The sequence below is a fragment of the Salvia miltiorrhiza genome, chromosome 8, assembly GCF_028751815.1.
Source record: "Salvia miltiorrhiza cultivar Shanhuang (shh) chromosome 8, IMPLAD_Smil_shh, whole genome shotgun sequence".
Lineage (NCBI taxonomy): Eukaryota > Viridiplantae > Streptophyta > Magnoliopsida > Lamiales > Lamiaceae > Salvia > Salvia miltiorrhiza.
Genome location: NC_080394.1, coordinates 48,636,447 through 48,708,195, shown reverse-complemented (window position 1 = coordinate 48,708,195; position 71,749 = coordinate 48,636,447). Strand labels below are relative to the sequence as shown.

Genomic DNA, 71,749 nt, shown 5'->3' with positions numbered 1-71,749 from the left:
CCAACCGACGAGGAGACGCCTCCGGCAGCCCACAGTGCCGTCAAACCGAAGAAAGGCAGCCTGAGGAAGGAAATCGCCCTCAAGATTCGGCATGATAGGCAAGCGTCGGTGGCGGAGGAGGAATGAGGAAAGACTGTTCGTCATACCTACACCCCTGATGAGACAGACCTCATCGTCCCAATTTGGACGGAGGAGACCAACGACGCCATTTGTGGGACTAATCAAAAGGGGCACGAATACTGGAAGAGGATTGTCGCTCGTGTCAACCCACTCATCAACGCCAACCTCAAGCACCGCCAAATTCAAGGGCACTGGATCCTAGTGGCCCAAGATGTGCGGCTCTGGGAGAGTATTTGGGTGGAGACGACCACCTGGTGGCCATCCGGCCATTTTGACGATATGCTCCGGGATAAGGCCCAAATCCTCTTCAAAAGTCGAAGCACGAATAAGCCTCCTTCAACTACTGGAACGCGTGGAAAATTATTAGGCACAACCACAAGTTCAAGTCGATGTACCTCGAGGGAGACTTGCATTCCTCCAAGAGGACAAAGACTACAGAGGAGGGCGGCTTCACCACTTCGACGTCGGGCGAGGAGATCTCGTCTTCCCGGCCGATTGGGAACAAGGCGGCGAGAGCGGCGAAAGCGAAGGGGAAGGGGAAGGCAGCAAGCTCCGAGCAATCATCGGAATACAAAGAGGCATTGAAGCGGTCCGACCAGAACTTGAAAAAAATCATCGCCGACTACGCCAAGAAGAACGAGCTCAAGGAGAGGGAGCTCGATATGCAGCTCCTCAGTTTGGGTACGACGCATATGAGCGATGCACAGAGGATGGCCCACGAGCACATGGTCCAAGAAATGCTCAAGCGTCGTGGACTTATCTAGAGTAGGATTTTAATTTATGTAATTTTAATTATATTTTTAATTTTTTTTAAATTTTTTTATGTAATTTTTAGGTTTTTTATTTTAATGGAATTTTAATTATTAGTAAAATGTGTTATTTAAATTTGCGCAATTAAATTTAAGTGAAAATCATAAAAATCAAAACTAAAAAAATCATGTAGGCTATCATGTAATCCCAATGCAGCCTCTTTACATAATGTGGTCCCCCCTCATCAAGTAAGCTATCATGTAACCCCAATGTGGATGCTCTAATAAAACTGGAGATATTGTTGTGCTTGCAGTAGCTCCCTGGAAAACTCTGGAGGGTTCATCACAATGAACTCCAATATACAATCGAGTCCGTAGATGGATCATCCACCATCTCATACGTCTTAGCAAGGAAAGGCGCCAGCGAATTAGAATCAACTCAACAACCTTCTCAACGTTTGATGTGTCCTTCAACTATCTTAGAACATCAAATTGACTATCTTTCTCTTCACATAAATAGTAATATAAATATACAATCTGAGCTCCTTAAGCATCCGAATCAAGACTAAAAACATTAGGAAAAGAAAGTAAAACTAAAACAAGTCTCAGAAGGGAAGATCCCACCATCATTCACCCCATACTTATCTCAAATTCAATATTCAACTCCTCTTTATGTAACTAACCCCTTCAAATCGAACTGAACAGCTCCCGATCCCCTCAATCGAAATCAATAGCTCCCAAATTTCTCTACGTCCAATCTCTCCAGCAACTTGAATCGATAACAAGTCAAACGCAACAATCCAAACCTTTATATTATACTCCCTCTGTCCCATTAAAGTTGACCACATTCTTTTCGGCACAAAGATTAAGAAAAAGATTATTATGTTTTAAGTATGTTTTAATTAAGTGTAGTCCATCAAAATTAAAGAGTTAATTAATTGTGGTCCATATTTTTCTTCTCAATGCTTCTGTTCCATTTTTGAGGCCGCCGCCGGCGCTGCCGGCTCCGGCGACGACTGTCAACATGCAAACCAAGAATTTTGCTGTCAAACCAAAAAACCAATTAAAACCATTTTCTGTTCCAAAAAATCAAACCAAATTCTTGAGAAAACATTCAAACCAAATTCGTCAGTTAAACTAAAAAATCAATTCAAAACCAGAGAAATTGACCAGAGGAGAGGGAGACGGCGCCGGCGATGCCGGCTGCCCCTTAATTCTTCAACCTATTCGCGCAGTGAGGGGGAAAAATCACAAATCTCCAAACCCAGACACCCAACTGGGCCGCCAACAATTGGAGCCCTAGCCCCCAAAATTCACGGTGAGGGGAAAGGGTGGTCGTAGCCGCTGTCGCCTCCTGGAAGCCCTAGCCCCCAAATCGCGCCACCTATCTAGTTGGAGATAGAGGGAGATGCGAGAAGGCGACAGTGGTCGCAGCGCAGATAAAGGGACGACGTGGGGTCGCGCCACCTCATATCTGGTCGCAACAATTGCTGCCTTGCTCACCGGAGACGACGACAGATTCAGACGGGGAAGTCAGCGGTCAGACGAGAGAGAGGAGAGAAGCGTCCGACGAAGAGAGAGCGGGAGAGAGAAGAGGCGACGAGTGTGCACACAACGAGAGAGAGAGAGAGAGAGAGAGAGAGAGAGAGAGCAGAGGCAAGAGAGGTCAGGGGCGGGGTGGGGCAGCGATCGCCGGCGGTGTCGGCCGGTGGAAAAGAAGGGAGAGATTTTAGGTTGTGCGTGTGTTGTGTGTGTTTATTAAAGGGGGTTTAGGTTTAAGTGGAAAATTAAAGTTAAATTAATTAATTGGAGTTAATTAAATTAAATATTTCCATTTTAAGAAAGTGGCCAACAATGAAAGGAACTGTACATCAGTAAGCTCCACAAATTCCACTAACAAAATTATAATTATTCAACTTTATTATAATTACAAATTAGCCAGTCAATTTTAAAATCAATTTTCAATTGAAAATGGTCTAAAGTTAATTTTTAATCAAAAAATGTTTTTTGATAGTTATACTATAGATGCGTAGTTATGGAATCTACCACAATTTATATTAGACCTCTATTAATACATGTCTTACAAGATTCTAGCTGTTTAGTGTCTGATTATTTAGACAAAGACTAGTACACCCGCTCGTGCGATGCACGATCGACGATCAATACTGAAATTAAACGATATTTTAAATAAATAAATATGCATAGTAAACATAATTTAAATATAAGTAAGTACAAATATGAATCTCAATAAAAAATTGAAATTATGACATAATCTCAATAAAAAAAACACGAATCTAAAAACATTTGAATTTTCAATTTTGTATTTTCAATTTTTGAAATACCAATTAATTATTTTTAATTGATAATGTGAAATACCAATATTAATCATCAAATATCAAAAGCAAGTATAAATGATAATGAGTATCATTATGCATCATATAATATTCTATCATGTACAAAACTATTTAGAGTGGATTTTGAAAATAGCCACTTTTATATAGTAAAAATAAATTTTACCCACTAATATAAAAACTTAAAAAAATACCCACGTTTACCATTTTACCCTTATATATAAAAACTTTACAAATACTCACTGTTCACTGGTTGTGAATTCAACTCGAATTCACAACTGAATTCAAGTATTGGTTGTGAATAACAAGTGTTGGTTGTGAATTCGCGTGAATTCAAGACCAACAATATTTCAAGTTGTGAATTCATAACCGATAAAACTTGAATTCACAACCAACACTATTTCAAGTTGTGAATTCACAACCAATAAAACTTGAATTCACAATCAACACTATTTCAATTGTGAATTCACAACCAACGCCGATAATTTAGTTGTGAATTCATAAATCTAGTTGTGAATTCAAGAACATTTGTACAAAATTGTGTGATTTTCATCAATTTCTTTGTTACTTATATTTTTTTCGATTAAATTCAAATTGAATTTAACTTTTCCTCAAATTTCTCTTCTAAATGGCATACTTTCTTAAAGTAATTGAATAAGAACAATCCCCAAAATCTAGAATCCCTAAATCCTTCTCCATCTCAAATCAGGCGAATCACCGCCTCAATTGGTGGTTGCCAATCCCGTCCGCCTCTGCTCCACCTCTCTCTACACCATCACACGGCGGAAAACGGTGTGGCACTCCCGCAACTTGCTAAGATCGGCGAAGTGCGACTCTTCCTACAAAAGGCGATAGCTTCCGGTGCAGGCGAGGCATTTGAGGAGGAGAGAGAAGAGACGTAGGAAGAGAGAGAAGAGAGATCTGCGATCTGTTGCAATTGGAGAGCTTCTCGCACAGACAAATATAGCTTCGATCTGCTCGATCTTACCTTCCATATGGTTCCATTTTTATTTTGTGTGCACGCCAGAGAGATAAAGAGGATGAGAGGAAAGAGAGAGAAGAGAATGAGAGAGGAGAGAGAGAGAGAGAGTGATCTGCAAGAAACAAGAGAGACAGAGAGAACATGTTGATGTTGAGAGAGTGAGAGAGAGTACAGAGCGAGAGGAGAGGGTGAGATGTGATGTGGGTATTTTTTTAATTTTAATCTTAGGGGCAGTTTAGTCCTTTAATACAAAACGTGAGTATTTTTTAAAGTTTTTATTTGAGTGGGTAAATTTTAATTTTACTAAAGAAAAGTGGGTACTCTCATGTATTAACTCAACTATTTATTTGCATATAGTTTAATATATTTTTTAAATGCATGTTTAAATCATATTTATGTGGTCATTTTGTTTAAATACAAAATTTAAAATAAAGTTCTTATGCAATATCCAAATTGATTTTGCAGCAAAGACATTATGTGTTTTCATAAATAAAATATAAACAATAAAATAAATATTAAAAAACAAATGAAAGAAAAACTATAAACCGCAACATGAAAGAGAGGAGATGATAAAATCATAGATGACAGAGAAGAGATGAGAGATGAGAGAGAAAAAACAAATTTTCTAACTTTAAATAATAATATTTTTTTCATTTTAAATTTATTATTTATAATTTTTATATCAAATTAAAGATATTGTCATTATCTTTAATTTAGTATCCATATTGAATATATTTTTTTAAATCAAAGTTGATGATTATTAAAAAAGAATCAAAATAAAAAAAGGGGGTAATTGCCTGTAAATTCCTAACGTTTACACCGAATTGATTTTTGCACCTTTTTTTTATTTTTCTACTTTTAAATACCCAACCTTTCGTTTTTGTCTCAAATTTATTCGGTGATCAGTTTTTTTTCATGCCGGCGCCGGAATTGACACTGCGGCAGCCGGAATAGATGAGGTGGCAGCCGGAATTGACACCTAAGTACAATTATTACATGTGGAAAAACACTTGAAAAAAATAATAAAAGAAATCCACCACCTCATCTTCCCTAACCTCCCCAACTCCCAAACCTTACCTTCCTCTTTCCCCACCCGTCGCCGCCGCTGCCGCCTGCTGCCACCAGGGCGGCACCCGCCGCGCGCCGCCCCTTCCTCATTCCCAAAACTCGTCGGCCTTCCCCCTCCCCAGACCTCGTCAGTCCTCCCCCTCCCCCTCCCCTGATCTCGCCGGCCCTTTCCCCCTCCCTAGACCCCGTCAGCCCTCCCCCTCCCCCTCCCCTGATCTCGCCGCCCCCTTCCCCCTCCCAAGACCCCCGTCAGCCCTCCCCCTCCCCACATCTCGAATCTAGCCTCTGAAATCGGCAATTTCATGGCGATTTGGTGAAATCGATCCCTGCACAACAAATTCGCCTTCAAATCCTGACCCCTCGTCTCTTGGTGAAATCGAGCAGCGATTTCATGGCGATCTCTGGTGTAGCGACCGTGGCGAGGGGCGGCGGGTACCGGCCTGTTGGTGGTGCTGGTGATGGTTGTGGTGGCGCAGCAGGGGGCGGCGCGAATTGGTGGAGAATTGGGGATTTAGGGCACAAATTGTTGCCCTTTGTGCACCGCCGCGATCTGGGATCTAGGGCACGAATTGTTGCCCTTTGTGTGCCGTCTGTGCTTGCGAATGTGGTGAGAACGGTGTGGAGTGGTGCCAGCGATGGTGGCGGCATGGGCGGCGGCGGGTTGGGGACTGGGGAGGGGCAGACGGGATCTGGTGATTTAGGGGAGGGGCCGATGGGTCTGGGGATGGGGGAGGGCCGATGGGTTTGGGGATGGGGGAGGGGGTGGCCAGCGCCGGCGTGTGGTGGCGGTGGGCGGTGCCGGCGGGTGGGGGTAAGGGATGAGAGGTGAATTAGTTTGGGAAGATGATGAGTTGGAAATTTTTTTCTTCTTTTTTTTAAATTTTTTTTTACCACATGTAAAAGTTATGTTTAGGTGTCAATTCTGGCTGCCACCTCATCTATTCCGGCTACCACAGTGTCAATTCCGGCGCCGGCATGAAAAAAACCGATCACCGGATAAATTCGAGACAAAAACGAAAGGTTAGGTATTTAAAAGTAGAAAAATAAAAAAAGGTGCAAAAACCAATTCGGTGTAAACGTTAGGAATTTACAGGCAATTACCCCTAAAAAAAGTGAAGAGAGACAAAATTTGGTGGGAAAAAGTTTACGTTAGACTCCTCTTTAATATATTACTAGTACGCTCACCCGTGCGATGCACGGCGAACATCGATTAAAATAGTTAAACAACTAATATTTTTTAAATAAAATAATTTATACCAATTACTCAATAAAGAATTTGATTTTAAAAACATATAAATTTCCTATTTTATATTTTTAACAGTTGATTTCTTTTAAATACATTAATTGATTTAAATTGATAATAAGTATAAATATATAATTAGGTTTTCGAAAATGAAAAGCATGTATAAATGAGTATCAATTATATATTACTCCTTATAGATATAATTCATTCAAGCCATGTTTTATTATTATTGTTGTTGTTGTTATTATTGTTGTTAATAAAAATATAATTTTGAATCTTCATCTTGTTTGATAAAAACCTTTATTTTCTTTCTTAGAGAAGTAAAAATTAGTAGAAAAATAATTTTTTTTTACAAATTAATATAGAAAGTTTTCATTGTTAATTGAATAAAATATATCTAAAATCGTTATATCTCATTAACCAAATTAATCGGTCTAATATTAATGTAAAAATATATTAATAGCTCCTAATTTTTTCTTTATCACCTAAGAGGCCGCGACTTTTGCAAAGAGAAAGGAAATTATATATATATATATATATATATATATATATATATATATATATATATAGGGTGCGGTTATAGTGAGAACCACACTTATCGTGAGAACATAAGAACCATTAAAATCAATGCATCTACTATATAAATTAATGCATTCGCTATTAAATTTAATGCATTCGAAAATAATAATTTTTTTGCTCCCTTCAGGATTCGAACCCAGGATCTGCATTCATCCACCAAGATGATGCATCCACCGTAGATCTTGATGATCGAATGGTTTAAAATGGTTTTCTGTTCTAATTTTATTTAGTGGTTCTTATTTGAACCTCTCCCTATATATATATATATATATATATATATATATATATATATATATAGAAAGGTTAAACAGAGAATGATAAGTATTTAGAGAAAAGAGAATTAATCTGGAGCATTCAATCTTATTAATCCAATGGCCAGATTTGTATACCTTTATTTCCCTTAATTATATCCGAAAAGGACAATTTGGTAATTCCAATTTTGCAGTAACCGTGTAATTCTCTTAATTATAGGTAATTATCTATTTTATTTTGGTAAGATTTGATTCTTCCATATCTCTTCAATCTGCATTCACGTGTAATTCATAAATTTCGTATCTTTGCAAATTTATGTATATGTATTCACGCTTAATTTAGTCTTGTTAATCTATTTAATTATTTTTGTATCTGTATTAGAAAAATTCAAATATTTTATTTAGTTGTTCGTAAATATTTTTACGCCTGTTCGAAATGCTTTATGTTAAATATTTTATGTTAGTAAGAACATTCAAATAGTTTATTTAGGTGTTCGTAATTTTTTTATGCTTGTTCGAAATGCTTTATGTTAAATATTTTATGTTAGTAAGAAAAATTCAAATAGTTTATTTAGGTGTTCGTAATTGTTTAAAGCATGTTCAAAATATTTTATGTTAAAAAACCCAGAAAAAAAAATCAGATTTTATAGCAGAAACGAAAATAAAAGCGATTCGCCGAGAACATAAACGAACAGAACATAATTTATATATGAACAGAACACAATTTATAAATGAACAGATATATTCAAATTTACTGGAGCCATAATATCCCCAAAATTCCAAAATTGCTCATTCAATTTGACGAAAAAGAAAATAGCAGTGCAGATTATTGCCAAAGACTAGATTTTGCGTTTCCAAATTTTTTGAACAAATCAGAGTCGAATCCGCCGCCTCCACCGCTGCCAAACCCTCAAACCCCAATCGACGAAGCCAACCACCTCCAGGTCTGCACAATCCTCTACCAACACCAAAATTCCCCAGACGCAAAGCCGAACACCAAAATCATAAATCAATTAAAATATAAAATAGAGATAATTAAAACAACGAGATCTCAACACTCGTCATCTCGCCGTACTCCTTGGTCGGCCGCACGCCAAATTCGGTCACTCCATCAGCGCTGAATCAACCGGCAAATTCGCTCTCTATCATCACGTGGCGGCAGAGAGAGGCGGAAGCGCTTCGCTGCGCCGGAAACAACGAGAGAGAGAGGGAAAGGGAAAAGAAAGACAGAGGGGTGGCTAGGGCATGGTGATGGCTCCGCCAGTGCTGTTCAATCGAGAACAGAGGAAATGGCAGGGGAGCGTGTCCGTGGCGGCAGTGGGAGGCGGAAGCACCTCGCCGCGTCGGAAACGGTTTTGAACAAGAGAGAGGCATCGGTGAAGAAAGAGAGAGAGATATATATATGTGTGGAGGTTGTTTCTCAATGGCAGTAAATGTTGGAGTGAGTATCGGTTCTTCCTTTTTTGTTAGTCTACAAAAGTTACTCAAATACCCTTTAGTAATTAGAATGTAATTTTCGGCTGTTTTAATTGATTAAAAAAGTTGTAAATATTGTTAAATTGTAACCGTAAGATCAAGTGGTTTTGATGGAGGAGATTTATTCTCTATTCTCTATAGATAGGGTCATTCTTTGTTTAACTTGACCCTATATATATATATATATATAGGGGGCGGTTATTCAATAAACCACCCTTATTTTAAGAATTACGAACCAGCAAAAATGCATGAATTTTATGTATAACACGCATGAATAAACTGTATAAAGGCATGAATTGCGAAAAATAATTTTTTGCTATCTTTGGGATTCGAACTCAGGACCATGAATTTATCCAACAAGGTGATGAATCAACCGTAGATCTTCATGATCTAAGGGCTGAAAATGGTTCCTAATTTATATTTTAAGAAGCGTTCTTATTTTAGCCTTCCCCTATATATATATATATATATATATATAGATGTGCTTCTTTACATTCGTTCATTTTCCTTTCCAAAACTCAGTGTCTTATTTATTGTGATTTTGCTTCTCCTCATCACTTACATTTTATAATTTGATTCCTATAATCTAAGTGAAAAATAAACTGTACACACATTTATTTAAATAACTTTTAAAATTTTGGGGAAAAAACTATTAATTTTTTTTACTAAAAAAGTATTACCGTTAAATAAATTATATTTTCCTATAATATATAGAGTTTATAAATAAGATATGATTTATTTTAATAAACAAATTTGCTTGATTTGTTAAACTTTAATACAATATTTATATGAACCATTACTATAGGTGAGTGAGTTGTGAGAGGATACACGTTAAGAAACTCGAAAATGTTTCGGGGAGTTGAAAATAAGCATATATAAAAAAATTCCCAAAAAGGAACATGACAATAATTATTTTTATATATATTTAAATTATAATGTAGACGGATTATCAACAGTCATTTTTTATTAGTGAGTTAGTGAAAAAAAAAATGTTTGAACTTCAGACTATATCGTTCATTTTTAACTAAAATATAGATGATTTTTGAAATTTTAAGTAGATGTGGTACTATAAAATTAAATTCAATCACATATTAATAATGGTCTCCAATGAAGCATTTTAATGCTTAAGTCAATCACACATATACTAAAAAGAGATAATATAATCTCAGTTATGTTTACTATACATAACTTATATGTCAATTATCATTAAATTTAAAAACAAACCCTCCTTCCAAAATCTGCAAAATCCTGAGGTCCCCTTTCACTTCTTAATTTCCGGTAATTACTCGACGTTGTCAATCAGCATCATGGGCCTCATGGCCGCCAACCTGCAGCCGACAGGAACACCGCTGTGACGTGACTCCCTTTCCCCTATACTCTCCCTTCCCTCTATTCTCTTCTTCTTTCACCCTAAACCCTTTGATGAGCGACTGAAGAATGGCGGCTGAATCTGTCAGAATTGATGAAAAAGATTTCTATTGTGGAATTTTTCGATTTTGAAATTTGTTAATGTGATTGGAGTAGATAACAAAAATTTGTTGATTTGTATACAAAGAGCAAAAGTTTTATAATGGCTAAATTGAGAGGATAGTAGGAGAGAGATAATATGATTAAATTGAAAGAACGTGGGAAAGAGGAAAAATAGCCGTAAAAAATTACCGTTGAACTGATCTTTTATATAATACTCCTATATAGATATAGATTTGGTTAAATACATTCCAGCGTCTGATTATTTAAATAAAGTTTTGGCTAAATACAATCAAGCTATTAATTTTTAATAACATTTCTACCTTTTTGTTTGTTAAAATTGAATCGTTGTACGCTTATCAATATTCAAACAAAATCAGAACAATTAGAATTTTATGAATAAAAATTATCTTGATTCCAAAATTATTCTCAATTTACAAGAATATTTTTGAACTATAAAAAAATGGCCAAAATTCATTTTACGGAAACTTTTTGGTTCGAAGATGCTGCTATGGCTCGCCGAATCAATTCAGTTCAGAGCAATGTCTATATGTCTAGACGAATGCCATATTTAAATTCGAAAATGCTCAATTTTTTCAAAATTCATTCTGATTTTATAAAAAAAATATCGAATTATAAGAATAACTAATACTAAGTCATAAACTATGAAAGATTTATTAAAATGTGTAGCATTCATTTCCAGCTCGGATGTAAAGAACAAAATATGAAGCATAATCATGAAAAGCTAATCAAGAAGAAAGTAAAATTAAGAAATGAGAGCCACTGCACGGATAGCCCAATCTCATTTGGAGAAGAGACTCGAAAGACGAAAGGCGGCTCAAAATTTCTATAGCTTATGATAATGTTAAGTACTGTAAATTGAATCATACAGCACTGGACCGTCAATAAGCACAATAAATTATTCACTTTTTCAAAAAATACTATTCAAAAATAGCCTCAGAATTGCAGAATATCAGCACCGGAAACTCAGTCCCGAAAGATGGTGTAATTTGATAAGAGATTTCATCACAGGCAACGCAAATCGAAATAAATTCGAGGAAAATCAAATCAAACTAATTTTAACAAAAAAAAATTGAAAACAAACAAACGAAATCGAGAATGAATGTTTTTCTCATGGCCAATCCCAAGAGCTAATAGCAGCAACCCGCTACCCAAGGCGATAGGATATGACAACGCTCACCTTCGGAAATCCGCGGCGGCGCCGGAGATCTCGACGAAGGAAGAAGCTTTTTCTGGCGACGATTTTCAATCCGAGTTATACGAACATCGATTACGGCTCGCCTCAATTTTGAATAAATCGTCGCGAACTAACTGATCAAAAATCGTTGAAATGCAAATTTAAGCCGGGTGTGTGCACCGCGTGCGATGATTACATACATATACAGATCTATAAACATATACAGATGCTTCGAGATCAAGATTCAAGAGTCGGCAGCTGAAACCCTAAATTTGGAGAATTCTGGTTTTAATGGGCTATTTAACGTTCCGACTATGGTTTGTCATTAGCCAATTTAATAAATTTTGGGCCGTCTTTACGAGTCAAACATTTCGGGCTCAATTTTTGTGGGCCCAATTGTCTACAACATTTTGTTTTGTTTGAGTATCGACAATATTTATTTTGGCCCAATATTATAAATTTTATTTTAATTTTATAAATAGATAAAAATCTTATAAATATCTTTTTGTGAACGGAGGGAGTATTATATAATAAGAGTCATTTTACTTTCTTGAAATGGAATAACTCTTATTGTATGTTGAGCTAATTGTTAAAATATGACTATAATTTTCAATATTTTTATAAATAAGATTATATATTACAAAATTTAAAAATGAAGATTATATATTACGAAACTTAAAAAAGAGGATTATAACTTCCATGTGTTACATTTACACTCCTATAAATGAGGACGCATAGTAGTGTAAATGAGGACATATAGTAGTGTAAATGTAAAAAATGAAAACTATAATCCTTATTTTCAAATTTCGTAACATATAGTCCTCATTTTCAAATTCCGTAACATATAATCTTATTTTGAAAACACTAAGAGTTACAGTACTACTAGCATTTGCACTCGTGCAACGCGCGAAAAATATTTTTATATTTTATTATATACTCACTCCGTCCACTAATTCAAGGCCTACTTTTCTTTTTGGTTCGTCCACCAACTCAAGACCTATCTATTTTTAGTAAGTTTTATTCATATTTTAATTGGTGGGTCTCAATAACAATACATTTTTTCTCCACTCAACTAATAAACAATACACTTTGTGGGCCCCTTTCTCCACTCAACCAATAAACAATATATTTTGTGGGACCCTTTCTCCACTCAACTAACAAAAATACTTTTTTTTTCTTAAAACTCGTGTTTTTTCATGTAGGCTTTGAATTCAAGGACGGAGGGAGTATAAAATTGATATTAATTTGATTATTATATAAAGATTCTAAATATAATTAAAAATACTACTCCTTCCGTCCCTGAAATAAGTTCATATTTTTTCTTATTGGGACGTCCCCCAAATAAGTTCATCTTTCTTTCTTTTCATTTTTTGACAACTACCCCACCACTAATAATACTTTATTTATTCTTATTTTTCACTTTTTCACCACTTCCAATACTGATCATAACACTTTTTCACATTTTCACCACTCCCAATACTAATTATAACATATTTTACCACTTTTCCTTAAAACCCATGTCGTCCCCAAAGATGAACTTATTTCAGGGACGGAGGGAGTATAATTTAATATAAATATACTTTATTTTAATATAAAAATAATAAAGAATAATTCATATTAATAAAAATTAATATTGTAAAAAAAGAAAACAATATAAGTTAAAAGATAATTGAAAAAAATAGATTTATTCTAAAAAAAAAAAAAGAGGAGAGAGGAGAGAGAATTTTCTTAAGTTTTAATCTTTAAATAAATATAAATTTATATTTTAAATCCAATATTTACATAACATATATCAAATTAAATCTCTTGTCATGATCTTTAATTTGATATGCATATAAAATATTTTTTAATTAGTCGAATTTCACAATTTTAAAAAAGAAATGAAATAGAAAAATAAGAAGTTAAAGAAAAAAAAAAGATGTATAGCTTATAATAAATAAACCTTAAATTTTATTCTAACTACAAAATTGTCACTCAATTTTGAAATTGATTTAAAATCAATTTGAAATTAAAAACTCTCTTTTTAAATATAGTATAAATTTTAACAATTAGCTCCCGTATATTACAAGTTTATATTAATTAAATACCCGTAATAAACTCTTTATATCAAATTAATGATTAAACTTTAGGCCAACGCCACTAACTTTCTGGTCTTATTCTTTGCACAGATGTTGGTTCATTTTCAAAATGATCATATATTATGATCATTTTGCAGGGTGATCAAACAGTTGCAAGTTTATCTGATTTGGTGGTTATAATTTGTTGAAGAATTATATTTGTGCAATTATCTTTCCCTCCCTTTCATTTGTTTTGAAGAATTAAAGTTACGCTTATTACATAAACTCAAGTGATTATGTAAGGGGTTTTGACAAAATAATAAAATCACGAATAATTTTGAATTTATAATTTTAACGTGATTTTTGAAATGTGGGGAACTAATTAAATCATTACCTTTTAAATTTTTACAATTGCGTTCCCCCATTTTTTTTTCTTTGATTGTCAGATTGTTGAGTTGGAGTTTACGTAGATTAGTTCTCCACAAAACTTTCATGTTACAACGTCAACATCGTTTCTGATAAAATTATTGAATTTTGGAAATTGTGGCTACAACGTTCTTTTATAATTTGAAGAAAAATTTAATTAAAATTGTACGAAACAACATCGTTTAGGCCTCACAAAAATAACGCAGTCTTTACTAATACACGTAAACTCTAATTGAATACTCTGGTGACTACAAAAAAAATTGGAGAAACGAAATTGCTAAAATTGAAAAGAACATATTTTAATTGACCATATTTTAAAAATCGAATTAAAATTACAAATTCAAAATAGTTCATAATTTTATATCTTAAAACCCCGTCATGTAACGATATTTGTTTAATTGTTTTACAAAGAAGCTTTTAGGCCAACAATAAGAAGATGAAAATGGGTATATTGTGCATAAGCGTAATTTATTCAATGTGGATTTCAAATAGCGGCTACACATTTTATCTTCATTAGAGAAAGTATGCAGAGAAATATTCGTGTATATAGCTTAATAGTAATTGTTACGTTGATAAACTTAATTAGATATTGTAATTGTAGTTGATATTTGTTGGGTAATCTTTCTTAATTATGAGGGAGCAAATTGTTGTGTATAATGAATTACACGTATCTTTTTATAATATACTCCTTCTGTGCGGCAAAAATGTGCATCATTTTTAGTGGCAAGAGTTTTAATAAAATATTAGATGAGTGCAATGAGAGTGGAGTTAAGTGATCCATTTTAAATAAAGTAAAAGTCAAAAATAAGGTGTGCGTGTGTTGGTCTAGTTGTAGGAGGTTAATACTCAAGACCTAAGGTCCTGAGTTCAAGTCCTTCGCGGTCTTTAAATTCTTTAAAAAAAAATTATTTAATTATGTAATTTATCGAAAGAAAAAAAAGGAGTAAAAAATAAAGAATTAGTGATGGAATAGTGTTAAAAAAAAGGCAAATGTCACTCTTGTGGGACGTCCCTAATTAAATATAAAGAAGTGCATACTCTTATGGAACAGATGGAGTACAACTGTTTATGTCGAGGAGGCCTAGCCCAAATGGCAAAACTAAGGCACCAAAACTCTCTCTTTTATGAGTTATTGGTTCAAGTATCATTGTTTGCCTTATATCCTTCTAAATGGAGAGATAATATAATGAGATATAAATTTATCATTTTAGGAACCTCATTTTTTATATCTTGTTTGGTTTGAATGATAATATATTTATCCACTACTCATAAGGTGGTATAAAATTATATCACTCTGTTTTAGGTATAAAACTATTCATTTCTCAAGGGAAAAAATGTTGTCTGAAATTTTATACCATCTGTCCAAATTTTTTATTACGTCAAAACAAACGAAGTATAAGATGATAAACGAAATTTAACCCTTCCTTATACCTCAAAGCAAACACACCCTATATACAACTCTTGATGATCATCAAGACTAAAACTGCAGACATTATGAAAGAAAAGTTGGAAATACATTATTACGTAATTTGAAGCTACAAATTGATTAATTTCTAAAATATTGCAATTATAACACAAAATTATCTTTTCGACATAATAATTTTTCAAAATCATAAACAACACACTAATATTTGGGATTAAATATTATTGCAACCATCATTTGTAATTTTCACACAACTTTTCAAATATACAATTACAACACCACCTTTTAATTTCTTTCAATTACAATTTCAACTTTTTCAACAAATAAAGACACGTTGTTTCATTGGTGTACATCATCAGCCAAACTTTAAGTAATTAGAAAACACCTGGGAATGTTATAATTGCCCACAAAAAAAATTAGAAGGTGGTGATGTAATTGCCACACTTTCGAGTACTTGCTACAATACGAATTTGAGTAAATATTAGTATGTTATTTTCAACAATTAATTAACCCTAATTTTAATATTAACAGTCATCGCGATCGAATAATATATACTATATACTAGCTACAACCAATTAATTATAGCTTCTATCTACTTGCCTGTTAGATTAATTATCTAATATGGCAAGTACAATTTCTTGACATATGCTTAATTAATTTAAAATAAATGAACTAGTGTGAGTTTAGGCAATAAATATGTGCGTAGTAAAAGGAAGATATTGGAGAAGTGGTCCCAAAAGTAGTGGTGGAAACCCTATATATGATGCTTGAAAACCCTAACTTTGACACAAATACTTAGAGGCTTTTAAATAAAAATGATGAATATCATTCAAATTCTCATTGGGATATCGCAAACTGCATCTCTAACTCGCAAAAAGAGTAACATGCGCTGTCCTTGTTCATCTCTCATCCCATCCTTCAAGGGCACTGTACAAACCCTAAATTTCCCCATTTTCTTGCAGAAAACTTAACTCAATTCGTCACATATATTGTATATGAGAGAGCGAGAAGAGTAAATTAATTCCTATTTTGGCACTTATATACTGGAAAATCATCGTTTCTGGTTTTCTACTCTCTTTTCTTGATTTGTATGGTATCCAACTATATATATATTTTCTCTAAAAAAGAAAATAGTTTAATCCCTCTGACCTTCTTTATATATGCATAATTAATATTGATATCATTGTAGGTAGTATATAATTAGATATGTTCCGTAGCAAGTTAATTTATAACAGTGAATTTTACAATCGTATTTTGAAATTGTACTTTAACAAATTAAAAGATTGAAATACTCCCTCCGTCCCACGAAGCATGACTCAGTTTCCTTTTTGGATTGTCCCACGAAGCTTTTACCTGTTTCTAAAAATGGCAAAAAATTTACTCATTTATTCACCTTTTCACTTTTTCACCTACCACATTTAACACACAAAATATCAATTTAGTTAATTCTCATGCCGAAAAGAACTGAGTCATGCTTCATGGGACGGAGGGAGTACTAACTGTGACAGAGCTATAGCTTCTTCTTTATTTTATTTTTTTGAATTGGAGGGAATATAGCTTATAATTACATAGTATTTTTTAAGGATGTAATGTAGAGAAGGATTTACGTTCGGACTTCAAAATATAACTTATAATTCGTTCGATGCAGAGACGGAGCCAAGCCTGGGCTCGACTTGTAGGGCCAGCCCATCTTCATGAATGAAGGGGCAAAGGCCTAGGGCGCCCCGAAATTTTAAAAATAGTTTTATTAATGCTAACTTTATATTTATTAATCTTAAATTCGTTAGAACAATGGAGTATTATTTAGCATTGATCATGAAGATTTATTTTTTGAATTGCAAGTTGTACAAATGTGTTAATTATCTTCAAAATAGAGTTTATTGGTGAAATTCTTGAGTTTGTTAAACTTCATATTGCTTTTTTAATGTTTCTATTGCATATAGCTAGGATATTATTAACTATACCCATTATTATTAACTATACCCATTATTGTAATTACCCATCTTTCTCCTTTATTCCAAAAGCAACGGTGCATGCCTTAAACTCTTTATGTGGCAATTTCCTGTGGGGAGGGGGGGGAGGAGGGATCTCACACTCGGTGGCGTGGGTGAAGTGGAGTGACCTGTGCACTTCAAAATCAGAGGGGGGGCTTGACTTCAAAAACTTAGAATGGTTTAATCATGCTCTTGTGGTGAAATGGTTTTGGAGATTTTTAAAGGGGGGAGGAAGGTTGTGGGCTAGAGTGGTTAAATCGCTTTACGGGGACCTTGAGTGGGGTCAGAATTCGGTGAAATGTTCCGGTAGAGGCAGGGTTAGGGACGGATGGTGGTCTAGAGTCATCTCTGTGGCAGGAGGTTCGGGGGAGTCTTGGTTCCTTGATAATATTAGCATTAAAGTCGGGGATGGGAAGTCCACAAAATTCTGGGATCACAAGTGGGCGGGGTCGTTGCCTCTCAAGCTGGTGTTTCCTAGGTTGTACCTCCTTAGTGCTAATAAAGAAGCCCTCATTAGTGAGTCGGGTTTTTGGGAGAATGGGGGCTGGAAGTGGGATCTGAGTTGGAGACGAGAGCTCTTCGAAAGGGAAAAGAGGAGGGTTCATGACCTGTTGTCTTTCATTTCTGGTGCTAACCTTGTTGCAGGAGTGCCTGATGAATGGTCCTGGTCCGCCGCTAAAGATGGTATATATTCCACTAATTAAGTCGGCCTACGAAGCCATCAAAGAGACAAGACAAGAAAGGCGAACATCGGAAGAGATCAATGAGATCCTCTCCAAGGTGTGGAAAAGCCCAGTCCCGCTTAAAGCAAGAGTCATGGCCTGGCGGACGCTAAGAGATAGACTACCTACTTGCGCTAATCTTAGAAGAAGAAACATTGTGCTGAATGAAGTTGATTCCGGTTGTAATGCGTGCTTTCACGGCGAGGAGACGATTAACCATCTGCTTTTTCACTGCCCAAAGACTGAAAAAGTTTGGGATGATATCTTTAGATGGCTTGGCATCTGTTTCGTGCGACCACAAAGCGTGGTTTCACACTTCCTTCTCTTTACCAACTTTGGAAACCGGAAAGAAAGTCGGAAATTCCTTTTGGCACTGTGGTGCTGTGTTGCTTGGGTCGTTTGGAGATGTAGGAATGCGAGCAGATTCGAAGAAAAAGCATGGGAAATTTCCAAAGTGGTCTCGGAGATTAAGGTGAGAATGTGGGGTTGGGGTAAGATCTCCAGGTTTCTTAATTCTGATTTGAGCTTAGATGGCTGGATTGCGGGTGTTCCAACTCCTATGATGTTGTAATTTTCTTTTGGTACTGCTGGTACCTTCGTTTTTCTTTTTAATAAATTCCTTCTCTTATCCAAAAAAAACCCATTATTGTAATTTCAATAGAATAACTAGTACGACTATTTATGCGATGCACGATAAACATGAAAATCAAACGATATATTTAAATAAATACTAAATAAATATAAATATATTTATTTTAAAAATAAAATAAACTAAAATAATTCACATCAATTACTCAATAAAATCTCCAATTCAGGATATAAATTTTCAATTTTGTAAAAAGTGCAATGATAATTATAGTTATTAAATAATTTTAAACAATTTGATAATGAATATTTAACATAACACATTATCATTATAGAGTATTAAATATCATAATATATAAATAAATAAAAAGTTGTAAACTTTTAACGAAGAGAGAGAAAATAAAATATTTTAAAATATTCAATTATCGTTTTAAATTTATTTTTTGATGATTTTTATACAATATTAAATATTTTGTCACGAACTTAAATTTAAGATGCATATTAAACATTTATTCATTTATCTGATCTAATGGTGTTTAGAAAAGAATTAAATTATATAACAAAATAGGATTAAAAATAGTAGAAAAAATTGAGAAAAAAAGAAGGGAAAAATTGCAGGGAAAAAATTAACTCCTCTTTTATATATTATATAGATTTTATACATTGGAAATAGGGTATTGAAAGTACTTGATGTTAATGATTTACTTCTCAAAATATTATAAGATCTAAATTATTTCAATAACTTTTTTATCATTGTTTTTAGTGTTAATACCTCTAAATAACCACTTTGATTAACAAAAGGTTAACAATACTTAATCAAAATGATTATTTTAATATTTGCCTCTTATTTTTATGCTTTATTGCACTTTATATATAATCAAAGTAATGCCGATTATGCCCTATCTCTAGCTAACAACAAAAATATCATTTCTTAAGGGGTCCATTTTTTTATTTTTTTATTTGCCTAGGGCCTCTGAAATTCAGGTTGTTCGGGCAAAAAAGGAAGATAACTATTATATCTTGTATTTTGTTAATTTTTGTTGATATTTTATAGTATAAAATTGCAATTTATCCCATCTAAATGTACTTTTAAGTACAAAAATATAATTCCGTCCCCTATTTTTAAAATCCTAGCTACGTCTCCGATCTCATGAATTCTAGTCTACGAGACATATATAAAATGGTACGTGTCGTTTCGTTGTTAGGGAATTGAATATGATGGTAATTAACCTACCACTATTTGCTTGGAAAATCAAAGCGCTTGATAATGGAATGACTCGCGATCCATTTGACTAATTAAGGGTACGTAATATATATGTAATAATAAAAAATATGGTTAATGACCCGGAAAACTACAAATTTTGGGAATATTTTTATTTTAACCTCTACGAAAAGATTTTACTTGTAATACATGAACTTTAGGCATATTCTGATTTTAACCTCTAATAAAAAAATTCTACCTGTAAAATCTCTAACTTTTGATTGTTTCTGATTTAACTACGTACGTGAATAGTATCTGATTATATACGTTGCATTTTAATCTTATGCGGCTTATAACTAGTTGATGTAATTAATAAATGTTAAACGTCATTAAAAAATGAATAAATCAAATATACTCTTATTACAATACGCAGAATGTACCCTAATTAAATCTACGTATGTGATTGTATACTATTCACATAGTTAAAATTAGAAACAATTAAAAATTTGTGATTTTACAGGCAGAATCTTTTGTTAGAGATTAAAATCAGAATATGTTCAAAGTTCATGATTTTATAGACATAATTAATCTTTTGTTATTAGAAATTAAAATCAAAATATGCTCGAAGTTCGTAGTTTCACATTAACCATAAAAATAATATCAAACCATTATATTATTGTTTGATTAAACGACTCTTCATAATTAATTGTATGGTTTCAAACTTTAATATAATGCCATATTAGAGAAATTGCAATTGCTTGAGCTTAATACACCAAATCAAATAGGGTGATTGAATATCCGTCTAGGTGGAGATACATTTTAAAGTAAATTGCAAATATATTTATTTTAATAAATTTAAGGAGATTCTATCAAATTTACTACCACTAACTAGTTGATTTTAATTTGTAGTAAAATGAATGGCATTTTTAGGATTTAAAAATTCTTAGTGACAATGAGTCTTCCAAACCTTTATTGTTTATTGAAATATAAAATTATTATTTAGAAAGCTGTAGGAGTTGAGCTAGCTACAGGGAACTTCTTCTCTCGGTGAGTTTCAGCCCGTCGCTGCCGCCAGATCCGCGACGCCGATGACGTCGCGCGGCCTCGCCTGACGAAGCCCGCTGGACACGCGATCTGCACACAGGCGATCTGCAGATCCGACTTCCTCCTTCCAGGCGATCTGCACGCGATCTGCAGATCTGCACGCTGCTTGGTGGGGAGCAGGCGATCTGCACGCAGCCGCTGCCACCGCTGCTCGCCTCCGTCGCCGCTGCTCGCCTCAGCCGCTGATTGGTGTCTTACCAGGCGTCCGGTGCAGCATCAGCAGCGTCGTCGGTCGAAGAGTCCCAGCAGCAGCAGCAGCGCGCCGGAGAAATCGCAGTCACTGCTGCTGCCCGCCTTCTCCGGCCGCGCGTAGCCACGATCTTTACTCAAGTACAAGCTTCCGGTTTTGTTTGTTGCAGACGCTGCTCGCCCTCTGATTGAGGCGGGCTGCTGGATCCGGCGACCGCAAAAGCTTGGTCGGCGGCGCAGAGAGCCGTGGATCTTGATTCTTGGGATCTCTTTCCGGTCAGCCACCGCCTCCAAAGACCGGCGAAGAGCATCAGCAGCGTAGGCTTACTGGTCGAAGAGATCCAGCACCAGCAGCAGCGCGCCGATTGAAGATCAAGACGATTTGTTGAAGTCGCTGCTCGCCCTCAGATTGAGGCGGGCTGCTGGATCCGGCGACCGCAAAAGATTGGACGGCGGCGCAGAGAGGGTTGCCCGATCTGGTCTCACTCCGTCTCCGCCTGCGCCGCCCCTTTTGATGCGTCGGGAAAATGAATTTATTTGCTGAGATCGCCGGCACGCCGTCGAACGTCCACCAAACGATGCCGCCAACGTCGCCGAGCAAGTCATCGATGCCAACCATGCAAATCAACCAACAGATAATGGTTGATAAGGCAGGGCTGAATCTGCCGCAAGTTTCCAATAATTTCTCTAGTCATAGCCATGGAGAATGTCACGATAAAGAAAAATTTCCTGCTGAATCTTCAAAGGGAGTGGCTGAGGAATCTACGCCGACGTCTTTTGCTGGTAGAACTTTTGGAAATTCACAGGATCATAAAATCACTACATCCAATACTTGGGTTCCGGATTTGATCAAAGGAAACAATACTAAGAATGCATCGGCGACGGAGCTTCATCGGCCGAGCACCACTTCTTTTGCTTCGCTTCTGAGGAGACCACGACAAATTGAACGTACGCCGGATGTACTTGTTCATCGATTCACTTCGCTGCAACCGGATTTCTCTGGTGAAATACCCACGCTGAGGGTGCCAAAAGAGCATCTGCTGCCCAAGATAAATCAATTCGAGCATGCTTTAATTGGTCGTCTTCTTCTTAGGAAAGGAGAGAAGCCGCGTCTTCTCACGGATCTTAAACGTGATCTTCAGGTGGCTTGGAATATTGACAATGATTGGCAAATCATCCCCATGGGAAAGAGCTTCTACACTATTAAATTTAATACCGCTGAAGACAAGGCGTTAGTTCAGAAAAGCACTTCTTGGGAGTTACCTTTCGGAACCATGCGATTACGCGAATGGGTAAGATTCTTCGATCCCTATAAAGAAATTTCCTCACTTTGTGAAGTTTGGATGCGCATTTATTATTTGCCCTTAGAATTTTGGACTCTGGATGTCATTACGGGTATTGGAAGGGCGATGGGATCGCCTATTAAAGTTGATGGGGCTTCTGCACGTGGTGCTGCTGGACATTATGCTCGAATTTTGTTGGAAATTGATGTCACGACCGGTCCTAATTAAGGATAATTAAGCCGGGAAACCGTGACTAATGGAGGGATATTAGAAGCGGGGTAGAAAAGGGATAATTAAACAAAGAAGAATCACATTTCATAATTTAACAAAAGGAATATTTATAATATAACAGAAGTTTAGTCGTATAGACTCAAATAACTAATAAGTTCAGATATCTCTGACTTAGCCAAATAAACATAAAACTTCTGAGTACGCAGCGGAATATGATTCTGATTACATGTATGAAGACATGTAACCCTAGAGTTCATTAATACATAATAAGACAAAAGAATCCCGCTCGTCACTTCATCACCATCTGCAGCTGCTCAACCTGCACATTTAGAAATATATGCAGGGCTTGAGTACAAAAGTACTCAGTGGGCACGTATGCCTAAGTATAAAAAAAATACATGCTTCAAAACTGTAAATTGTCATGCCATCATAAACAGTACAGCAAGGGAGTTTTTCGCTAAAAGGCCCAAGCTTCCTAAATTCATTTGTGATTCTTAAAGTTCGACTGCAGTCTAAGTTCTCTTGTAATCTATCATATCTGGAACTTTGTGCCGGAGAGGCACTCTGTCACGACCGGTCCTAATTAAGGATAATTAAGCCGGGAAACCGTGACTAATGGAGGGATATTAGAAGCGGGGTAGAAAAGGGATAATTAAACAAAGAAGAATCACATTTCATAATTTAACAAAAGGAATATTTATAATATAACAGAAGTTTAGTCGTATAGACTCAAATAACTAATAAGTTCAGATATCTCTGACTTAGCCAAATAAACATAAAACTTCTGAGTACGCAGCGGAATATGATTCTGATTACATGTATGAAGACATGTAACCCTAGAGTTCATTAATACATAATAAGACAAAAGAATCCCGCTCGTCACTTCATCACCATCTGCAGCTGCTCAACCTGCACATTTAGAAATATATGCAGGGCTTGAGTACAAAAGTACTCAGTGGGCACGTATGCCTAAGTATAAAAAAAATACATGCTTCAAAACTGTAAATTGTCATGCCATCATAAACAGTACAGCAAGGGAGTTTTTCGCTAAAAGGCCCAAGCTTCCTAAATTCATTTGTGATTCTTAAAGTTCGACTGCAGTCTAAGTTCTCTTGTAATCTATCATATCTGGAACTTTGTGCCGGAGAGGTGACCACCTCTCACGGTCACTTGACCGGCCAACCCGCTAGATGACTCACGGTCACTGGTGTACACTAGCCCTGGCAGGATAGCTATCAACTGCTCAAGGCCCGAATTCGATTACATGATAAAAGTCACATCAGATAGATATCATACTGAAATTTAAATATTTTATGGCAAGACAATATTTGAAATAATTTCAATTAATTTAGTCATGAAATAACTTGCTTGAACGTAATATTTAAACTCATTTGATATATATGAAAGTAATGCCCACCTGTTAGAAACTTTTTGTGGTACAGTAGCTCCTTGACTGATTATTAATCTCGTGCTTGACCTTTATTACGAGATTATAAATAAGATATTGCTCGAGTAAAATCCTCAAATAATGAGATTACAGAATTAACTATGCATGATTTTTATGCATGATTTAATACTCCGAGATGATATTAGATAATTACTACTATTAATCCTCACTATCGGATCAAATAAATACCAACTAGGTTTCATCTTGCGTGGTTGAGTATTTAACTAAAATAATCCGTTCGCTTCAGGTGTTCCAATCCGCCAAGTAAATAAACCCCATTCCTCGTAGTCAATAAAAAAAATAAAATAAATAAATAAATACTTCAACTAGTTCGCTTTATAACCTCATAATTAATCAGGCTTAATAAATAGGAACAAGTAATGTTATAAGATTAAATAATTAAAAGGCTCAACATAAGGCAGCCTAATAATTAATTAAACAAATATGGGCTTGATTTAAATAAATCGTGGCATTCCAATAATTAAATTGAAAAGTTTAGTTGGAGTAAATCATGGACTCAAGTAATTAAATAATTTTAGGGCCCAGTTAAATAAATAACCAAGGCCTAAAGAAAATAATTAGGAGGCCCAATCGGAATAAAATAACAAAGCCCAATGAATTAATTAAATTAGGCCCAATGAATTAAACTAAAGCCCAAACAAAATAATTGAATTAGGCTCAATTATAATAAATACAACAAGGCCCAAAAATAAATAATTATGAAGCCCAAAGAAAATAAAATAAAGGCCCAAATTTTCGGCCCAACTCAGCCCACTGTAATTTAAAATAAAATCGGCCCACTGAAACGAAGCCCAAATAAGGAGTCCAACATAATTAAATAAACTCCGGCCCAATGAAATGGCCCAATGTAATGGCCCAATTATTAAAATAAATAAAGTCCAACTCAATTAAATGAAGCCCATACAAATCAAAACAACAATTAAATCAAAGCCCATATAAATAAAATCGGAGGCCCAATATTAATAAATAAACCAGCCCAACTCAAGCCCACTAAAAATAAATCAACAAGGCCCAAAGAATTTAATAAATAAGCCCAATTAAAATAAGGAGCCCAACTTTAATTAAAATAGGAAAAGCCCAAAATTTCTCCCCCCAACATCTCGGTTCTCTCTCTCTATTTCAATACACACTCACATACACCCTCACACACACTCTCGGTTCTCTCTTATTCCTCAAAAATCAATTCTCGCCTTTCTCTCTCTGATCTCTCTCAAGGGCCGCTCGCTCCCTTTCTCAAAATCGGCGCTCGATCGGTTCCTTCTTCTCCGGCCGCTCAGCGGCCGTCGATTCCGGTCTGCTTCGACCGGCTGTCGCACCTCCATCTGAAATCCGGCGGCTCAAACGGCGCCGGTCGTCGTCTGGAAGTGGCTGCTGCTTCGCCTGGAGTCGCCGCCGGCTGGAGTTGCTGCTGCTCGTCCGGTGGTCAGCGCCTGCTGGAGGAGCGCTGCCGCCGCCCGCTGCTTACGCCTTCCAGCGCCGCCGTGCTGTCACTGAGCAACCGGCGAGAAGAGTACGCCGCTGCTGCTGCCGTTCGAAGGTTCGGTAAAGTCGCTAGCGTCGCTCCCTCGAGCTCCGACGCCACTGCTGCTACTGGAATCTTCTGCTTCGCCGTGTCGCTGCACTCCAGAATCGGTGAGATTTGCCGTTGCTGCGCACGATCCTCTGCTCGGCCATGGTTCCGGTCGGCCTCAGCAATTCCCCAGCTCCGACGTCGTCGTTACTCGGATGCAGGCGAGACGACTAGAGGTCGCCGCCTTCTCCCTCCGTTCCGGCAGTTGGGGCTCGGCAGTTGCCTTGGGCAGTCGGCCCTTCCCTCCCTTAAAGCTAAGTCTAATCTCTCTCTCCAATTCAAACGCTTATCTAGTTTCTGAGGGTGTGAGTTCTTGTGATTGCTACTCTGGGGTGCAGTGGAAATGAAGCATGTAAAATCCTCTGTTGTAAAGTATTTCCCTATTGTACAACATATCTTGACTATATCGTGTAGATAAACTGTGATTATGCTAAGCATGGATGTGAACTGGATTGAATATTCAAGATAGTAGAATACCTCGCTTGTATTCAATTGATTGGTTGTTGCTGGAGTGTAGTGAAGGGTGAAATAACTTAAATGGATTGAAGTTGCCATTGTTTAATGAATGAAGGAGACTTGAACTGAAAATAGCAAAGTTAAGGACAAAGCTTACCTTGCAATTGTTTGGTTTGATTGATGTATTGTTCGTTGTAGTTGATTAGTTCCACTGAGGAATTAACTGAAATAAATGATGGTTCATTGTATAATGCAGGTGAATTTAGTCGAGGGAGAATGAAAGTATTGAGCCAAACCTTACCTTGAAGTTGGTAGGAGCAGTGAAGAAAGATCTTTGTTCTTCTGAAATTGCTAAGTGAAGGGTGAAGAATATGGTGTTCTTGGATGGAGTCCACTAAGTGTATTTGGTTTACGTGAGTTGATGTAGGCTAAGTGGAGGATTATTGTAGTGGAAAAAATTGAGTAGTGGTGGGAAAAATGATGAGTGATGGGGGAAAGTGGTTGGGAAAGAGTGAATGGTCGGGGTGAAAAATGAGTGGTCAAAGGTTGATGGAAAGAAAAAAAATAGAGAAGAATTAATGATGTATTTTCTATGTCTCGGTGATTCCGTAACTGAAATAAAATACTGGCTTCGATTCTGCTTGATACTGTATTTACATAAATCTCGATTTCGACATGTGATAACTCGCTAAAATCGATAAGTTATAAAATGAATCAAAATTAAATCCGTAGATTTAATTCGTTCGTTGTTCTAATATATAAATTAAATCCGCAGATTTAATTAACTCACGAGTCTGAAATAATCCACAACTTGAGTAAGAATAAAATCTAATTCCATCTCGCTTAAATAAATAACGTGACTTTGCTAAGTCAGTTATAACTCTGAAATAATATCATTGACTGCTTTAATAATATGAATTCAGGATCATAAGCTGAATTCATATCAGGATAATAACCGTTTTCATTCACTGATGAACATAAATAAACACTCATTACTGGATTTAATATTTATAAAAGAGCGGGTCACTACAATTGATCTCTCGCGTCCTCTTCCGGAGGCTTTGCTGGTTGACGGGGAAGAACGTTCCTTTCACGTCGAATTTGAATTCGAACAACTCCCGGCCTTCTGCTCTAAGTGTAAGATCACTGGACATTCTATTGATAACTGCAATAGAATGAAGAACAAATCCAAGGAGGATAGCAGGAATGTGAAGGCCAAAGACATGTCGCTGGGTAAAGACAATGAAATAATTAATAAGGGAGCTGCCAAGGATATTAGGGCACCTAACTGGAAGGCTAAATCTTGAGAACAGAATAGGACTGCCCAAGCTCACAGACCGCAGATTATCACTAAAAATCAGTTTGGGGTTTTGGAGCAGGTGGCTGTCGAAGAAGAGCAGATTATAAATCAGTTGGGGGTTTTGGAACAGGTTGCTGTTGAAGAAGAGCAGATTCAGACACCGCGGGAAACAAAGAACCACAATCAGTCGTTGGCTTTAACTGATAGGAATGTTGATTTTGAGGATGTCAATGGAGATAGATTGACATCGGGTTCGGATATCTTACAGGCGATAACTATGCCGGTTACGGAAGAGATAGATTCGGGAGACGAGTCTGATGGGCAGTCGGATGGTGGCAATACACGGGCTGAAGCAGATTCACAACAGATCGTCATTTTTCAAAGTTCGGTCAATCAGGATAAAAATTGTGAGAAAAAGGAAAGGATGATGGAAAGCGCTATCAAAGCTCAGCGGATAGTGGAAACCTTCAGGAATTGTGAGGCGGAGGCGCAGGTGAAAAAAAGAGGAAGACCGCCGAAAGATTCGTCTGCAAATAAACCTATGATTCGTGGGGAAGATAGTATCAAGAGTCGTCTCCGGAAGTCGGTGGAGCAGCAACCTAACTAGCAACCTAACCAACAGGCTGAAGATTTCATCAAAAATAAACTTTACAAAGCTTGGGAAGCAGGAGATAAACCTCGAGATTTCATTATTACATCAGGGAGCTCGAAGAATGATACAGCCCTGAATAATGTGGCGGCCAAGAGTTGGGCAGCTGAAGTGGAATCGGGTGAAAACCTGAACACGAATTCTCAGTCTTTATGATGAATGTCCTCGTATGGAATGTCCGGGGTCTTACGGACGAGTCCAAACGAGTTTTAAAGGAGCATTGCGACTCCTTCTCCCCTGTGATTGTTGGGATTATTGAGCCTAAGACGAATCTCAAGAAGACTTATTCTAGATTTTGGCGTTCTCTGAATCTTATTCCTTGTTTTCAAAATTCAAGAGACAACATGAGTTCGAATATTTGGGTTTTTTCTCATCCTTCTGTTACTCATGATGTCATTTTCTCCTCGGAGCAGGTGGTTATCATGAACTGCAGATGGTCGACGTGGAATTTTAAAATCGCAGTGGTGCATGGCGTTAACACGTATGCTGGCAGACGGCGTTTGTGGTTGGATCTTCTGGATCATATTGATGGTAATGCTGTCTTTATTGGCGATTTTAATGCGGTTAAAGGTGCCCATGAAAGAAGTAGTGACTGTATGCCTAACCCTACTGCTTGTGCGGAGTTCTGTGATTTCATTGAAGCCACCGGTTTCATTGAGGCGCCTACGGTTGGTCTGCACTTCACGTGGTCTGGTCGTAGATTTATGCCTACCCATGTGGAGTCTCGTCTGGATAGAGCGATTTATGCTGACTCTTTTGCAAATCTCTGGAGTTCGGTTTTTGTTCAAGCTCTTCCACGTATTACCTCGGATCATTCTCCGCTTGTTCTTCATTGCATGGTGGATGCTCCTCCTCGCCATCGTTTCTTTAAGTTCCTTAATATGTGGACCTTACATCCGAATTTTCTCCATACGGTGGAACGGTCCTGGCAGATGGATACCGAGATTGGCTGCCCGATTTTTAAAGTTATGCATAAATTAAAGCGTCTTCGGCAGGTTCTTCGCGCGTGGAATCGGAATGTTTTTGGAAATGTTGATTCTTGCATCATGAATACGCAACAAGAGCTTTTGGAGATTCAAGATCAGATTGCCAGGGAAGGTTACACGGAGGATCTCTTTAATAAAGAAGTGGAAGCACAAGCTAAGATCAACGTTGTGCTTTCCAGGCAGAGCTCGCTTTTACAGCAAAAAAGCCGGGTGTCTTGGCTTCAAGATGGAGACAGGAACACGAAGTTCTTTCATGCGATGCTTAGGTTTCGTCGTAAACCTCACATCGTTTCTCACATGGAGATCAATGGAGATATGAATTACGATCAAAAGGTTATTGGGGATCATATTGTGGATTTCTTCTCTTCTTTGTTTTCGACTAGCAGTCATACTAATACTGATATTACGGCGGTTGAGGCAGTTATTGAGGAGATGGTCGAAGATCGTTATAATAATTTGCTCATTCGTTTGCCGGATGAAGAGGAAATTTCTGCTGCGGTTTTTCAGATGGAGCCGAACAGCTCGCCTGGGCCTGATGGTTTCTCGGGTAAGTTCTTTCAGCATTGTTGGTCGATTATTAAAGTGGATATTTGGTGTGCTGTTCAAGCCTTTTTCCGGAATTCTTATCTTCCTCAAGGCTGCAATTCTAATACCTTGGTGTTGATTCCTAAGAAAGATGTCGTCAATTCGGTCTCGGATCTGAGACCGATTGTTTTATCCAACTTTCTTTACAAGATTATTACTAAGGTGTTGGCGTCTAGACTAAGCCAGGTTGCTGCTGTTTATGTCTCCCGTCATCAGTTTGGTTTTATTAGCGGCCGTTCCATTCACGATTGTATTCTGATTGGGTCGGAAGGCGTGAACTGTATGCATCGTACGAGCCGTAGTCAAAACATGGCTTGCAAGATTGACATCAAAAAAGCTTTTGATACTCTTAGCTGGGATTTCCTGCTTAACGTTCTTCGTGTTGCTGGCTATGATTCAAAGTTCATTAGTTGGATTGAGATTCTGCTTCATTCGGCTAGGATTTCTATTCTGTACAATGGTCAGCTTAAAGGTTATTTTGCGTGTTCAAGGGGTGTTCGTCAGGGCGATCCTCTTTCTCCTATTCTTTTTGGAATCGCCGAAGATGTTCTTGGTAAGCTCTTTGCAAATTGTGTTAGCGCAGGCACCCTTACCCCGATGCAAATGAGACAGGGAATTAATTTTCCCACTCATCTTTTATATGCGGATGATATTCTGGTTTTCTGTCACGCCACGGTCACGAACGCTCATACCATTCAGAAAATTATGGAATATTATGGTCAAATTTCTGATCAAATTGTGAGCCCGGATAAGTCGCAAATTTTTTTTACTAGCAAAGTTCCTTCTCAAACCTGCAGGGCTATAAGGAGCATATTGAGATTTTCTCAGGGCAACTTTCCAATTACTTACCTTGGGGTTCCTATCTTTAAGGGCCGTGTGCGTGCCTCCTATCTTCGACCGATACATGATCGTGTGATAAACAAGTTCGCGAGATGGAAGGGATTACAGTTGTCGATGGCTGGGAGGATTTGCCTGATCAGGTCGGTTATCCAAAGCTCCCTGACGCACTCCATGATGGTTTATAGATGGCCGACGGCTCTTATTAAGGAGCTCGATGCGTGCTGCCGTAATTTCCTTTGGACTGGCAACATCAAGCAGACGCCGTCTTGTTCTGTGAGTTGGAAGAGGGTCTGCTCGATTAAGGAGGAGGGCGGTCTCGGGGTAAGGTCATTCGAATTCATGAATAAGAGCTATCTCATGAAAATGGCGTGGAAGGTGGTTGGTGGGTGTGAGTTCGGATATGATTTGATTAGAGATAGATATCTCGATCGCTTTGGGCGTTGTAAATCTCTGGTGGCTGCTTCTACTATCTGGATGAGCTTACGTGAGGAAATTGATGGTTTGGTGGCGGATTCGTACTCGTATATTGGTGACGGCGCTTCTACTTCGTTCTGGTATGACGACTGGCTTGGGTATAATCTTATGAATAAATGCGGTATTCCGCTTTTCATGCTTCCGTTTCTTACTCAATCGGTGGCTGATTATTTCTACGATGGGGTCTGGCATTTCACGCAAGCCTTTGTTAATGCTTTTCCGGAGATAGTGTGTGATATTTTACTCACTCCTCTTGGTTCTGAGGGAGATGTGCGTTTCTGGAAACCCTCGTTGCACGGGAATGTAACTACTGCGTTGGCCTTCAACAAACATTGTCATCATTTTCCAAAGGTGTCTTGGGGTTCTTGGCTTTGGGAATCTTTTATTTCGATTCGACGTTCTTTGATCTGTTGGCGTCTTCTTCATAATAGAATGCCGACTTATGATCGCCTTATCCGCTACGGTATGATCATGCCTAACGTCTGTTTGCTTTGCTTAAAAGGAAGTGAATCTCAGGATCACCTTTTCTGGAATTGTGAGCGTGTGAAGAATATTTGGGCTACGTTTCTTGGGTGGTTTAATTTCAATCAAGGATTGCAAGAGAATGATATTCATAGTTTTTTGGTGGCAGCTTGGCAGTATAAACTTAGTCCCCTCACCGGTAATTTCTGGAAAGTGGGTATCATCACGGTCATCTGGGCTATCTGGATTCAGAGAAACAATTGTATCTTTGATAATCAAAAGTTCGAAGCAAGTCGTGTCATTCACACTGTGAAAGTTGCTTTCAAAGAGATTGATGATAACTTTACTAAATTAGGCTACATGTGGAATTCTTGGTCGGATTATCTGATTCTCCGGGCAGTGGGTGTTACTACCAGGAGTGCTCCTCCTCCCGAGTTTGTGGAGGTGCATTGGTGGCCACCTGTGGCGCCGTGGATCAAAGTGAATACTGATGGCTCGGCGACGGGAGCTCCAAGCACTATTGCTGCAGGTGGGGTGTTTAGAGATAACTGGAATGTGGTGCGTGGTTGTTTTCACTTCAAAGGTGGCTCGGGTTTTGCCTTTGAAGCGGAACTCCTGGCTGTTATCTCGGCGATTCAAATTGCTCACAATCGTGGATGGCACAAGCTTTGGATTGAAGCCGATTCCACCTACGTGATATCCATTCTTAATTCTCGTTCTTTAAATGTGCCTTGGCGTTTTAAGGCGGCGTGGAATAGGATTTTAGAGATGTTAGATGCTTTCTCGTTGCAGGTTTCTCACATCTTTAGAGAAGGAAACAAGGCGGCAGATTTAATGGCTAACCAACAACGTTCGGAAGGGTGGTGGCCGCACGAGATTGAGGAGATTAGGGCTGCGGTTCGCCTTGACATGGCTTCGCATAGCCATCTGCGTCAGAAACGGTAGTTGGGGCTGATGGGTTGTTGTTTGCTATTGCTCACGGAGTTGACATATACCCGGATATTTTGCTCTCGTTTTTCTTTGTTTGGGTTTGTTCTTCTTACGGCGACGGCGTCTAACCGGCCGTTTAGTTTTTTCGTGGGGTGAGAGCCGGGATAGTTTGGGGACGATGGTTAGGCCGGAGTTTCGGAAACTTTCCCTTCCGCTTTTCCCTACTTTCGTTTTGTGTTTAGACGAGTACTCTTTTTCCTTTTCACGGTTTTTCCCACTGGGTTTTCCGTGAAAAGGTTTTTTTTGAGGTTCGGCCCTTAGTCTGCTCCTTCTGTGCTTTCAAGGGTTTTTTTGGATTTTTTCTTTTCTTTTTTATATATAAAATCGTCAATTTAATGGACGGATTACAAAATTTTCTTTTTTAACAAGCTCCCACTTTTCCCTCTTCTCTTTTCGTCAGCCATCCATCCAAATTTAGATGATTATATTATTATTTTTAATTATTATTACCAGTAAATAAAATCATACTACTATATACGATAAAAACACATTACTATACGATAAGGATTTCAAGCGCATATTTTTAAATTAGATATTACACCATGTAATATTAGTTTCTATTTTGTAAGATAATTCGTTTCAAGAGTATAGACCGATAAACCAACATTAATTTGCAACCCTGTTAGACAAAAGTACTCATAATAATATATAGAATAATTCTTAATTATACATGTGCCCTCTTGGATTTTTACAAAAGCATTATTTGGAGATCAGTTTCACATTTATTTTTCTATAATATTTTACACTACAAAAAAAAATTCACTAATGACATGAAGCAGCTGGTAGCTGTGTCATAAAAATTAATGACATTAATTTGATGATATAGCTAATCACTAATAGTTACATTTTCAAACAACATTAATTTTTATAACATAAATATTATATCTTAAGCCTCATATCACTAATAATTTTTTTTTGGTAGTGGTATTATTTATGATTTTAAAAAAACTGCAAGCAATTAGATCGCACTGGTTATAGATTTGACCACATTAGTTATACTAGTAAGTGACCCGTCGAATTTCGACGGGATCTATTAAAATATAAATTTATATATAAAATTATTTAATATTATATTTTTTGTTTTATGAATTTCTTTTCACAAAAATAGAGAATTTAATAAAATTATTTTAAAGTAAAAGGCCGTAATATTTATTTGAAATTGATCTAATTTAAATGTCTTTATGAAATTTATATGTAAGCATAGTTTCAACCCACAAGATAATTAAAAGAGAAATTGGAACAATTATTTGAAACGTACCTAAATTAGATACCTGTAGGTGGAACCAACAACTGAAAAAATAAGAAAAACAAATAAATTAAATTAAGTCATTAATGACTTAAATTATCAAGTTTGAATAAATTATTAAATTTGACACGTAGGGTTGTCCATGACTAAAAACAGATTTCGGTAGATATAATCCTACATTTGAAAGAGATTGTCCCTGATTTTTATTTATGTTCATAGCAAAACAAACACTCACAGAGAATTGTTTTCTCTAAAACCGAATTGAAAATTTAGTGAAATCTGATGGACTCATAATCATTCCAGCTATAGGAAACTATTTGCCCGCATTTTTTCCTAAAATGAATTGCCTTCAATTACACGTTCCCCAACTTTAGTTACTATTAGCCTAGTGTCATTGCAAAGCTCATTAGATGGATCAATATTTCTAAAAAGCATGATTATGCATCCCTCTTAATTTCATGACTCGACAATCGTGAACACTTGATCGTGTTTAGATATTCATCCTAGAATATATGTTCATCGAGGTCCACTTGTCCATCTTCTTTGCGAATGCTATTTTAACTTAGGCAAACCCTTTATTCGATAGACATTAAAGACATGACGTCATCATTTATCGTATCAACCATCTCATTGGTGGGAGCCAGGATAGCTTTATTCTTAAACATTTATAGGTCAAATGCATGATATGTGTTTTCCACCATAGCTGCAATAGGATTTGTTGCATCACGTATAAGAATGTCTTCTGATAATGTCACAACAGATTCTCCATCACCAAGACTTTGACCGGCAGTACAGTCACCTATTTTAAGTATCCTGATCATCTGTGAACTGCAAATCCGTTAAAAAAAGTCATTAGAACAATGTAATATCTAAATCAAAACTATAAACTATAAATTTTAGACATATTTATAAATTATTTTTATTGAAAATTAATTAAAATTTTTAAAAATAAAAGAATGAATGATTATTGAAAAAAAATAATTAAACTTGGGATATGTAATTGAAACTCATATGTTAACTAATTAGTATTTTGGTAGATGATCTGCATATGAATCTAAAATTCGTTGGAATAAGGTGATGTATATATTCTGCATATTAATGTAAAATTCGTTGGAGCATTACATTGTTATTAATTGTACAACTTGAAACTCAAAAAATGCATACTAATGTTATATTCGTTGGAGTAACTTACATATGTACAACTTGAAATTCAAAAAATGCATACTAATGTTATATTCGTTGGAGTAACTTACATATATTATATAAGTGATACTATTGATTGATTTTTATATATTTATATATTATTGATTTTTATAAATATTTTAATAGATGGAGTTTGATTAGAGGTGGAGATTGATTAGAGATATTGAAAAATATAAGAATGAATGAGAATTGAGAAAAATTGAAATAGAGTGATTATATGCCGCCACGTAGGATAGAGTTTATTTTACTTATATATATATATATATATATATATATATTATATATATATATATATATATATATAGATTAATATATTGGTTCCTTATAAATTAATTACGTATTTAATTATATATCGCATTCGTTTGAAATCTTAATAAAGCCACACGTGCAAATGATATATGTAACATATTACTTCTACTAATATTACTTAAAATAAGTTGTTTTCGAGTTCAATAAAACTCTTAAAATCACATAAGGGGATCTGGAAAATAAATGAAGTATTAAATATTCATAAATGGGTAGAATATACTAATTAAACCTTATATACGAGAGAGAGAAAAATGATGCATCCATCGTAAATTTTCGAAGAATTGAAAATATTCTTCATTTACACAATAATTATGATTATCATCTAAACTCTTTCTCTCTATATATTTAAAACAAAAACCAACTCACAAAATATTCGCCCATTTAAAAGATAGAACGATTTGACTTAATTAAGTCTCAATTTCGAGCTCAAAGAAAGAAAGAATAAATCGAGATGAACTTCACCCAAACATGTGTTACACTCACGTGCTTTTGTAATTTATATGTTTATTACGTCACTTACATATCTAGCTAATTATATATATAGACATATTTAACGAGTTCGAGCAGCTACGAAATTCATAACTACACCCACCCTTATATATATATATATATAATTCATCCAAATATGGTGTAAGGATATATATGTTCTCGGTTGATAAATTTATTATAAAAAAAAATGAGGAATAATAAAAATTTCTCCTTTTAAATGCTCTTTATTTTTCCTCATTTTCTACAAAAGTGAATTTCACCATTTATTACTCTTTCTTTTCACTCTAAGAAGGAATAATATCCCTCCATTTTTGGTGTGATAATATTTTTCTTCCTTGAAGTGAAAAAGAGGAATGAAAAATGGTGAAATTATTTTTGTAAAAAATGAGGGAAAAGAAAGATGAGATTTCAAGGGAAATTTTTTTCTTTATCTCTTATTTTTTCATGATAAATTTATCAACCAAAGATAACACACCCTAAAAGTTTAGCTTTTCCATTTATATTTCTGTAAAAAGAATTGAAGCTAGGACTTGATTGAATATAAAAAAGATCTGAGATAGTATGACTTAATTTAACAAATTCAGATAAATAATTATAATTGAAACTGCATAAGTTCAAAGGATTGATAATCTGATATATGAAGATTGAGCAAAAAAATTGGAGGTTAATTGATGTACAGATCAGAAGATAAGATGCTACAACAGTGGCAGATTTTTTTATAAGATAAGATTTTGAAGTATATTCAAGTAATTGATTAATGACCTGATTTCTCATTCAGAATGAGATCGATAAAAGTAAACTGCGCTAATTGCCAGCGCAAGCAAGAATCATTGCCTTTTAAAGGCAAAAAAAAAAAAAAAAAAACACGAAAATAGAAAACCCTGTGGTCTACAGAAGCAAAAGCAAGATATGTTTCAAGATTATTAATTAAGTGCTTAATGAGAATAAAATGTTTAAATTACAAACATATTCGAAGCTGTTCCGATTTACATTAATTTGCACCCAGAAAGAAAAAAGAGTTAAATATTTAGCCCTAAAATATTAATGAGATCCTGCAGTAGTTCTTACCTGTTAATTTTTCCTCAAAATACATGTGTTGTTGTCAAGTTGGCTGGTTTTTGCTGAAGAAGAAGAAGACGACTCTCTCTCTCTCTCCCCCCCTCCGTCCCTCTCTAGAATTGCTAGAAAATGCAGTGATGGTGGTGATGAAGGGGTGCATTGACAGCAGCCTTCTTTCATCTTTCTTTCACCTTGTTGCTTAGCCCTTTGTCTCTCAATCTCCCTCAATCTTTGCAAGTACCTCGGCATCGTGTCGGAGTAGTTGTCGAATCCGAGGGAGCTGAGGGCCCAGCAGATGTCGTCTCCGTTCACCGTCTTCCGGTTCTCCTTGTGGCACCGCTCCGACGCCTCGCTCGTCACGAAGCCTATGAACTCTGATACACATTCTTGCATTGTCTCTTTGGCTTCTTTAGAGATCTTGGCGCTTGTGGGGAGGATCTTCTTCATGATCCGCCCCACATTCGCGATCGGGAGCAATCTATCGCTCTCATCCGTCATTTCTATATATGACCATCACTTTCACTCTGAAATACATATATACGTCACGACTCTGACTGGTTCTCTTTATCTGTAAATACGATGTAACAATCACGCATCTACAGATTATATACTCTGAAAGCTGACGCGAATTATATTTTATTAGTAACTACTACTTAGGTAGCTCTATAGTATGATGGAATGATGGGAAGCATAACTTGGTGGTTGAAGCATTAGCTACATTTATGTCATCCTTTTGTGGAAGTGCCCTTTCTTCATACTTGGTAGGGGTGGGTAGTACCCACAAATTTATTTTTGCCTTAATTAATATGTGGATGTTACTATAGATGGAAACTTAATTTATATAGGGATAAAGAAATAACATATCCACTCCATTGGTGTGTATATGTATACCACTAAGAACTTATGCCAACAAGGAAACAAATTAAATTGATGCCAAAACGTAAGACTTTAATATGTGGCATTAACCTAACTTGGAGTCCAAAACCTTACTTATTCAAATATTTATAATCGCTCCATCTTTTAATAGAAAAAGAAGATTATGACGCTCACACACTCCGTACTCTATTTTATTATTAAAATAAATTTCACTACACTAAAATAATTAAGAATTAATCGAAGTGCTTTCTATCAATAGTAAAGTGCCATATCTTTGGACTAATCACCGATTTATTTTGGGAAAGGAAATAGTTTCTGGACAAATGCGTAGCCTACAAATACTGAGTTAGTATGGTGGATTAAGAAGTGGTCCCTCATATTAATTATATTTAATTAATCTAAACTAAATAATTACACTGCCTCCAATGAGTTTCAAGTATAATTAATTATATATCTAGCTACAGTTGGAAAATGAATGGGCTAGATTGATGCACGTCTATTTCTCAATTAATTAAGAAACCCTAGTTTCTGATTTGTTGGGTGCCATTGCATTTGGCAGCTTTAATTCCCATTACATTAGTCAAAATCTTGAGCTATGTACACATTATTTATTGGATATGTCCATTAGTATACGATCGAATAAATTCTGCACCCCCTTTCTAGCTATAATGGTTATATATGATGAACTTAGTTGCTAGGAGATAGGTAGTAAATTATTTAATTAGAATATTTTTAAAATAAAGAATTCAAGATATAGTCATATTAAATATGATCATTGGATATTTAAAGAAAGTTTATCTTGACCATGATTATGTTTTGAGTAGAACATGAACCTTGATAGCAAATAAAAATATCTATAATTAACAATCAGAAAATAGATGAGATTAATACATAGTGTGTATATATATATATATATATATATATATATATAGGGAGAGGTTCAAGAAAGAACCACTAAATAAGAGAAGAACGGAGAACCATTTTCAGCCATTCGATCATCAAGATCTACGGTGGATGCATCATCTTGTTGGATGAATGCAGATCCTGGGTTCGAATCCTGAAGGGAACAATTTTTTTTTTAGTGCATTAATTTTTACAGCGAATGTATTAATTTTTACAGTGGATGCATTAGATTTGATGGTTCTCACGTTCTCACAAATAATGTAGTTCTCTCTAACCACACCCTATATATATATATATATATATATATAGTTAGTATCTAGTGTAAATTTAATCTAATTGTGAAACTTAGGAACCATTCTAGTCCATATATATATTATTCTGGATCTAACAGTGGATATGTAATTTTGCATTTAATTAATTTTTCCCTTTAAAATGAATATAAAATCGCATAGTAATATTAAGGGGCATTTTCGCGAACAAATATACAGTCATTTTTAACAGATACACCAAATTCCTTAATTATCGTTCATGCATTTAATTACTCAAAATCTTTTCACCTACCAACCACTTTTATCCCACCCACCGTCGTCTTCCTCATTTTGAACCCTAGAACATACAATTTTCGGCGCCTTCCACACAGTGAAAAGGTTTTTTTTTGGTCCCTTTTCCCCGTTGCTTTGTTCATCCATCACATGAACCTTGTTATAATCCTTCATATTCTCCATTTGCTACAGTGCTCTCCATCCGTTGGTTCGCCTGCTGTGAACAGTTATGATTTTTACTTTAATTTTTTTTTTGTTCATCTGTTTATCCCTTCCATGATGAGACGTTCTCACCGCTAATGTTCTTCATATGCACATGTGTAATTTTTTTAACTTTCCTTGTTTGATTTGTTAATGCAGTTCGTTTTATACTCTCGACTTTCGAATTTCGAACCTTCATTTCGTTTTTTTTCTTTTACCACAAATTGGGCTTCGGATCTGCATATTATTGCTAAGATACTTGTAGATATGCATTAGTTCTTTTTTCGTTATAAACATATGTTTTGACAATTCTTAAAAGGTTATAATTTGTTTGGCCCATTTTGTCACAGCCCGCCCTAACTAAGGATAGTTAAGCCGAGTGATCTACGACTAGGGATGGGGTTAAAGAAGAAGGGGAAGAAAAGGGGCGTCATTTATAGCCGTAAAACTTACTCATCTTAATAAAACTCGTCATTTTTATTCATGAATACTCAATTGAAAATAGTCTATGAAAGACAGCATAAAACTTAATTAATATCATTAATCAAGTTATACATCATATGAAACCATTCTCTTAAGCCTCAAAGTATGACATAACATACTATAACATCAACAACATCTTGCAGCGGAAAGTAGCTAGACATATGTATGAAGACATATTCTAGACAGGTTAACTATTTATTAACAACCCTGGAGACTCCGCTCATTGCAGCACCATCATCACGTCAGCTCAACCTGCACATTTAGAAAACATATGCAGGGCTGAGTACAAAAGCACTCAGTGGGCACGTATGCCTAGGTATAAAAATACATGCTTCAAAACTGTAAATTGTCATGCCATCATAAACAGTACAGCAAGGGAGTTTTTCGCTAAAAAGGCCCAAGCTTACTAAATTCATTTGTGATTCTTAAAGTTCGACTGCAGTCTAAGTTCTCTTGTAATCTATCATATCTGGAACTGTGTGCCGGAGAGGTGGCCACCTCTCACGGTCACTTGACCGGCCAACCCGCTAGATGACTCACGGTCACTGGTGTACACTAGTCCTGGCAGGATAGCTATCAACTGCTCAGGACCCGAATTCGATTGCATCATTGGCAAAGCCAAAGCAGATAGATATCATACTAAAATTTAAACATTTTATGGCAAGACAATACTTGAAATAACTTTAACTCAAAGATTTTGTCATGAAATAACTTGCTTGAATGTAACATTTAAACTCATTTGATATATATGAAACTGAAATTAACAGTTAGATCATCTCATGCATTCATTCGTATAAGAGGCCTACGATACGTAGGGGATCTCTATATACGTATAGTAAAAGTAATGCCCACCTGATTGCAGTGTTTTGCTACTTAAGACAATGATTCTCTTTCCTTAGCGCGATAGGTTACTCAGACGCTTTTGTTTATTTGAACCTTTGATAACACGAAAACATGTGTTCGAGTGAATAATAGAAAAGATAACAACAAATGCAGTGAATCACTATTCACTCATTTCTCTAACTACCCATATTTCCTTAAACGACTATATCTAACTCATATACAATCGTTCTTCCTTTATCAAAATATTTCATGTACCTTTGAGGATGTAGGAAATTCCATTTTATATTATTCATTTATTTATCTATTATAAATAAAGAATAATTCTATAAACATAAAACGTTTTCCTTTTCCCCATTTAATAATGCCAATCACCAATATATATATATACACATCAATAGCTCATTTATAATCTAAAAGTGATATTTTATCAACAATAAAACTTTAAAATCCTTAATAGGAATTATTTTGAATCATTTCCATCTCAACAAAACTGTATAGATTCAACTTCAACTAATAAACTGCTTTTACTCCGAACTCGTATGGAGTCGAATTTTATATCAATAGAAACCTCTTTGAGTCTAGTTTAATTGAAAAAAAAGTATGTTGAAAAACTCCAAGTAGTTTAAGAGATATAGCGATTTTCCCATCGCCTACCAGATTCGGCAGTTTCTGCCAACTGAAAGTCCAGATTTTTGAAAAATAGCAAACGTTACCTGAATGAGCTCAAATTTTATATGTAGATAGCTAACACATATATCTTCATAGAATAAAAATTTGAGAGCTAAATATCAACATATGGTTACTGAAATAATTAACCTAATCATCTGCCTCACGACAGTTTCAGCAGATACTGGCAGTAGACTTCTCAAATTTTAAAATAGTAGTAAACGAAGTTCAAATAACATGAAACTTTGTACAAATATTCACCACACTCCCATCTATACCCCAGAAATTTCCCATAATATAATAGAAACGGGAATGCATCGAAATAAGGGCGTCAACTTACCCTTGTCCAAGTGAGCACTAATGGAAGTTGTTCGTCGGGGGTTTTCTGGTCGTCGTTCCGCGATGGTGTTTAGCCGCGAAGGTCTACGACTTAGTCTTCCTCGTGCGAGGTAGATCAGGCTACACAACGGTGTTTTCTCAATCCTTTTTCGTCGTAAGGATAGTGAGAAACGAAAGCCGTAAGTTGGCCGGTGGCTAAGTCGGGAATTCGACGTTGGCCTCCGAAGGATATTGCGGCCTTTGGTCAGGAAAATATAGAGAAGGCTTCGGCCTTTCGATTGTTGGGTTTGGTAGCCTGAAGATGGAGGAACGAGTACACGTTCTCGGTTCAGAGCCTAGTGGCCGGTCGGCGAAGAAATAGCCTGGCGAAGGGAGCTCACTTGAGCTCTTGCAAGTAAGAAATTTTAAAAATTCTCCTAAACTCTCTCTTGCCTCACACCTCTTGCTGCACTTCTTCCTTCTGCAGAACTCTCCTCAATTTATAGAGGAGTTTCTGCAGACAACAGAATCAAAATGGTGGAAATTTTTGGTACCGGGAGTTGCAACTTTTGAAAATTTGATTGTTGAAATTTGCATCTTTTGACAAAATAAAGACACAAATTTGATAACGGAGTTCGGCCAATTATGCCTACGTCTCCGGAGCTGCTGCAGATCTATTTAACAAGGGAGAAAAATATACAGTGTTTACAACACTCACAACACTCAACTCACAACCCGTTATTCCCCGTGAAAATTACTATCTAATTTTCACTATTCACGAATTTCACTATTCGCGACGACTGTCACTATTCACTTGAACAGTACTTCACTATTCACCTTTTCTCCCAACCCTTCACCTGCTCCTCTCTTTCTCTAGATTGCAGATGAATCTTTTTTTTTTCTTTGGTTTTGGGTGTATTTACAAATGCTGCTTCGAGGATTATTTATAGGGAATTGAGGTGGTAGGTGGCTGCAGTGTGAAAAGAAATGTTGCCATTGTTGAATGGCTTGCCGCAACTTTTTGACAATTGTGGGAGCTGCTTTTTGACTAACATGTAGGAATTGTTGTGTTGGATGAAAAATCGAGAAATACGTGTAGTGCCGTGATCTAGTTTCTCCTAGTTCCTGTAATAATTCTCCAATTCTTGTTTAATAAATACTCGTCGTATTTATATAAATTAAATCCTCAATCTTGAGATTTAATACGTGAAAGTCGGAATTAATTCGCGACTTAATACCTTAACACATATAACGCGAAATAATAAAATTATTATGCATATGATCTCAAATTATAATTCTAACAATTCGATTTAAATAACACGATTTATGAAATCGATTATAAATCTAAAATTTCTAATACTATTGAATCAATCAACTGGTAATGCAAAGTTTCAATGTGTAGCTAAACCAATAATTTAATTATTGGTTTGATTCATGATTGAATATTAAATCGCAGCTCTGTATCTTTTATACAGACTTTTGCTGAAATAATATTATCTGAACAAAATAATCACAATAAATAATTAAAAAAAAATTTATAACTAATGCACATATTTAATCTAATATGTATTTAAAAGAGCGGGGCATTACACATTTTTAGTAATTTTTGTGCTTGTTCATTTAATTAATGTTGAATTTCTTCATTTAGTATTGAGCTTGGTTCAATATTGCATTTGAAAGATTTTGACTGTAATTTCTCGCCTTCATCTAAATGTCATGTTGTCACACCCCAATTCTTGAAGGAATAAATATAATCGAGGTGTGAATAATTCATAGAAATAAACAAGGGAAATACCTCGTTAAAACCCAAAATAGGATAGAAAGTCGGGCTATGCCCCTTTGGATCACAAGTTTTGTTTCATGTTTCTGACAACCAACATTCATTAGCATAAAACTAGAATTTCAAATTTAAGCTCGACATGAAGTCATCTTAAGTTGAGAAAACAAAAGATGTATAAGAGTAATTGCTACAGCGGAAGTCTAACATATGAATTTTAACTCTAGCCTCAGCTCCGTCCCGTCAGCACCAGCCAGCCAACCTGAAAACATTTGAAAGTATTTTTGGGCTAAGTACTAATGTACTTAGTGGGCATGCATTTTCATAAACATTTCATATTTTCGTAAGAGCAGTTTATCCAATTATACTTGACATGACTTAGAAGGTTTTAAAATGAAATAACTTCTAAGCATGTTAAAACATTTTTCATTTGTGCGCACATGTCACACTCCCTTTCTGTTACTCGCTGTGATCCCGGACCTCTAGCCACCGACGGATCTCTGTCTCCCGCTGACTTGAACTGAGGGCGTAACCCAGACAAGTTTACTTTTGACCTCGGGACGCCACCCAGGCAGGCCCTTTCATTACATGCTTCGGAACACATCCAGCAAGCACCCTTATAACGCCTCTTAGTTAGTGCCCGATGGAGATCAACCCACCGAGTCAGCTAACGAGTGTACACAATTCTCAAATAACGTGTTAGGCCATAAGAGAACCTCAATTGATTCGTTGTGGCGAGCCTTAAACAGAGCAGAGTGCACATAAACATTTTATTGGATAAACAGTTTGCATTTCATTGAATAAATAATTTGCATTTCATTGAAACATTTAGAGCTTAATAACTCAATCATACTTTATACATTTGGAAAGTAAGCCCACCTGGTTAGGCAAAGCCTGAAGATCATAATCACTTATAAACCTGTCTTGGGAAAGCAGCGCTAATCCCCCTGGTCACAAAGCCTACAAGAAATTCTATTCTTAATAGGTCTCGTGAAGCTAATCTTAATTCATGGTGAAGTGCTTAATATTCTATGATTCACTTAGCCGGATTTTCAAAATTTAATGAATAAATAATTGAAAACATTTCTCTTGAGTTAAGAACACCAACAATATTCTTACTCATCTTTCTTTAATTATTGGAATTATAAATAAAACCAATTAAATCATAAATACTTTTTATTTCATGATGCAAATGAAATGTCATGTCATGCTTAGCATATGATAAGTAATTACTTAAAATATGCACTTAATAATAATTTAATATTATTATAAAAATTATCCTTTAAATAAATTAATCAAACTAATAATAGTTCAATTAATTAAAAATAAGAAAGCCCAATTTAATTAATTGAAGGCAATCCAAAGTCTTTAAAAATAATTAATCAAACTAATTAATAGTCTAATTAAATAAAATAGGGAAGCCATTTAAATAGATGAAATAGAGCTCATGCTTAAATAAATAATAGCCCATATAAATTTAAAAGATGAGGCCCAACTCAATAAAATATGAATGGCCCAGACTGAATAAAATAAATCGGGCCCAGCTAAATAAAATTAAAAATCGGCCCAAGCTTTTAAAAATCGCAGCCCAAATCTATTTAAAAATCGAAGCCCATCACTCATAAAAATCGGCCCAAATACTCGGCCCAAATCCCTCAAGTTTAGTATCATTAAAATCACAAGTTCACATCAACATAAAAGAAATCATGCACCATTTTTATAACATTCTATACATTTCATTTTTTTTTCATGTAAATAAATAAGAAATTCCATTATTCATTTATAAATAATAAAACATTTTAAAATCCATTGAGATGAAATAAAACATTTTAACCATTTAAAATCCATACTCAAAAAGCCTTGAAATATAATAAAAATGAGGGTTTAATCCCAAAATTTGTTTTCATTTTTAAAGTCCATCAATAAATTAAATAAAAGAACGGACCTCATTTAAAATAAATAGTCCCAACCTTAAATATTAAAATTTAAATCAAGAGATTTAAATTCACTAAAATAATTTAGTGAAAATTCAAACACATAGGCAACACAATCACATAAGGCACATAAGAATCACAATCAAACATCATTAAAACATGCTCTGTTTTTACACTGGTTCAACTTCAAAATTTAAACTGTTCTGACTCCGACATCTCCTGGACTCTAGACTCATACTGAAAGAAATATCTTCGAGTCTAGTTTCATTTAAAAAAAAATAGAGTCGAAAGCTCCAAGTGGTTTGAGATATATGACGTTTTTACCACGATCTACCATTTCTGGCAGTTTTGTGCAACTGAAGGTTACAATTTTTGAAAAATAGTAAACGTTGTCAAACTGGCCTCAACTTTGGTGGATATCTAGCTAACACAATAAGATTGATACCATAAAAAGTTGGAAAGCTAGATCACATAGGAAGCTACTTAAATGAATAACTCGTTCCCCTGTTCTCTGAAATTCTCGGTAATAATGTGCAGTTTAGGTTTTGCATTTTAAAGAAATATCAAACGAAGTTGAAATAGCTTGAAATTTTACCAGGGTACTCAAGACTCATGTAGAAACTTGCTATAAAATTTTCAAAACTATTAGACATCGACAAACCATCGATCACAGTAGGTCAGTAGTCCTACGAAATTCTCCAATTTGTATTTAAAACCTATATATCTTAATAATATCTCTAACTTGAATATAACATCATAATTCTCAACAACAACTCATCCCAAAACTCATTTCATCACTTCTAATCATCAATCTAAACCATCACTTAACATCATAGCATGCTCAAGAACTCACTCAAATCAACATCATATAACAAAATCACATATAGAAACACATATATATCATCTTCTTCCTCAAACTAACATTTTTCATTTTTCACTTCTCAACCTCAAGCTTCAATCTCATCCATCATTAATCATCTAGATCATCTCATAAACTCAAATCCATCATCATATAACTCAAGCCAAGTCAAGAAAATAAACAACAAAATTCGTAGGGTTTCAAGCTCCTAATTTTCGAAAGTTTCATAAAAATAAGTTGGGTGATTTCCTTGCTCAATCATGATCATATATGATTTCCTTGCTCAATTATGATCATATACTCACTCACATATCATTAATATGATCAAATAAATAATCTAAGATCACTTACTCAAGGATCTAAAAGGTGATCAAGACTTTGCTCCAACTTTGATCTTAGCTCTAGCTTCTTGAATTTGATGAGATATGATAGTATTTGATTGGATTGGATGGTGTATTATCTCATAGTAGTGTTTGATGAAGCTTCTCTAAGCTTTCTTCAATGAACATCAATGGAGGAAAAGAGAGTATAGAGAGAGATTGAGTGAGAGCCGAGAGTGAAGTGTGAGGAAGAAATGAAGTGTGATTTGTCTTGCTAAGTGTAATATTGATAAGTGTAATATGGAATGTAGTGGTGGGGAGGTAGGAGTAGTGGTGGAGGAAAAAGAGTGTAGTGGTGGAAGAGTAGGTGGATAAATTAGGTGGAGAAATTAGGTGGAGAAATTAGGTGAATAAATAAAATATAATAAAATAAAGTCTTCCGGGTTGTATTATGAAAACTGTAATAATCGTTCAGGGTACGCTTAAATAAATAGCTCGTGAAAATACTTGAATGCTAAATTAAATAAATATGCAATGCATATAAATTTAATAACTAAATTTACAAATGTTTTTGTAAATCATTTTTGTTGGAATTAAAATAAATTCATTTTCTTTATATCCGGCGTGAATCATCTTGACTTCTAAGTTCAAAATAATTCTAAATTTAGCTAAGAAATAACGGGGTGTTACACATGTGCTTGTTCATCAAATATTGAGCTTGTTCATTTAGTGTATAGCTATGTTCATCAAAACTCGATCTTGTTCATTTAGTTTTGGACTTTGTTGGTTTAACAGTGAGTTTAAACGTTTTATAACTTGTCCATCTAATATCGAGTATGTTCATAATCCTTCATCTAATGTCAGTTTGTTGTAGTTGTTGAGCTTATGTGCTTGTTCATCAAATGTTGAGATTGTTCATTCAGTGTATAGCTATGTTCATAAAACGTCGAAAGATACTTTTAAAAATGTTTATCTACTTTTCCACAAGTTTGTCCACGCAAAATCGTTAACCATGTTTAAATGAATACAGGAAATTAAGGAGATGAACAAAAGCGAAGGCGCTACACAAGGGACGAAAAAGAAAAGGGTGTTAAGGAGCATGGTACGTTTTCTTTGTGTTAATTAATACACCCTCCGTCCACCAATCAACTTCCCATTTCGTAGTTGGCACGGAAACTAAGAAAGCTGAAAAATGTGGTATAAAGGTGGTGTAAAAGATTAAAAGGGTAGTGTTAATGTATTGTGATTATTTTTACTATCTTTCACTAGCTATTTGACATTATTTTAATGCCTAGACTTAAAGTTTTTTTTTTATATAAATAAACTAAAAATTTAAAAATAAATAAATAAATAAACTGAAAATCCATAAAATAAATAAATAAACTGAAAATTTGAAAATAAATAAATAAATAAACTGAAAATTAAGAAAATAAACAAATAAATAAACTGAAAATTAAGAAAATAAATAAATAAACTGAAAATTTGAAAATAAATAAATAAATAAATAAACATAAAATTCGAAAATAAATAAACTGAAAATTCAGAAAATAAATAAATGAACTGGAAAATAAATAAACTGCAAATTAAGAAAATAAATAAATAAACTGGAAATAAATAAACAGGAAAATAAATAAACTGAAAATTCGAAAATAAATAAATAAATTGGAAAATAAATAAACTAAAAATTCAAAAATAAATAAATAAACTGGAAATAAATAAACAGAAAATTCCAAAATAAATAAATAAATCAACTGAAAATTCAAAAAAGAAACAAACTGGAAATAAATTTTTCAGAAAATAAATAAACTGAAAATTAAGAAAATAAATAAATAAACTGGAAATAAATAAACAGGAAAATAAATAAACTGAAAATTCAAAAATAAATAAATAAACTGGAAAATAAATAAATTGGAAATAAATAAACTGAAAATTCAAAAATAAATAAAATGAAAATTCAGAAAATAAATAAATAAACTGAAAATAAAATTTTCAGAAAATAAATAAACTGAAAATTTGAAAATAAATAAATAAATAAACTGAAAATTCAGAAAATAAATAAATAAACTGGAAAATAAATAAACTGAAAATTTGAAAATAAATGAATAAATAAACTGGAACATAAATAAACTTAAAATTTGAAAATAAATAAATAAATAAACTGAAAATTCGAAAATAAATAAATAAGTAAACTGAAAATTCAGAAAATAAATAAATAAATAAACTGAAAAATAAATATACTGGAAATAAAATTTTCAGAAATTAAATAAACTGAATATTCGAAATATCCTACTCCATTTTATTAACATCAAAATTGGATTAATTAGACAAGTAATGGCAGAGTGTGGTGGGTCCAATTGGTAGAGTGTAATAATTTAAAAAGTAAGAGATGGTATATATGTCCAAAAAGTAGAGTGAGAAGTTAATTGGTGGACAAAATTTTAGAGGCAAATGGGAAGTTGATTGGTGGACGGAGGGAATTTATAACAATATCATTTTTCGTTTCTTGATTTTGATTTTGTGAATATTTTGCTGCATAGAAGATGTCGTTGTAGAGCCAACAAAATATGTTTCATTCTTTGAGCGAATTAGGAAGGAGGTCGAGGAAGACAACATTGCAAATAATGTGAATATACCTATGAAGGAAAATCCCAAAAATCCAAAGGATGTCAAGTGCAAACGCAGAGGTCGTTGGTCAGCTAAGCCGAGAGGACCGGATAATGCGTCGGATGACAAATTCCCAAAGCTGCATACGCGAACAACCCCATCTGCATTGTTCGACAGTTTGAGAATGATGAATGATGTTAAGAAATTTGTTGTTAAGAAGATTGGATTTTTATCAAACGGTATCTAGGTTGCAATGTAAAGGTTATTTCAGCCTACGTTGTTTCCACGTTGAATATTGGTGAATAACTGAACACATAATACATTTATGATTTCTCCACAACCTTTTTAATAGTTAAAATTGAAATAGATGATACAATTTGTGGTGGAAAAAGCAATGATGTATGCCACAATGAGCATTATGGATTAATATTGATATTGAATATTTGAACAATAGGCAATTCAATGTCGAATAAGGGCCTTCTAGAATTGAACATAGTTAATTTAAACCAATAGGTTTGTTCATCGACACTCACATAGAAAGTCTCGAATAATGGTGTCCTTTTGTAGTGTTAAAGCATTGATACTTTGTGAAATGAACATATCTGACCTGACCATAATAATTGATGGAACTAAATTAAGATTGATCTTACACTAAAATAAGCAAACATGGTGCATGCCACAGAAAACATTATTGTTGAACATTGATTTTGAGCTTTTGAACAATACATAATTAACGTCGAACAAAGGCCTTCATAAATTGAACATAATTAATTTAAACAAAATATTTGTACCAGTTATAGTGAAATATGAAATTTTCATATTTCACACAATTGAATATGCATATTTTTATGAAACGATATCTAGGTTGCAATGTAAAAGTTATTTCAGCCTACGTTGTTTCCACGTTGAATATTAGTGAATAACTGAACACATAATACAATGATGATTTCTCCACAACCTTTTTAATAGTTAAAACTGAAATAAATGATACAATTTGTGATGGAAAAAGCAATGATGTATGCTACAATGAACATTATGGATGGACATTGATATTGCATATTTCAACAATAGGCAATTCAACGTCGAACAAGGGTCTTCTAGAACAATATACGGGAAGTAATGAATAGCGAAGAAGAAGCAGATTTCTACAAAATATTATTCTTCGTTTAAATTGAAATAGTTAATATATTTTGTAACAAACTAATATGTTAAAACGCTAAAATGTGATATTTAATATGTTGTCAAATATAGAAGATTTCATGCAATCATGGACGCGTGATTATAGGAGGCTATCGGTTATGATAATTAATAAAAGACAAATAAGTCTTTCCTTAGTTAAAATACGGTAGAATGATGATTAATTCATATTCGTTGGATCTTCCCAAATCGATGATCTTGATTGGTTCCCCATTTTCACAAATATCTATTGTATGCACATGATCCTTTCCCTATATATAACTAAATATTCAAGGTGTTAATATCAATTTTCAATCCTATTCTCTTACATTAGTTCCTAGTTATATAGGAAATTAACTTCATTTTATATATAACTTCACGTACGTACGAACTAATTTTACGGAAGAAAACTACATATCATTAGAATATTGAAGATCCAACTTGGTTTCAGTTCATGACTCAAGAGAATTAGTCTAGTTGATCTCCTCTCTCCCTCTCTCTCTACCATGGAAAGCAGATAATTTTTACTCTTTTTAACCCTAATTATTATACGAAAAATCCAAAAAGTAAAGACGTTGAGTACAAAGGTAAAATGAATTTTTTTTTATCATGAAATTCTAAAATGTAACATTTCTTTAAAGGCAATATTATAATAATTAATTTCAAAATAATTAAGACAAGCTTTTTTTTTAAGAAGGAAAGACGCATTTAAAAATGAAGAGAGTAAATATATGCTACTATAAGATGGTGGGATGTTGTAAACTTGTAATTAATGGACCTTGATGAAAGAGTTTTGTGCCCTACTCCATTTAAATAGGGTGGTGAGAGAAGCCTCTAGATCAATCAGTCTTGAATTGAGTATAACATATTAACATCTATATTTAGAGGTGTGGACCTAGAGCCTAGGCCTAGCTTGTGAATCCAAGACCACCGTATAATATTCTAGGATAAACTTATCATGAGTTAGATGCTAATTCATTTATTTATTTGATAATTTAAGTAATTAAAAATTTAAAGATTGCACCACGGTGAATTCGAACCCAAAATCTCAGACCTTGAGCATTAACTGGGCTAATACACGCACACTATATGTCAAATTTTATTTGGCTTTTGGTTGAGTTCAAGTTACGATTTTATTTGAAGGCACATATAATTCTTAAAGGTTTTGTGTGCATTTGCTCTACAACAAGCTTTTATTTAGAAAGTAATAAGTAGTTCTTAGGATTTTACATATGCTTTACAAAATCCTGTCACGTTTAATCGTTTAAATTTCCAATTTATCATTGTTCAACGATGAGTTAGTTTAAAGACCAGACATTAAACTGTCAACTATTACTAGTTCGTAAACTATAGCACGTATGTGCATGCCAGCATGGATAAAATAAGTTGCTAAACAAATGGCTACATGCTCATATAGTACAAATCAAAATTCATGAGTTTCAGTCATTTCTAATATATTTTTTGACCTATGCAAAACATAAATAAATATTATTATTTTTAATCATATTAAATTTGGTTACGTCTATTCAGTTGAGCCTAAAATAAAAAGGAATAAAACGGGAGGGGTGTATGGGAGACCACACTTGTGCGTGCCGACATCCAATCAGGGCCGTATCCCATCCAATTATGTTAAATAAATTACACATTTACTAACAATAAATGATACTAGTATTAGTTTATGCCCGAATTTTGAAGCTATCTGTAAAAACAGTTTGAGCTTTAAAATATACAAAAAGATTATCTGAATTTTCAAAATTGAACGATATTTTAAATAAATAAATATAGGTATTTAATATAATCAATATATATATATATAAATATTTTTTTAGAAAAAAATAAAATAATCCACACCAATTACTCAATAACAAAGTATGAACATGAAAACATATGAATTTTTATTTTATATTTGAAATATTTGAAATATCAATTAATTAATTTTAGTTGATAATGAGTATAAATTTTTAAATTTATCAAAAATAAAAAAAGATGTACAAAATCATCTATTTGCATATAGTTTAATATTATAATTTTTGAATGCATATTTAAATCATATTTATCCGGCCATTTTGTTTAAATACAAATTTTACAAATAAAAGTTTTCACAAATCCGTTTTGGGAAAAAGAAATAGGATTTATTTTCATAAATAATAATTGCCCAATTGATTAAGTTTAATTTTATAACACTCCCTCCGTCCCGTAAGAGTATATCACATTTTTCATTTTCGTCCGTCCCATAAAAGTGTATCACTTTCATTTTGGGACATGATCTCGCTTTCTTCTTTAAACCACGTCCCATAAGAGTGTATCACTTCCATTTTGGGATATGACCTCACTTTCTTCTTTAAACCACATCCACTTATTTTTACATAACCCCACAACCACTCATTTCCATTCAACACTTTATCTATCAACTTTTTAAAAAAAAAACCCACATCCCTTATGTGATACAGTACTCTTACGGGACGGATGAATTATTAAATAATAATGTTTCACTATTTTAGTTGGGTTTCGATTTTAATTAAAAAATTATTTGAAAAATGGTGCTATTGGTGAGTCGTAAGTATATATGTACCAAGTAACTTGGATAAGCATGACAACAATTTTTTTTATATACATTTAAATTTTAATTTGTGTTATTTTACATATAAATATTATTTTATCAATCAGTTAGCAGAGAAATGGTTGAACATGATATAGTTGTCGTTCATTTTCAAATAATATAGATGATCTTAGTAAATCTAAATAGACGTGCTACTACAAAATTAAAGTGTTCAATTTATTTTTTTTATTTCTATTTTTAAAGATGATCAATAATGATTCTCCAATTAATTATTTTCCAATGAGTCATCTTAATGCTTAATATATGTGTAAATGTAAATCTAATATAAAATTAAAATTAAAATAGTAATAGTAGATATGTTAATATAAATAAATATAAAAAATAATACAAACATATCTAATTATTTAATAAATCTACACCATATTTGAAATTCTATTTTCAAGATTATATAATTAATTAATTATTTATAAATTTATATTAAAATTAATAAAAAATATATTTTAAACTAAATAGCTTTGAAATGAATTAATATAATACAAATAAATAAAATAAATATATAAAAAGGAATCAAAGATAAACAATCTTTATTGTCATTATCGGGATTCGGTCTGAACGATTTTTCGCTTTTTTTTCCTGTATTTATGGGGTGGAATGCACTACTCACACTCACGCGCTACACCATCGTCCATTGTCTTAGCTTTCCTTGACTTTTACTAACGATTCAGGAGTAGGGATGGCAATTTACTCGCGGGTAATGGATACCTGCGAAAACCCGAACCTATTAGGGTGGATTTGAGAGACATTCGATATCCACGGATAGTTTCGTGGTTACAATTCACTATCCATTTAGTTCGTGGGTATGAGTTTGGATACTTACTATCCATACCCGCGAAACTCGTTTACCCGCGAAAAATATCCGCGAAAATACCCGCCAATTACCCGTCAAATACCCACAAAAAAAAATCCTAAAAATATGGGCTTTGAATATACATTTGAGATATGTGCCAACATATAATATCTAAAAAAAATACCCAAACAGAATCTAAAGTCTAAGGCCCAACTAATTCAATCGTTTCCTCCCAAGGCTCCAACCTAAACTTAAACTCAAACCCATGAATTTATAAATTTATAATTAAATTTTATTTTGCGGGTATCCAATGGATAGTGGGTAGCGGGTATCTGACGGATAGTGGGTGGTAGATACCCAACGGGTAGCGGGTATCCGTGGGTGGCGGGTTTGGATACCATTTGATATCCATGGATAGTTTCGTGGTTAAAAATCACTATTCATTTAATTCGTGGGTATCGGTATGGATAGTCACTATCCGTACTCGTCGAACTCAATTGCCATCCCTATTAAAGAGAGAACAGCTTCCGTTTATGTCTTTGGAAGTAGCGTAATTCCATTGTTGCATCCCCGTGAGGAGTTTCAATGCGCATTTTAGATGGTACTTCCCGAAAAGTTCAAATTAGTTTGATTAGCTGGAATTATCGATGGTGGTGGAAGTATTCAAGTTAGTAAAAAAGGATATACTTCTCTTGAAATTACTATGGGAATCTACCACTACTACGACTTCAACATTAAAAGAAAGAAATAGGAGAGATGAGAGGAAAGAGAAAAACAAATTAATTTTATGATTTCACACGATCATAAGTTTATATCTTTATTGTATCAAATTTATTTTTTTATAACTTTAACATCAAATTAAAGATCTTTTCACGATCTTTAGTTTAACATCCATATTGAATATATTTTCATAAATCGAAGTTGATGGTTTTTAATAAAGAAACAGAGAGAGAGAGAGAGAGAGAGAGAGAGACGGGTAAGTGAGAGAAAATTTTGTGGAAAACATATAATTTAACGATTGGTATAGCATGCGGCCGGGTTGCCCCACGCCCAAACCCGTGCCCTTGACCCACGCCCCAAATTATTACATTTGTTTATAGTAATTGTTACTTTTAATAAGCATAAGATATGCATTTGTTCGCATAAACGTATACTTATGTAAATATAAGTATTTACATTCATTCAATATAATGTATTATATTTTCTAAACCCTAAACCCTGTAAACTAAACCCTAAAACCTGAACACTAAACCCTAATAGGAGTATTTACTTTTAATAAGCATAAGATATACATTTGGTCGCACAAGTGTTTACATATGTTAATATAAATATTTACCTTCATTCAATATAAAGCATTATACATATCAATAATTACTTTTTCTTACAATAATAATTATTTGATCAAATAATAATATAATTATTTATGTTTATTAAAAGTAATCATTGTTATAATAAAAAGTAAGAATTGATATGGAGAAATGTAATGTTTCAAAAATATTATATTTATAGTAATTATTGTTATAATCAAAAGTAATTATTGTTACAATAAAAGTACTAATTATTATTATAAAGAAAGGTAATATTTTTGAAACATTACACTTCTTCACAATATTGATGTTAACTACTTATATTAACATAAGTATACATTTGTGCAAACAAATGTATTATGCTAATTATAAATAAAGGTAATGTTTTTGAAACATTACATTTCTTCACAATATTGATGTTAACTACTTATATTAACATAAGTATATATTTGTGCGGACAAATGTATATCTTATGCTTATTAAAAGTAACAATTATTATAAACAAATGTAATAATTTGGGATGCGGGTCAAAAGGACGCAGGTCAGGGGCGTGGGTCAGGGATGTGGGCGACCCAACCGCATGCTATGCGGTCGGCCGCACCTAATAATTAGTGATAATCAAATATTTGTGATAGATCGAGTGATAGAAGTTAGGAGAGAGAAAGTGTGATAAAATGAGTGATAGAAGGAAAGAGAAAATTTGACGATAAAAAGTTTCCGTTAGAAACTGGCATTTCATATATATATATATATCGAGAGATTGTAAAAATAGACCAGACTTAAAAAAATATAAAAAATATATCATGAATTTTCACTAAAGTTGTAAAAATGGTCTAGGTTTGCACTTTCGTGCTCGAACTACGATGTGAAAATTTAGAAGTTGACGTGGCATAGATCAAATCGCAAATAGAGTCCATATGTATAATGCACGTACGTTTTTGTGATAAAATGGACTGCCAAATCTATAAATTGTTTGGAATATATTAAGAGGGAGTTTGGCTAAGCTTATTTTAAAGAGCTTATAAGCTCTTGAAGCTTATAAGATATTTCAAGAGCTTATAAGATTTAATTTTTAAGAGCTTATAAGTTGTCAAAGTGTTTGGATAATTGAGCTTATAAGCTAGAGAGAGAAAATCGAAGAAAAATGAACTTGAATGATATACGATGAAAATAATAAATTCTAGTTGAAAAATAATTGTAAAATGATTGTTGCATATGAGATTATAAAAAAATAAGTTGGGGTAGATGAACTTATTTTTTTGGGAGCTTATAAGCTCATGGAGCTTATTTTTGGAGCTTATAAGCTGTTTAGGAACTTATTTTGCCAAACACTTTGAAGGAGCTTATAAGCTCCTAAACAGCTTATAAGCTGTTTTGAGGAGCTTATAAGCTCAGCCAAACACCCTCTAAGCCCAGCTCGGTATATTCAGTTGAGCCCATATTCCAATTTATCCTATTTAACCTCATTCATATTCTTCAATAACAATTTGGGCTCCCAAACCAGACTGAATTTTTTCCTATTCCTTTTCATAATGGGTAATTCTATTCATAGCCCCCAATCCCCATTTTACTCAATATAGCCCCTTATTTAAAATAATAATAAAAAATAATTATAAATTTACCATTTAACCTTATAATTCATAGCCCCCAAGTTTACTTCATAGCCCTCAAATAATGTACTAATTTTTATTCTTCCATTACTTTATTTTCAGAAGAAGACATATTATGCAATCTTAATTAAGTTCTACTATGTCATCTTAATTTCCATTACCTCTTGGAGTATAACAATCATCGTCCTCCATGCGCCTTGCATCACCAAGTAACATAACTTGTTTGAAGGGGTGATGCTCAAATTTCAGCCAAGGTGTTGATGCTGAAAATTTAAAGCCAAATCTCAATTATTTTTATGATGTTAATACTCCCAATTGCTTTTATGATCTTCATCCCTTTCCCACACAATTTGGATTTCACGTCATCAATTGGAACTGAAAGATCTTCCACTCGCATGAAAGGGAAGGATGAAGTAAAGAATGTATTATCAATAATTTTTTCTTAATTTGAATACAATCTTCTGACTCATCAAATTTAATAAGTGGGAACTAAATAAGACTACAGATTTGAAAACGTTTCCTGGAAGAGCTTTGTGTGCTTATTGCAGGTTGTGAACAGTTTGGGCAGAAAAAGCATAAAACAAAATGAAATCAGAAATTATCAACGGGACGAGGAAACATGACTTTGCCCACCGAGACGATTGAATATGGGTTTTTGGCAAACCCCATAGAACAAAGCTAGTTAATGCTACGCATGATTCGGTGGGGCTGTAGGGTTATGATTTAATTTGGGGGTAATGATTTATGGGCTATAGGATTAAATACTAAATTTATAATTATTATTTTAAACGACTAAAACGGGGGCTATGTATAGAATTACCCTTTCATAATTAACACAATGATTTTAAGTTTATTCCATTTCTCTGTTTCATTAATAGGATCCATCTCAATATTCAATTATTGGTATTCTTATTCACACTCGTTCATTATTAGTTTGACAAGTGAATCAAACATTTTCCTCAAAATACAAATTGATGAGAAAGGAAATAAAATGACGATGATTACAAGGATCTAGGAGGTTTCTCAAGCAATGCAGAGAGAAACACTTGATCCTTAGACTTGGGAGCAATAACCCACCTATGTTTTCTATACCTAAACTGCAAGAACATATACATGTAATCATCCAAATCCTTCCTCTCACAAAAAAACCGGTCGATCCACAACAACCCACCCGGCCTCAGAATCCGGTCCCAATCGAACAATATGAAATCGAGCAACTGCAGGTCGATCCACCCGTCCATGAACCCGGTCGAGTGAATTATATCCATCGTGTTATCGAAAAACGGCAACCGTTGATTCAACGTCACGTACAAAGGGATCAACCCCCTCAGAGCGATCATCTCGTTGAAGGGGGCCCCTAGGTTCAATGCCGTGGAGACGATAGTCACGTTCTGCTCCCTCATCCGCGCAGCGAACGTGCCCGTCCCCACGCCAAAATCGAGCCCGATCCGGATCTCCCCGGGCTTCAGCCCGAGGACATCCGCGATTAGGAAATCCACGGGCAATGACGAGTTGACCACCCACTTGAGTTTCTCCTTTTCCATCTCGAAGCACCCGGTGCACTTCGAGTAGCCTCTCTTAGGGTTCTTACTAGAGAGGCACTCGAAGTTCCGGCATTGGTAGTTGCTCCACCTCACATTGCGCCCCTCTGGCATGCGCCAAAGGGACACGTTGATGGGGTGGGGCCTTAAGTAGAGCTTTGAGGCTCTACTTAAGCACCTCCTCCGTGGCAGTGGGTCACAGCCACGGAGCATGAGCTTCTGGCCGTGGGGCCAGTCGTCCTTGCAGTAGGACCCGACGTCGTAGTCCATGTACTCCTCCACCTCCTCCTTGAGAAGCGCGCACGCGTGGCCGATCGTGTTGTGCACGCTCTCGGTGCCGTAGATGTTCACCTTCCCGACCCGGTTCGGCTTGGGGGTGATGTACTTCCGCATCTCCTCGACCACGAAGGCGTTGATCAATGGATCCTCCTTGAGCGTGGAGTTCTCGACCCGCGGCAGCCGGATCTGCCGCAGGGCGATGTGGGCGCGGTAGAGCGGCCGGATCACCTCCTCCTCCAGAAATCTCTTGTGGTCGAGTTTTGAGATGTTGGTGTTTTGCAGTTGATCGGCGCCGATTTTGTCCATGTTTTGCACCGTGGATTCGAGCTTCTCCTGCAGGTTTTCCAATTTGTCGAGAACTTGGGTGACTCTGGCGGCCAGCGCGGCCATGTCGACGGCGTCGTAGGCGGGGGAGGAGGCGTGGAAATGGCGGCAGATGTCGTCGTTTTGCAGGAAGAAACCGGCGGTGTAGAATCTGGAGAGAGTGGAGATGCTGACGATTATGACCAGACCTCCCAACACAATCTGAATCCATCCCATTATTCTGCCTAACCTACATTTGGGAAAGCATGATTTCGCCATGCTTCTCCCCCAAATCAAAAAACCTAGATTTAGAGAAGAAACTAAAATCAGTTGGATAACTGATTAATTTGGGGATCTACCAATGGAATGAATTTCGTCAGTTTTGGTAGCTTTAGGAAAGTGTAATGTGAAAAAGGTTGAAAATAGCGCATGGTAAGTGGCTTTAGAGCTGGAAATCCGTAAACTGTAAGGCTAAGAACATGGAAATCTGGGTATTAATCTCGTTGAAGAAACCAATAACAAAAAAGAAGAAGAAAAAGCTCGAAATCAGACAAGTTGAGAGTATAATTTATTGACTAGTGCAGCTTCACATGCATTTTCCTTGCACAACAAACCGTGTTTGATGGCAATTGACAATTGTTTACAATATCTATTAAATATACAAAAGCCCAATTATTTTTCCTTTTCACACCAAAAATAAATAAATCAATGCTAAATTCTGGTATGTTAGGTTCTTGGGTGAATTAAGAAAAATGTATTCCCAACGTCTAATTTTGAATTTCAAGTAAAGGAACTTTATTACATTTTGGGCAGAAAAGGTTAAACAAACTTTTTGGTATTATTTCAAATAAATCGTTCGAGATATTTTTGTTAAAGTTGGCAAATAAAAGAAACTGTGGTATTATGCGAGTCATTTTGGAGTAAAGAAGTAAGTAGAAAGAGAATAATATGGTTTGCATAAGTGAGGTGAGGGAGAGAAATATGAACCACCAGAAATGGATCACAAAATCCAGCACGCCCATGGATTCAATCAACTCCAGATTCGAAATCACAAACTCATAACTGAAAAACGAGAATGATAGGCGCGCAATATACCTTTCAATCGCGCACTTTCAGCCGGATTTGCATGACGCAATCTTCCGATGACGACGGACTGGCGCCGGCGGACCAGTTCAGGCCGCTTCAGTCCGTCTTCCGGCGCCGCCTCCTCACGGGAGTCGGCGCCGCTTCTCTGCTCGCCGTCGGCGCGAATTTCGGCGGAGTGACGAGCTTCCTCTTGGGCTTCACGCCGGGGGCTGCTCGGAGCCTCAGGCTCGACGCCCTCTACCCCGTCGGCGGCTACAGCCGATACATAGATACCGATGAAGGATTTGGTCAGTAAGTGCTGCTGCTCCACTTTCATCTCTGTGTTACATTTTGTCGCGATCAAAACCTAGATTTGTTTGTAGAGACGCAATTCAATTCCTAGTTGCGTGTTCTGAAATTAGGGATTTAAATTGGTGTGACAGAATTTGTGTATCCGGAGAGGTGGTTGGGGGATCAGACATTGTTGTATAGAGCAGCTGGAAAGGCGGAAAGGTCGCTGGATCCTCCTCCCTTGAGCGGCGGCGGTGCGCGGCGGCGCAATGTGAATGAGCCTGTGGTGGCGTTTGGGCCGCCGGGATCAACCGGAGAGCTCAATGTCAGCGTTATTGTGTCGCCTGTCCCCATTGATTTCTCGTAAGCATATTCCGTTCCCTTATCACCTTCACCAAATTATGATAAATGGAATTAGAATCGGATCAAAATGCAGTGTGTTTTCTTATCATTCTTGGATGCTTTCAGTAAAATAACTTTGTAATTTATGGTTAAAGTGAGAGTAGCAAATAGAGATAGACGACAGAAGCCATTGATGAATGGAAGAGCTTAGAAATTTGATCCTATTTAGAGGTGGCCATTACATTTACAAGAGAAGATGATTTGTTCAACTTCCATCTCTATTGATTGCTTTGACAGGATTGAGGCATTTGGAGGAGCTAACGACGTGGGAGAAGCGTTCATCCGAAGCATCACAAGATCAGGCAAAGCTGCAGACTTGAAGGGGACATTGACAGGAACCAGTTTGAGAGAGGATGCAGAGAGAAATGTCAAGTATTATGAGCTTGAGTTCGGGGTTGAAAGCTCGATTTTCAGGCGCCATAATCTCGCCGTCTGCTGTGCTAGGAAGGGAAGATTGTTTACTTTGAATGCGCAGGCGCCGGAATCTGCTTGGCCTCACTTTAAATCACAGCTTCATACAATTGCTGCCTCTTTTAACGTAGTCTGATCTTTGAGTTATTAAGACTTGAGAGAGACTATGCTTTTTTTTCATTTTCTTTTACTTAAAAGTGTGTAATACTGTTATGTTTGTTAAATGAGAATCAAATTATAATGTGCTGTTGAGGAATGAAACGCCTCTTCACTTATCAATTAAAACCTTTTATAAAAGGCGACCTCCTGATTTAATAGGGTAATTAAGATACCAAACAAATTTAATTTGATTTAATGTGGTCCTTCATTTTGTTCTAGAAAAATGTGAAATGAAGACATATCATTCACTCATCATAGTTAAACGAGATTATGAATATACGTGAAGAAAAAATTGAGTATATCCGCACTCAAAAATGGTTAATTACTAGTACAACTTATTACGATTTCATATTATTGCTAGAAACCTATATTGCAATCTCATTTGACTTGACTAAAAACTGAGATTAGATAGAAACAGGAACATGACATCAATATATATTCCAAAATTTCAATCGCACGCATGACCGTCGTGAACTGTGATAATGGCATAATAATATTTAAAACATTCAAAAATTAAATACCTACTGAATCGAATGATTTTTTTTTTTTGCTATTATCATAAAAGAAACTGAGTTCAAATATGGAGATTCATAGTTGACTACAGATTTTGATTACAAAATCAAACTGAAACTAAACCGAGATAAAGTCGAAGGCAGATATTATGAGAGAATAAAACCAGTTATAAGTTTCAAAAAACAAAACAAAAAATGATACTCCCAGTGATCATAAATATCTATATTTTCACTCATATAATCCATTTCTAGGTATACATAAGTTGAACAGAAGAATCACACTATCAAGCAAAATATGGCACTGACAACCTCCTAAGCCTACTCACCTCAACGTTCCGACATGCATGCATTTTCTTCTGTGGCTGAGAGTCCTGATACGATCTTATTTGCCCCCAAATCAAAATGGACTATGAGACTTGTAATTTAAGAAAACTGAAAGAATTGAGTCTGTATGAAAATTAAGATCGAGATCATGCACCACCATTTTCGTTTGGTGGAGAACCAGCAAGCCAACCCCATACGCCGCCAGAACCCTGCCTCTGTCTCGCATCTAGCGCAGCTTGTTCTGAAGCAGCCTTTTGCCGCTGGAGGATTTCGAGTTCCTTTTGTAAGGTCTCCATTGTCTGTAGCTTCTGTCTTAGCTCCGCAACATCAACCTGTTAGTCCAAGCAATTAGCATACAAGTTATATTGGGCAGACAGGGAAAAGTGCAACCGGGGTAATTCTCAAGCTTCATTGCAAAACTAACAAATTAACGAGTGTCATGGAATTTTCTTTCATTTTTTTTAACAAAAAGATGTGTAGTTAGCACTTAAAAAATTCATACTATGTTAGGAGAAGACCTATCTCAGAAGTGCATATATGTTAGTTCATTTCAATAAGACATGAACCCGAGATCAAATCTGACGAATGAAGATATTAAGGAACTTCCATATAACAAATGTGATGAGAAAATGGAGGGATAATATTATCCCTCCTTGGAGTGAAATTGATGAATGACAAAGGGTGAAATTCCTTTGTAGAAATGAGGGAAAAGAAAGTAGGAATTTAAAGGGAGCATTTTTTGTTTATCCCTCTTCTTCCTATGATAAGTTTACAACCAAAGAGAAACACACCCTCATAGATAGTTTACTTTTCATTTACCACAAAATCAGCATCAATTGTATGATACAGACCTCAAGTTTGAAGCATCTTGATTGTTCAGCTAAAAGCTGCCCTCGAACTGATTGGAGTTCCTGCAAAATCATATAGCCGTTTCACCAAACATTAGATATTACTCAAGTAAAGTTAAAACTGACCCCAATTATAAGATATTTCTGCACATGTCCATAAGGGGGATAACAGTCATGATGTGCAAGAAGTGGTTTCCTAGTTTGTGCCTTTGATTTCAGAATCAAGTATAATCCACTCTTGAGTAGCTAGAGAAAAATATCTAGCTAGATCAATAACTTTCTCAAAATGGTCCTGATTTAATTCAAGAGTCCGCATGTGACTTCTTCCGCAGTTCATTTCCATCAAATCAACAGATACAAGTTCTATACCTCAAACGCAGTACTTAAAACACCAGTCATTATATTGCTCTTGGGTAAGGATAATTAATGAGCGATGGTATGACAACCCTTTTGGCCATTTATTGAATGTCTATGTCGCAGGACTCTTTCAAAAAGAAAGAGAGCTCTTAGAATCAGCTTTTCATACTCTATACCCAAGATGGGACATACCGGGAGCTTTATGATTTTTAAGAGTGGTAAGTAGAGGATTGTAAAATCAGAATAAAATGCAAACCTAATTTGCTAAAGGGAAGGTGGTAGAGCACATATTCCAGACTTAAGCTATGCATAATTATCTTTTTCTTCCAGCATAATCATAGAGCTCTGTATGTTTGTGTAAAATTGGAGCACATATCGATCAAATTGAATCATCTATATGTTTGTGTAAAATTGGAGCAACTGCAATCAGGTGAAATACTTGATAGAATAATACAAAATAGTAGAAGAATTACCTTGTACATGTCTGTCGTCAGATTTTCTGCTTCTGTTAATTCTTGCTTTAGATTGAGTGTCTGCATTTTCTCCTTACTAAGCAACAAGTCTAGTTCTTCTTTCTCTGCCCTGAGGGCTGCTAAAAGACGATCATTTGTCTCTTCAATTTTGGTAGTCTGGGTGAAACATAGCAATACAATACAGAAATTCTTCAATCTTCAGGAAGAGTGATTGTGCATCCATAAACATATGAATAGATTTTTAATGGTTTTAACAATTTTAGCAAGTAATCTGCATTCATGAAAAAAATACAGCAAGATGAATAATTGTCCCATGGATCAACCATTCTTTTGATATCATTTTCAGTCATCCTGCTCGCAGTAAGCAGAAGACTTTTATACTAAAGCCATGTCGCAATTATCTCTACATAATGTTCTATGGTTAATGCACCCAAAGTAAAATAGCCATTAAGATTCTATAAAATTGAGTTTTATGTATAAGAAGTTTGTGAAAATCCCATAAGAACCTAAAAAAGACATGTTCATCGGTCAGTTCCTGTTTCAAGAGTCAATAGGATCTACTTGTTTACAAGTCAGGACTACCATGGTTACTAGGACACTGACAATGGTGAAAGCGACAATGCTTACCTTTGGTTCGGCATCATTATTGTCCATAACAATTTCCCTTATTTTTCCTTCTTGGCCAGTTTCAAAATCCGACCCTACATCTCTAGCATTTGTAAAGTTTTGAACAGCTGATACACTATCAGGTACTGGTGTCTCCATCATCTTTGATTGCAGCGTTGATTTATGACTTGGTTTGAGTACATGGACCTGAAGGTATATAATTGGATCACAGTGAGGGACTGATTATAAAACTACTTCATGTTCAGAAAGGAAGGAAAGCAGAAAACAGTTGTTCAAACCTCATTATTGTACCTCCCATTGTACCCTCCAAATGAAACTAGGATGTCTTCACCACCGTAGGAACTAAGGACCAAACTTGAACCCTGTAAACAGTGTTTATTACTGGATTAATTGCAATTGTCAGAAATAATCGAACAAATTTTGTTTTTTGCACCTGAAAAGTTTATTTTATGCAATGTATTATAATGCTCATTCCATGTAAGCACCAAACAACAAAAATTATCTTCAAGTGTTCCTAACATGAAGTTATGGTAGAAGTTGACATCCCCACAAACTATTAGAGAGTTGCAATTTGTTCCACAGGCATCATAAACATGAGAGTATTTTGTTTCCTGCTTTTTTTTTATAGAGATATAAGGTCAAAAACTTTGCTGTAAGCCTATAACTACATGTGCCTCTTTCTTAACTGATCCATCCTAACAGATGAGCATTTGTGTTCCAAGTGAATGAGGCATCATCTCGAAGATAGCCTTGTAAGGTTTCCACTAGCATATGAGAAATTATAAGGTAGAGCATTCTTCAATACCTCACTTGCAAGAGGAACACGTCCTTGGACAGTAGTAACAACTGACCAGACCAATGTGGCCATGTTAAGACAAAGAGTCTCAGAGACTCCTGCACGCATAAATAAGAAATGAGAAAGCTTCCTTAACAGTGATGCATGACAGTATCCCAATCTCTCCAAAATTGGAGTCATCACTGGGGAGGAGCAAAGCATATCAGATTTTTTTTGCACAAGATGAAAATCCATGTAAGGAAAGATACTTCACACTTTGGACAAGTTTAGAAGAAAACGATAAATTCAAACAAATGAATATCTCATTATCAAGGTTGTGAATCACACACAACTAAGAATCATGATCCATCAGGGAAATAATATGTGAAATGTGATATTGAAGTAATGAACATTTTTAACAAGATAGCTGTCTGAGAGCATCAAAAAGTCATACTCCCTCCGCCCCATTTGACTTGGCCTCCCTCCACGCCATTTGACTTGCCCTATATTCTTTTTCAGGTTGTCCCATTTGACTTGGTCTGTTTCCTTTTGGGGTAATCACTTTACACTACATTAAATATGGGCCCACACACCTTTACACTACAATCTTACCCTCCTAGATAACCGCACCAAAAAGAAATAGGCCAAGTGAAGTGGGACGGAGAGAGTAATAACTAGAGAACTTGTGCCCCATAGGCAAAAAAAGGTGTACGAACAAGATAACTCACTTAGAGCATCACAAAATCATAATAAGTGAACAACTTGTGGCCCATAGACAAAAAGCGTGTACCCAAAATGGGGGGAAATTGAAATCACTGTAGAGAAGAAAAAGGGGTTCAGAAGAAAGAAAATATTGCCTTGGTCAGAAAAGCTATAGGTATAAAACTGTAATAGGAAAAATTATGTTTAGCTTTATGATTCTATATAACATGCTTTTGATGCTAGAAGCAATTCTATACAGCACCCCATACAGTCACTTTAATATTCATTTTCTGACCATCCCTTCTGATTACTCAATTATAGTATGATACTGAAAGCAATGAAATCAAAATAATGCTGATATATTTCAGCCAGATCAGTTCAAATATATTTAAGAACCACCAACTAGTCAATTTAAATGAAAAGTCATCACATGTCTCCATGTGATTGGTTACTGCATTCTCCAATCTCCATGAATTACGACTTCCGCATTTAATGAAATATGAATGTACACTAGATGATAAACCCATGAACGAACGCAAATATTCAACAACAATCATCCATCCTATTAACAACATAATTAAATTATTCATCCCATCCATACCACTCTTATTGTCCCCTCCACCAACAATGAACCAACTCTCTCCAAGTGTGACACCTGCATGGCCAGCACGAGGGCTAGGTATCTCACCCTGTTGTGTAGGTCTCGACCATTCCATCTATAGCATCATATTCCAAATAAAAAGACATTAGTGGCAATTTGTGATAGTAAGTGCTTTGGAACTCCAGAACCAAAGAGATATAAATCAAGTAATCTATCTCACAGTTTGAAGATTGAGAACGTGCAAATCATTAAAGCAAGTTGCATGCGAGCCCCCACCAAAGATAAGAAGGTAGCGATCTGCATGCACAGCAGCAGCATGATCAGACCTTGGAGAAGGCGAAACCCCCCTACAAAAATGGTGGCCAGTAAGGGCCAAAAAGGGATGAGTACACATAAAAACTCCGAAATCTAGCAACAATTGAGAATAATGAGGCTTTGAATAAATAAGCTGTACTGTTAAAAGCAAACCCAACACAGCATCCAAAAAAGCCGTTCTAAAACTGGCAGGCATGCATAGTGCTCATGAAGAAGACTTGAAGAACTGTCAAAAGATTTGCAGGAACTAGAAGTGCATGCTTTTCTTAAAGGGATATTCTATAACAGCCTAAAATTCTACTTGACCAAATGAGAAGTACATATCAAGATGCTAATCTGTTAAGGTGCAATTTTCTTCATAATGGAAACAACCACATAGTGACTAGTAATCTATCATATGGAAAATAAGCAGGTCATTTCTCAAATACCAGTTCAGAATATAAATGTAAACCAACGATACCAATCTGAGGAATCTCATGTCTGAAGTTATCGCAGATAAGAAATCTTACACTGTCTCCATTTCATCCCAGGTCATAGTTTCTAAGTCTAGAATGTGCAGATCATTCAAAAGAGATCTGTTTGCATCCTGCCCACCAAATATGACTAAAGTCATTCCCACAAGGGTCACTGACTGCCCTCCACGAGACACCTACAAAGCACAGACAAAAATTTAAAAAAAAAAAAAAAATCAGAACTATAGCTATTAATTTCTAACCATCCCCTCTATTCTTTCAAACGAGGTTGTGAAAATTACAAGCACTTGCATGATAACTTAACGACAGAGCATAGGATTCACATTTGAATATTGAAAATAAATTTGTAACTTTAAAAGCAATTACCTTGCAACAGAAAGGTATTGGTTAATCATAAAAAAGGAGATGAAATTCCCAGAAGCCGTATAAAGAAAGTTGGAAAAACAAAAACAGGAGCTCAAGAACAATGATATGTTTAAAGCATTATTTAATGAAAAGATCATCTAGGCATCAAGGATATATACCGGAGGCTTTCCATAAGTCTTCAAGGTGGACCATGTACAAGTTTGCAGATCGAAAACCTTTACTGTCATAAAAAGTTAATAAGGCATTGAGTGGCATAAATAATCTGAAACTGAAGTCAGGAAGTCAAATTTAGTTGGAAAAACCCACCAAGGTAGTAATATAGAGAAAAAGGAGAGAGTTAACGTTTAGGCAAATACATTGCATTGAATATTTAAAAAAGAACTTCATAATTAATTGACTTGGCCGTAAACTATTTCTTAAATGACAAACATCAAAGGCAAGAACAGTTGACGATGGATGTTCTAAGTCTAATACTCTTGAGTAAAACAATAGAATCTTTGAGATAAAAGAACTGAATCAATCTCTCTTCAGGATGTGCCAACAAAATGAAACAGGTAAAAGAATTTTTTCCAAAATTTTTCAAATTGTCTACAATATGAAACAGGACAAAATTACACAGGTTAGCATGCAGCTCAATACCTTGTAAGGTTTCAGAAAGATCCTTGGTATGTCCAGCTACTGAAAGAAGCTTCCCATCCCATGGAATCTAAAAAGAGAATACACGCACATCATATTCAACTATCTTCAGACTGTTGATAACTAATTTATGTTATGACAGATTTTCATATGGCAGGTAAACCATTAGTTCCGTTCCTAACCAATGAATGGCCAGCGCATGGAATTGTCGTGCCCCCTGTCCCTGCTTGAACTTCAACTCTGGACCATGTCCAGCTTCTCATATTTAAAACCTAATTCCGAGAGTAAGAGGGTTTACAAAAAGTCAGGTCTTCAGCAAGCTCAACAAAAGAGAGCAGAAACTATATATTGCTATTATTGCTGGATTGGAAATAACTAATAAGACAGAATTCCAAGAAAGTCTAAATGAGAATACAAGACAACAGATACAACATATAAAGAATTTAAGGAACCACTAGAATTTTTCTTTATTTTGGCCTTTCCATGTATCAGAGAACTAGAGATAACAGCTATATGAAACTTTATGTGTTAACTTACTCTATAAGCCATAACCCATAATACAAAGATACATGAATTATAACATACAGGTACAAACATCAGTATTGCAGTACCTGGAGATCACTTAGGTAGCGACCATTGTGGTTTCCACCAAATACATACATCTTATCATCGATGACCGCTGCCCCATGCTGCGAATCCATCAAACCATATTAACTTCTAAAGTAGTAAGTGAGTATACTACACATATAAAACAAATAATGAAATAAATGCAAAGAAAGTGATACAAATTGAATTCCAATACCTCATATCGGGATTTTGGACGTGTGCCAGATATTGGAGGTGATACCCACTGGTCATAAACACTAACAGCTCCAAGTCCGTCGGACACAACATCTTTATCCTGGGTTTCTGAAAGACTACCATTTTCTGTAGGAATAGTCTTTGACTCTACAATGCCATTTCCATTATCAGATGCTGCCACAACTTCTGGCTTACGCTGAGCCACCAGAATGAACAAATGAAAATTCAGGGTAAGAATTTAGATTACAGAAGCCATGACAGCATGTAAAAAGTTTAACAAAGATATTAGATATGCACTCTTCATGTGCATACTACACATTAAGCATTTGTTAATCTCTGTTTTCATCCATACAAGAAAAGAAACACAAGAATGGCTGGAGTAAGATCAACGTGGAGTGTCCAAGAGAAGGGAACATGACTATGAAAAATTAAAGAAAGCCAATAAAACAAGAATGTAAAATTATCTGTAACATGACAAAATAAAACAACAGATCAAAAACCAGAACTTGTAACAAAGAGAGCACAAGATACAAACATATCAAAAGCTATGCTTTCAGGAAACAACAGTTAAGAAAATAGGCGAGAATGAGCACAGAAACTTAATTAGAATATCACACAGTAAGATTCTTTCCCTGAATTTTCATCTTAAGTAGGTGATAGCAACACAATCTAAAGTTAACTGCAAGATGATACTTCAAAATGGAATAGATATGCCACAAGCAAAGCAGAAATTCAGCAAATGTCAATTTCCTATAAGAGAATTGTATAACATCAGATTTAAAGGCTTGTCACAACATAAACAAACATATAACCTTTTCAAGTTACAAATGCTCCAAGAATATTTCTGGCAACCATACCAAGAAAATATAAATTAACAATTAGTTGGAAAGGAAGAAACAAAAGACAAATTACAGAGGTGGCAAAAAATGTAGATACTCACATTCATTTCCACATCAATAACAGGCTCAGCAACAAAGTCTGCTACCCTAGAATACCACCCTGGGTCTTCTTCCTGTTTAGAGGTTGGTAAATTTTAATACTCTAGATAGTTTACATATGAGATTTAGTAGATTAAGTTTATATTGAACCTCCAGTATTTTGACGAAGAGGCGCATAGCCTCTGTGGAAGCCATGTTTCCAAGCCCATTCCAGCTACAGAAACAAGAAATCAATGTTACACATTTTTTGGAGATAACTAGTAACAAACACATTATATAATTTCAGACAAGATATTCCTAACTGATTCAACATGAAAATATATTGCAATATGATTATATCTAGAACTAGTTTGAACATTCATATGCAGAAAAAATAGTAATTATTGATGTATGTGTGTAGAATCGAGCTTAGATAAACTGTTGATTCCAGAAACAGTGAGATGCCTTGAACAGGGACCAGGTCAGAGCTTGAAGTTTCAGTCACCCGTGTGCCAAACTAGGCCACTCGAACCCATCCGATACATCGAATAGTTATGTTCCAAGAGAAGTAAACTTAACTAAGGCAAGACTTTGCCGCCTCCAAGTTTCAAGCAAAACTGTAGACCAATTCTCATATTAATGAAGTCTGAGACTTAATGCTATGGTCACAATTACACTAAGCTCCAGTTGATCTGGAATTCAACATGGGCATAAAAAAAAAAAAACAATTTCCTAGAAGTTTTGTCCTGGTGCTTATTTTAAGACAGCTATATGCTTGAACATCATGAAAAAGAAAAGAAAGAAATAGTATAACTATAACCTCAAGCGAACTACTACTATTCATAATACATAATAAAGTTAGGTACATATCTTCCTCTATAATTAATCAGGTGAAACTTTTTGCCACTCCAATTTAAACAGCTTAAGTAATTAAAATTCACATCAGGAATATTCACCCCTGTAACCCTTCCTCTCTTCTTCAAAAGAAAATAAGCAAGTATGAGGATTAGAGGATAGATTAACTGGTTTCACTTAATTTGATAGATTCTCTTGATCTGATCCTTAGAGATCTCATTTTCCAGTCAGTCATGGAAGAAAATATAACTTTTAGTGTTTAAAATCGGCATATTTTCCTGGTTATCTATCATCTCACTTGTTGACAAGTGAAATGAAACCTATTTCACCATATAGTAGATGTACACAATAACAGACAAATTTAACATACCATCAGTTCACAGACTCATTGCTATTTCTGCTCAACTCTGTCTACACTATTTTAGTCCTCGGTATATACAGAAAAATGAGCACGAAGTCATTTTAAAACAATACTGCCATAATTGGAGAATCCAATAGAGCCCAAGATTGTAATTTAGTAAAACATGGTTTTAGAAGCATATAGTCAACAATTATAGCGTCCAATCAAACAAACCTTGTCCATTTGCTATGCTCAATGGGATTCCAAGCTCTAGGTTTAGGAGTGTTGCAAGGCCCTACAGTTGCCTGAGATCATAAAATGACAGTATTTAACAACCAACAGTCAGCAAAGGATCAAGTGTTTACAAACTTCAAACAATAAAATGCAATTTACCATCTTATTAACAAGTCTTTAGGTGAATAAGAAGTTAAAACTTGAAAGGGTAGCCATGCTAAAGACAAGGATTTTTCACCATTTAAGTTTACAAGTTCACACATCTCTTGCAATGATTTGTAATTACAAAAATTTAATTCAATGTCACATTTGTCCAATGCTTCCTAAAGGGAAATACCTATGCACACAAAAATAAATGCAAAACATGAAGTCACGTTTCTTATAAGAAAAAATGTTCCAAGTACAGATCTACACAAGCAACAAGGTAAACAAAATATCAGAATAACTAGATACTCAATACATTTAGAAACAGTTGTTCCCAATTGAAATTATTAACCCAGCTGAGAAAACCACTTCGCTGCAACTAACAAG

The 71,749-nt window shown here is 35.2% G+C and overlaps 7 protein-coding genes, 2 long non-coding RNA genes and 1 other non-coding gene across 11 annotated transcripts in view; 5 read left to right on the top strand and 5 right to left on the bottom strand.

Moving 5' to 3' along the window:
- Positions 1 to 5,661: 5,661 nt before the first annotated feature.
- Positions 5,662 to 6,099, top strand: LOC130998584 (uncharacterized). The gene has a single exon (XM_057924000.1). It carries the CDS (start codon positions 5,662 to 5,664, stop codon positions 6,097 to 6,099), a length of 438 nt encoding a protein of 145 aa, XP_057779983.1.
- Positions 6,100 to 11,238: 5,139 nt separating this feature from the next.
- Positions 11,239 to 11,322, bottom strand: LOC131002091 (small nucleolar RNA SNORD96 family). Its single transcript, XR_009094169.1, has one exon. It is a non-coding gene; the product is annotated as a small nucleolar RNA SNORD96 family (small nucleolar RNA).
- Positions 11,323 to 18,065: 6,743 nt separating this feature from the next.
- On the top strand, positions 18,066 to 18,677 carry LOC130998583 (uncharacterized). Its single transcript, XM_057923999.1, has one exon. The coding sequence runs from the start codon at positions 18,066 to 18,068 to the stop codon at positions 18,675 to 18,677; it is 612 nt and encodes a 203-aa protein (XP_057779982.1).
- A 2,231-nt stretch (positions 18,678 to 20,908) lies between these two features.
- On the top strand, positions 20,909 to 26,816 carry LOC130996954 (uncharacterized). The gene is made up of 2 exons (XM_057922241.1): positions 20,909 to 22,477; positions 26,450 to 26,816. Exons 1-2 carry the CDS (start codon positions 21,713 to 21,715, stop codon positions 26,471 to 26,473), a joined length of 789 nt encoding a protein of 262 aa, XP_057778224.1. The 5' UTR covers positions 20,909 to 21,712; the 3' UTR covers positions 26,474 to 26,816.
- A 9,820-nt stretch (positions 26,817 to 36,636) lies between these two features.
- LOC130996961 (nuclear transcription factor Y subunit B-4-like) lies at positions 36,637 to 37,752 on the bottom strand. Its single transcript, XM_057922254.1, has one exon. The coding sequence runs from the start codon at positions 37,281 to 37,283 to the stop codon at positions 36,798 to 36,800; it is 486 nt and encodes a 161-aa protein (XP_057778237.1). The 5' UTR covers positions 37,284 to 37,752; the 3' UTR covers positions 36,637 to 36,797.
- A 1,400-nt stretch (positions 37,753 to 39,152) lies between these two features.
- On the top strand, positions 39,153 to 49,559 carry LOC130996977 (uncharacterized). The gene is made up of 3 exons (XR_009092902.1): positions 39,153 to 39,332; positions 47,538 to 47,609; positions 49,048 to 49,559. It is a non-coding gene; the product is annotated as an uncharacterized LOC130996977 (long non-coding RNA).
- On the bottom strand, positions 43,410 to 46,814 carry LOC130996967 (uncharacterized). The gene is made up of 3 exons (XR_009092891.1): positions 46,539 to 46,814; positions 44,274 to 44,354; positions 43,410 to 43,656 (listed from the first exon to the last, which is right to left on the bottom strand). It is a non-coding gene; the product is annotated as an uncharacterized LOC130996967 (long non-coding RNA).
- Positions 49,560 to 57,497: 7,938 nt separating the features above from the next.
- LOC130996932 (probable methyltransferase At1g29790) lies at positions 57,498 to 59,403 on the bottom strand. Its single transcript, XM_057922209.1, has one exon. It carries the CDS (start codon positions 59,011 to 59,013, stop codon positions 57,613 to 57,615), a length of 1,401 nt encoding a protein of 466 aa, XP_057778192.1. The 5' UTR covers positions 59,014 to 59,403; the 3' UTR covers positions 57,498 to 57,612.
- Positions 59,404 to 59,564: 161 nt separating this feature from the next.
- Positions 59,565 to 61,164, top strand: LOC130996948 (psbP domain-containing protein 7, chloroplastic). Of its 2 annotated transcripts, none has more exons than XM_057922235.1 (3): positions 59,565 to 60,111; positions 60,243 to 60,453; positions 60,730 to 61,164. In XM_057922235.1, exons 1-3 carry the CDS (start codon positions 60,096 to 60,098, stop codon positions 61,037 to 61,039), a joined length of 537 nt encoding a protein of 178 aa, XP_057778218.1. In that variant the 5' UTR covers positions 59,565 to 60,095; the 3' UTR covers positions 61,040 to 61,164. The 2 variants fall into 2 exon arrangements, with proteins under 2 accessions (XP_057778218.1, XP_057778217.1); XM_057922234.1 differs by having other exon boundaries at positions 59,618 to 60,107.
- A 539-nt stretch (positions 61,165 to 61,703) lies between these two features.
- The window catches only part of LOC130996925 (acyl-CoA-binding domain-containing protein 4), an 11,189-nt gene continuing 1,143 nt past the window's right edge, over positions 61,704 to 71,749 (bottom strand). The window contains exons 2-18 of the mRNA XM_057922201.1: positions 71,219 to 71,289; positions 69,961 to 70,024; positions 69,813 to 69,884; positions 68,874 to 69,068; positions 68,683 to 68,760; positions 68,254 to 68,343; positions 68,075 to 68,141; positions 67,594 to 67,655; positions 67,106 to 67,245; positions 66,502 to 66,628; positions 66,282 to 66,396; positions 65,009 to 65,097; positions 64,482 to 64,565; positions 64,204 to 64,389; positions 63,577 to 63,732; positions 62,750 to 62,809; positions 61,704 to 62,230 (exon numbers count right to left, since the gene is read on the bottom strand). Of these exons, the coding sequence (XP_057778184.1) occupies positions 62,045 to 62,230; positions 62,750 to 62,809; positions 63,577 to 63,732; positions 64,204 to 64,389; positions 64,482 to 64,565; positions 65,009 to 65,097; positions 66,282 to 66,396; positions 66,502 to 66,628; positions 67,106 to 67,245; positions 67,594 to 67,655; positions 68,075 to 68,141; positions 68,254 to 68,343; positions 68,683 to 68,760; positions 68,874 to 69,068; positions 69,813 to 69,884; positions 69,961 to 70,024; positions 71,219 to 71,289 (1,842 nt within the window). The 3' untranslated portion in view covers positions 61,704 to 62,044. The remainder of the gene's footprint in view (positions 62,231 to 62,749; positions 62,810 to 63,576; positions 63,733 to 64,203; positions 64,390 to 64,481; positions 64,566 to 65,008; positions 65,098 to 66,281; positions 66,397 to 66,501; positions 66,629 to 67,105; positions 67,246 to 67,593; positions 67,656 to 68,074; positions 68,142 to 68,253; positions 68,344 to 68,682; positions 68,761 to 68,873; positions 69,069 to 69,812; positions 69,885 to 69,960; positions 70,025 to 71,218; positions 71,290 to 71,749) is intronic.

Coding starts and splice junctions, on each gene's coding strand:
- LOC130996961 (XM_057922254.1), bottom strand. CDS start 37,283: ATGACGGATGAGAGCGATAGATTGCTCCCGATCGCGAATGTGGGGCGG.
- LOC130998584 (XM_057924000.1), top strand. CDS start 5,662: ATGGCGATCTCTGGTGTAGCGACCGTGGCGAGGGGCGGCGGGTACCGG.
- LOC130998583 (XM_057923999.1), top strand. CDS start 18,066: ATGGTATATATTCCACTAATTAAGTCGGCCTACGAAGCCATCAAAGAG.
- LOC130996932 (XM_057922209.1), bottom strand. CDS start 59,013: ATGGCGAAATCATGCTTTCCCAAATGTAGGTTAGGCAGAATAATGGGA.
- LOC130996948 (XM_057922234.1), top strand. CDS start 59,810: ATGATAGGCGCGCAATATACCTTTCAATCGCGCACTTTCAGCCGGATT. Junction 60,108..60,242: donor AGATACCGATGAAGGATTTG/GTCAGTAAGTGC, acceptor TTGGTGTGACAG/AATTTGTGTATCCGGAGAGG. Junction 60,454..60,729: donor CCTGTCCCCATTGATTTCTC/GTAAGCATATTC, acceptor TTGCTTTGACAG/GATTGAGGCATTTGGAGGAG.
- LOC130996954 (XM_057922241.1), top strand. CDS start 21,713: ATGAATTTATTTGCTGAGATCGCCGGCACGCCGTCGAACGTCCACCAA. Junction 22,478..26,449: donor CCATGCGATTACGCGAATGG/GTAAGATTCTTC, acceptor TGTATAATGCAG/GTGAATTTAGTCGAGGGAGA.